General features: G+C 35.0%; 5 protein-coding genes across 8 annotated transcripts; all 5 read left to right on the top strand.

Moving 5' to 3' along the window:
• The first annotated feature begins 16,692 nt into the window (after nucleotides 1–16,692).
• On the top strand, nucleotides 16,693–22,203 carry LOC133834249 (protein ACCELERATED CELL DEATH 6-like). Of its 3 annotated transcripts, none has more exons than XM_062263791.1 (5): nucleotides 16,693–16,726; nucleotides 16,930–17,251; nucleotides 19,470–20,089; nucleotides 20,805–21,454; nucleotides 21,537–22,203. In XM_062263791.1, the coding sequence occupies exons 3-5, from the start codon at nucleotides 19,483–19,485 to the stop codon at nucleotides 22,095–22,097; spliced, it is 1,818 nt and encodes a 605-aa protein (XP_062119775.1). In that variant the 5' UTR covers nucleotides 16,693–16,726; nucleotides 16,930–17,251; nucleotides 19,470–19,482; the 3' UTR covers nucleotides 22,098–22,203. The 3 variants fall into 3 exon arrangements, with proteins under 3 accessions (XP_062119775.1, XP_062119774.1, XP_062119773.1); XM_062263790.1 differs by having other exon boundaries at nucleotides 19,426–20,089; XM_062263789.1 differs by lacking the exons at nucleotides 16,693–16,726; nucleotides 16,930–17,251 and having other exon boundaries at nucleotides 17,667–20,089.
• A 6,168-nt stretch (nucleotides 22,204–28,371) lies between these two features.
• LOC133777875 (protein ACCELERATED CELL DEATH 6-like) lies at nucleotides 28,372–33,860 on the top strand. The gene is made up of 3 exons (XM_062217629.1): nucleotides 28,372–28,966; nucleotides 32,683–33,008; nucleotides 33,408–33,860. Exons 1-3 carry the CDS (start codon nucleotides 28,372–28,374, stop codon nucleotides 33,858–33,860), a joined length of 1,374 nt encoding a protein of 457 aa, XP_062073613.1.
• Nucleotides 33,861–42,471: 8,611 nt separating this feature from the next.
• On the top strand, nucleotides 42,472–44,071 carry LOC133777868 (uncharacterized). Its single transcript, XM_062217623.1, has 2 exons — nucleotides 42,472–43,156; nucleotides 43,701–44,071. Exons 1-2 carry the CDS (start codon nucleotides 42,472–42,474, stop codon nucleotides 44,069–44,071), a joined length of 1,056 nt encoding a protein of 351 aa, XP_062073607.1.
• Nucleotides 44,072–56,804: 12,733 nt separating this feature from the next.
• LOC133777867 (protein ACCELERATED CELL DEATH 6-like) lies at nucleotides 56,805–57,775 on the top strand. The gene is made up of 2 exons (XM_062217622.1): nucleotides 56,805–57,170; nucleotides 57,263–57,775. The coding sequence occupies exons 1-2, from the start codon at nucleotides 56,805–56,807 to the stop codon at nucleotides 57,773–57,775; spliced, it is 879 nt and encodes a 292-aa protein (XP_062073606.1).
• Nucleotides 57,776–63,644: 5,869 nt separating this feature from the next.
• Nucleotides 63,645–69,267, top strand: LOC133834248 (protein ACCELERATED CELL DEATH 6-like). Of its 2 annotated transcripts, XM_062263788.1 has the most exons (4): nucleotides 63,645–64,193; nucleotides 64,305–64,398; nucleotides 67,605–68,143; nucleotides 68,226–69,267. In XM_062263788.1, the coding sequence occupies exons 3-4, from the start codon at nucleotides 67,616–67,618 to the stop codon at nucleotides 68,775–68,777; spliced, it is 1,080 nt and encodes a 359-aa protein (XP_062119772.1). In that variant the 5' UTR covers nucleotides 63,645–64,193; nucleotides 64,305–64,398; nucleotides 67,605–67,615; the 3' UTR covers nucleotides 68,778–69,267. The 2 variants fall into 2 exon arrangements, with proteins under 2 accessions (XP_062119772.1, XP_062119771.1); XM_062263787.1 differs by lacking the exons at nucleotides 63,645–64,193; nucleotides 64,305–64,398 and adding an exon at nucleotides 66,771–67,046.
• The last annotated feature ends 2,822 nt before the right edge of the window (nucleotides 69,268–72,089 follow it).

The raw sequence follows: 72,089 nt of genomic DNA, 5'->3' as shown, positions 1-72,089 counted from the left end.
TGTTAATTTTTTTATTCTTAGTGTTGATGAATATTGATGCTTTGTTTTTGTTGTTAATTTTTAGTAGAATTGTGATATTTTAAATAGAAAATTGAATAATTAATAAAATTTAGAGTAATAATTATAAATTATATAGTCATTTACAATGTATTTGTATTGCTTTGTGTATGTTCTGCGACTGGATATTTTTTTATGTGTTATTTGCAGGTTTTTAAATTTTGGGATATATGAAAATACAGTCGTTATGCTGCCCAATTTTTTTTAGAATTAAAAATACTCAATAAAATTTATAATTTAAGAAATAGTGAATTGATAAGTTGTATAATATATTTTTAATCATGATTAAATCAAATTAACAATAACATTATGCAACCAAATTGTATAATGATATTTTGTAATTTTTGTTTGAAGGTTAGGTATTCGGTTTTTGTTGGACTAAAGAGATTGCTAGTAAGATATTGAAGGCATTGGTAAGTTGTTTTTAATTTTTCTGTATTTTTTTTAATTTTTTTTCAATTTTTGAATAATTTATGTTTTTTTATATAAATAATATAATATTAATTTTAATAAAAATATGAAATTATTATATTAGATAGAATGTATTTATTTTTAGGTTTTCAAAGTAAGTATTAGTAAAAATGATATTAGGAATTAGAAACTTGTTATATGATTAATTAGTATTTTTTTTAAAATAAATTCTATGTTGTTTTGGTGAATTTTATGTGTAGTAAACATATTAGTAAACATATTTAATATTTTTATAGAATTGTAAAATTTAGAGATATTGTCAATATTAGTAGAAGTACTCAATAAAATTTCTAATTTAATAAATAGTAAATTGATAAGTAAAATAATATATTTTAAAATTAACATTTAAAAAATTAACATTAACATTATGCAACTAAATTTTAATAAAAATAAACATTAATTAAATAATTTAAGTAATAATTAAATCCTGAAGTAAATAAATAAATTTTAAACAAATCTTAGAAATTTTGTTTAAATTAATCAAACTATTCAATAAAGCATAAGTAAAATATGTAATTTAATAAATACTAAATTAATATGTAAAAAAATAATATTTGTTAGTTGTTTTTAATTTTTTTGTATTTTTTTAATTTTTTTTCAATTTTTGAATAATTTATGTTTTTTTATATAAATAATATAATATTAATTTTAATAAAAATATGAAATTATTATATTAGATAGAATGTATTTATTTTTAGGTTTTCAAAATAAGTATTAGTAAAAATGATATTAGGAATTAGAAACTTGTTATATGATTAATTAGTATTTATTTAAAAATAAATTCTATGTTGTTTTGGTGAATTTTATGTGTAGTAAACATATTAGTAAACATATTTAATATTTTTATAGAATTGTAAAATTTAGAGATATTGTCAATATTAGTAGAAGTACTCAATAAAATTTCTAATTTAATAAATAGTGAATTGATAAGTAAAATAATATATTTTAAAATTAACATTTAAAAAATTAACATTAACATTATGCATCTAAATTTTAATAAAAATAAACATTAATTAAATAATTTAATTACATTATACATTGTATCACAGGAGGAATTGCGTGCATACCGCGACACACAGCAGACACAGGCAACTGATACTGAGAGTTCCACACCAGTTTCGAGTGCGCCTGAAGATGAAGACATATCTTTGGTACAAAATGTCTTCGGAAAACGACGGGGCCACCAGAAAGGATATGGACGTATCCTTAACATAAGGGACCGAACTCCATTTGATTTTCGTCCTTCACAAACTAGAGATGAAGAGTTGTCTGAGATGAGAGAGCGTCTTCGACAGTTAGAGGAGCATGTCCGGACTCATTGTATCACCCCGGGATCTCAATCTGCCCCACCACCACCCGATGATCCCGATGTTGGAGCACCGACTCAGTAGGACTTATGTATGAATTTTATTACAATTGACTATTACATTATCATGTTTAAGACAAGTCTTTATTTTGATTCAGCGAATATACTCTTATGTTTTTATTTATATCTTTAATATAAGTGTTTTAATTTTATTCTATTTTTTATTATATTTAATTCAAAATAAATAAATAAATAAGGGAATAACAAATATAAATTATTATTTTTTTTTGTATATTTAATTCTAAATAAATAAATAAATAAGGGAATAACAAATATAAAAAAAAATTGGGGACAAGTCTATACCGAGGACATTGTCCTCGGTATATACCACCAAGATGTCGGTATACACCAGTACGATGACAAATTGGGGTTGGTTGTACCGAGGACATTAGTCACTTTCTACCGAGGACATTGTCCTCGGTAAAACTTATACCGAGAACATTTCTAATGTCGTCGGTAGAAGTTTTGTTTTACCGACGCGGATGTACCGATAACTTTATACCAACGACATTGTCTCGGTATAAGTTGTACCGAGGACATTTGGGCTTATACCGAGGACATTTGTTCTCGGTATAGGCCCTGTTTTTTGTAGTGTTTTAGCGTAATTTTATAACGGACTCTCTGTTTAAAAGGAAATACATTTTTTGACAATGTGTTATTATTTAGATACGTCTGTATTAAATGTAATTAAAATGGTCATCAGCCCATGTAGAACTCCTTGAGCCTATAAATAAGACTCAAATGGCTCAAGAGATGAGACTTTTTTTTTGGGGGGGGGGGGGGGGGGGGGGGGGACTTTTTGAACTTTGGAATTCTGAGAGAGAATTATAGTATTTTTATCCACCAAAATTGTATTCAACCCGAAGCTTGTGAAACTCGTGAACCCTAGTTCATTGATCACAGTTTTTGGAATTCTACATCAATATTTAATAACACTAAGTGGATGTATGTTATTACCATTATTGGTGCCGAACCACTATAAAACTCTATTGTCTTTTATCTTTTTGATGTGGAATTCATTCTATTTTTTGTTGTTTTACTTGACTCCGTGTCGTTGACCAAATCGAGGGTTAACATTTTGGTGCTTTCGTTGAGAGTTGAACTCAAGATCTCCAAGAAGATTGAATGGCGAAAACAGCTAGAAAGACTGGACAAGCCTCTGGTACTGCACCAACCCAACTTCCTCCACAAAATGTGGCTGAAGATAAGCCACAAGTGGAGGAATGCATTAGCTTGCGTGCTCTGACGATAGCCAGTGCTGCAGTAGAACGCAAAGGACTCGCAGTTGTTGTCGACAGGGTGGTACTCTCCAAACCCGCTTTCTTTGCTCTCAAACATTTGGGTGGCGCGTTGAATCTCACCTTCTCAGCTAGGACGTCGGAAGAGGTGGTGCTGCATGAAAACCAGACTTTTTGACGAGGAAGTGGCTCATGGGGACATTGTATTCAAAGCGAAAGAGCCTGTGGTGGTTGAGGAAGCAGCTGAGGCAGGTCCTCACTACTCCTCTCTGTCTCTTTGTGAGGAGTATAATCACATGTTGGACATGGTTTTTTTTGAAAAAATACTTGTGAAGAGATTAGGTGTTTTTGTCCCCGTTGTTGTGAAGTGGATCACTTTGTCATCTCCCACGTAAATTCCTACAATAACATTTTTGTCCATGCATATCATAATAAGGAAGATTAAAGAAGAATAACTAGATACCGTGGTGGGAGTATGTATGACCTCTCCTGTGGCTGGAGCTGGCTTCGTTTGATCTTGTTTGAAATTAATCCCATCTCTCTCGATCTCTCTCAAAAATTGAGTTTGTGGACTTATCTTGATTGGGAAGGCAAAGCTTATATATATATATATATATATATATAATTGTATACTACTTTGGTACAAAGGTTGTATTCTTTATTGCATCTTAATTAGACTCGGTCTTTGGATATTAATTATTTGGTCTACGAATTTATTAATATATTTTTGTTTGAGTAGCAAAATATTATCAATATTATATTAGCTTGGTACATGTATATACATATCCCAAGTTCTTGGGATACTGACTTTGTTTTGTCCTATTTTATTATTTTTTTCGGCCATCAATCTATTTATTTGCTTACTCAATTTTGCTATTATTTATTTTTGTCATACGAAAGTGTATCTCAAGTTTTGAGCTATGTATGGTTACTGCTTTTGTTAATACGTTTTTAAAGCCACACTCCTTTTTTTTCCCTTGTTTTTTTCATCGTGTTATTAGTTAATAAATATATATTGTTTTTACAATATATATATATATATATATTGTATTTTTCGGCATGTGAAAATGTCTTGGGTTATTATACCATGATTGGTTCAAAATAGTGTTTTTACAAAGTTTATTTTTCATCTCTTAGTTTATATATACTTAACCTCTAATTATTTTTTATCGATGGGAATTATTAGATTATGGTGTCCCACATGGAATATGTGTATGAATATTGAACTATTAATAAGAACATGTGTAACTCCACTAATCACCAATTGGTTTTTAGATGGAGCCTCATGATTCTTGTCATGGTATCAAGAGCCAATTCCCTAGCGGGCATTCGATCCACACCGATCCAAAAGAGTGAGCCAAGCCGCACGAGATCCGCATAGTGCGAAAAGACACTTGAGATCCAAAAAAAAAGCGAGCTGACAAAATGGTCCACTTGTGATCAGGTGATTCAAGATTGGTGAACGAAAAATTGCCACCATCTTGAGGGGGGATATTAGACTATGGTGTCCCACATGGAATATGTGTAAGAATATTGAACTATTAATAAGAACATGTGTAACTCCACTAATCACCAATTAGTTTTTAGATGGAGCCTCATGATTCTTGTCAGGAATTTCCGCACTGCAGGCCTAAATGAATGATAATTTTAAGAATGAACATAAACTTTGAGTGAGGTAAGGTGAAAGAGAAGATAATAATACATTTAAGCATAATTATATTTGTTTTATATTTATTATTTTATTTTGTTATATGTTTTATCATGTAAAGATAAAATAGGGTACGTAACAACCATTTTTGATAAATGATATCATTTTTGCAATAGTGTCATAAAATGTTGTGATTCCACTAATTACTAAAGAGTTGTAATTCATTTTTTTCAATTAATTTATTGAAGATATGGCAAACATTATTCAATTAATAGTAAATGATAATTAAAGTGAGAGAAGTTTAGTTTAGTTTAGTTTATTCAATTAATATTTTGAAGATGGAAAACATTATTCTATCAAGATGTGACCTTGGTGGCATACTGCTATTGGTGTAATTCAATATCAGATCTAATATATTTGAATTTAATAAATATTATGGTGTATTGTAAATTGACTATGGAGTACCATCTTATGTGGTGTTGGACATCATAATTATTATTGTATGAAAAAACAAGATAATGTCTAATGCATATATGCATGCTACTCACGCTCCCTGATGCATATTCATATAGGTCTTGGTCAACTAGTCTTCTAAAGTCAATTTTTTTTTTTAACCATAAAACTTATTTGGAGGTTGGTTGGATTCCCTGTGTAAAAGAGTTTTTTACTTGGAGTAAAAAAATTATTTTCCAAGAAGCAACAAATATCATCAGCTTCTCCAAAAAGTGCTTCTAAAAACTTAAAAGTTAAAAGCTAGCTTGGTCAACCAATACCATAATATATATGTATATATAGGTGTAGATGTTTATATATAAATAAACAAATATGATAGTTACATAATTAAGACACTGTGTCAGTGAAGGGAGTTCAAGCAGTTGAGCGTTTCAATCAAGATCTAATTATTAGTGAAGAAAAGTACAACAAAGTTGCGGCAAATCTCAAGAAGGGGTCTTGTTTTGCTTAAATCAATATTTTGTACTTGTAATTCTTTATTAATTGATTTTATTCTCTGTGCGTGGCCCCAAGGAGTAGGTTATCCGAAAAGATTTCTGAACCTTGTAAAAAATTGTTATGTTCTTTATTATTTTTGCATTGTCTTTTTATTGTGTTCAATATCTGTCGTGTCAAATTCAGATTTTGTCCCGATAGATCTTAAATCTGTTTCAACATTTAATTATCATTCTACACCTTAATTAATTCACATGGTTTAATTAATTTGGTAATTACTAAAAACGGAATTTCAATAATATCATAGACAAAAAGCTGAGTAAACTTACATAGGTTACATCATATGCATATAATAATATGTAATTGCAATAAGAAATAAACATAAAAATTAAAAAAGCCTATACCTTGGAAGCTTGTTATTATATAATATAAGCTGAATTGCTTATATTATAAGATCAGGAATCTTACATAATGGCACATGAAGAAGCAACACTAATTACGTTAGCTCCAAATTTCAATACTTCGAAAGTTGTCGCGATTGCACTCTGAAATATAAATCATTGCTATATAATTAATAAGCATTTATACCTTCAATAATCATTTAAACCAAAAAAATAGATTTGAGTCTAGGATCTAAGTGCAAAATCTGTAGATCGATATAGTAGCTAGAGACCTAAGCTAAAATAAAATAACACGGTATGTAATATTATTACCTTTGGTTGCACTTTGGACAATAGAAAGGCATAATTATCCACAAGGAGTGGATGTTTATGGCTATAATTTTCGCTGCTGAAGCAATCTAAGCAAAGAGTGATTTTCCTTTCAAACTTTCTGTGACTCTGAGTATAGTGTTAGAAATGTGTACTGAAAACTTGAGGAAAATGAGATTTCTGTGAAGCTTTTTTGGACTCGTATAATTTGGAATTCTCACAATGTTTCTAAGCATTCATTTATTGCTTGGCTTGCTCAACTTAATCGCCTTAAGACCAGGAAACGTCTCTTTCAACATGGTGTTATTGATGATCCTACTTGTCTGATTTGTGGGCAGGGGAAGAAGATATTTGGCATCTATTTTTTGGCTGCTGTTATAGTAATTCTTGTTTGGCTCAGATTACTGAGTGACTGGGCTAGAAAATTTTTGACAGAACATTAAATGGTTTGTTAAGATGGCTGGTCAATGTCAAAGGTGTTTCTCAAGTCAGGAAAAGATTTTATTCCATGACTTTGTTAGCAACAGTGTATCAGATATGGCGGGTTCGGAACTGTGTTCTTTGGGATCATAAAGTTGTGACTTTACAATGTTCAGTAATGTATATTAGGAAAGAAGTTAAAGCTAGAAGTAATATTCTCTTACATAGTAAAAGAATTTCTAGGCAAGATAGGAATTGGATAGGAGAACTATTTGTATAGTTTGTTCTATGTTTGTTTTGCTCTGTTTTGACTTTCCTTTGGGAAAGTTGTTTGTTGTATTCTTGATTTGATATATAAAAATTTCTTACTTACCAAAAAAAAAAAAAAAAGTGATATTGGTCTTTCTAGGGTTGTCGAAGCATTGAGGACAAGTGAAGAAAATTCCTCCAAGAAAAACTTGGCATCCAAGATTGCCTGTACAAAAGAGCAATCTCCCAGTCTTTAAGAGGTAGAATAAAGTAATGAACTCCTCAAAATCCAGACTCCCATCTCCATTTTTGTCAAGTTCCATAAAAAAAAAAAAAACTAGTCTTTCTTTCTTGAAATATCTCCTTGAACAGACTTGAGTTTTTTGGAATGTTACAGGACAACCCTAATTTCTTGAAGTTGTTCTCATACTCACTTAGGGTTACTTTCTCATCTCCATCCTAGTCCATTTGCTTGAACAAAGACTTAACCTTCTCTTTTTGCCCATCTGAAAGATTGGCATAATAAGCTAAGGCTATTTTTCGTACTTCTTCCATTTTGTATATTATATATATATATATATATATATGTACTCTCAACTAAATCTATTGTGGTACTTGCTTTGCTTTATTATGTGTGTGTTTATATAGTACTACAGAGACAAGAAAAAATCAACGACAACAATTAAATAATGATCATTATTAAAATAATACAATCCTATCCTTTTTTATTATTATTATTATTAAAAAAGAAAAAACTATGCCTCAATTATTAGTAATAATGGAAGTTGAGAAATAAAATTTTGAGGAAAAAAGAGGTATATATATTCTAATCTCAAAGTATAACTTCTTTCTAATAAAATTAAGAAAATAATTCCGAAATCTATTTTATTATATAAACTATATTGTAAATTTGTATGTAAGCTACATTGTAAAAAGAAAACAAAAAAATAATTTAAAATGGTGTTCTAAAAAGTACAACTTAAACAAAATAGAAAGGATAATATTAACACAGATTGATAAGAAATACTTGAGCTCCAAGTCAAAGTAAAGAACACGTGGCACAAACCAAAACCACAAATAGAAAGGATAATATTAACACAGATTAATAAGAAATACTTGGTTGCTAAATTTTAGCTAACTTTGCCCTTGCAATCCACCTAAAACGTGTGGAATATTGCTCTTCACTTCCTCTACTCACCACTCACCACTCACCACCACTCAGACTTCTTACTCATCATTCATTTCCGCGCCCATGGAAAGAGTACACTTACTCAATTTTTCTAGGAAAAATTACAACTAGCACTGTAAATTTTAAAAAAATTTGAAAAATACGGAATTTTACAAAAATTACAAAACTACGAATAATAGTTTGTTACGGTTCTGTAATCGTTTGTTACAATTTTCTATTTATTCTGTAAATGTTGTTTACAAAATTGTAGCATATGGTTACAAAAAAACTGTATTGTTATAAATTTGTAAACTTTGTTTACAAAAAAAAAAAAAAAAACTTCGTATTTACGATTATGTCACTCAGTATTTTTGTAATTTTTTACCAATTCCGTATTTTTAGTATTTTTTTTTAAATCTTAAGTATTTTTGTGAATTTCCCTTCTTTTTACTTGAACAACTGTAAGCAAATACTGATTTAAGAAAAGACATTTGGATAGTCCAAATTGTCAAATTAACAACATTATTACGAGAAATACTTAATGGAGTCTCTAGCAGAACTGTAAATGTTGGGCTAAGTAATGGGCCAATAATAACTTGGATTTTTCTAAATGGGCCACCCCCTTTTCTCAAATCAATCGCTTTCTATTATGCATGAGCCAAATTCAAGCACCAATTAGGGCCCACTTCTAATGAAACATATGATGATACCATATAATATGATGATATTAAATATAATGCTCATTGTTTTTTTTATTTTAAAAAAAAATGTAAAAGTAATTATTTTAAGCCTTTATACTTATTAACTTTAAATAGTGTAGTATTTAAAAATATTATTATATTATAACTATAATGCTCACTATTAATACTTATACTAAAAAACATAATCGTGCATTGTGCAGTCTTTTGTAAGAATTAAAAAATATATATTTTCAATTTTTTTGGGAGAGACAATAATCTGCCGAACCCGTACAATAGGACGGGAGCTGTTGAATAGCCCCAGAACAACCAAGGAATCAAAGACCAGACCCTCGAAAGGTTAGCTCAGATGGAGGAGCTGATGAAAAGACTCATATCATAAAAGGAAAAAGACGAATATGACTCAGGGGATGAGCTCAAGCTCTTTGCCCCCAATATCACAGGAACGACATACCCGCCGGGTTTCAGGATGCCCCATCTATCAAAATTCGATGGAGATGGGGATATGTCAGATCACTTGGGAATGATCAATACTTTGATGATGGCCCATAATATCAGACCCGAGCTGAGGTGCCTGATATTTCCTTCGACTCTGATCGGGCCAGCTAGGCAATGGTTAAAAAAATATAAAAAGCATTCTATTAGCTCGTGGAAGAATTTCTCCGCCGATTTCAAGAGAGCATTCCGGGCTTCTCAGGTGGCTCGCATCAAGGCGGACTCCCTTACAAATGTCAAGCAGCAGCCCGGAGAACCTTTGAATGCATACCTAGGTTGTAGCCCCTGAAGGAATCTCTCCCTCATAGTCCCATCAGTGGGTACCAATTCCATGGAAAACTATGCCAAACGATCAAATTTCAAGGCATACTCAGTGACAGATAAATTTCCCTGAAGTAGCCTAATAAACTCCTTGGCCTTCGCCGCTCTGATAGCATCATTGTAATATTTTTCATTGAATAGAGTCTGAAACTCTTCCCAAGTTAGAGCATTCACATTCTTGGTCTGGGTAATCACTTCCCACCAAATCCGGGCATCCTCCCGAAACATATAAGTGGCATAGGCCACCCTCTCATTACCACTTACCCTCATAAAATCAAGAACAGTGGTAATCATACTCATCCACTGCTCTGCCTTGGCAGGATCAGCACTGCCTTCAAATACTGGAGGTCGTTGCTTCCTGAACCTTTCATAGAGAGACTCCCATTTATTTCCAACCTCAGGTAGTTTTTCAACTGTTGGCATCGATACAGATGGTGCCTCAGGTACACTAGCCACTAAAGGCACTTGTTGTTGTCTCAAGAGGCGAAGCTCTTCCCCTTGTCTTAATACTATTGCATGCAGATAACTGATTATCTGCTGCTAGTTTACAGGAGCTGGCTGTGGAATCTATGATTGGTCATTTTCCTGACCCTGACCATTATTATTCGTATTCTGGCCCTGATCACTCCGCCCAGCTGAAGTATCTGTCTGCCCTGGATTCATTCTTAGCACCGATACCTTGCTGAAACAACGGTCAATACGGCCAGTCAGGTAATAATAACTAACCTCTTGCCGCCTTACGGTCCAAGAACAAGCAGACAATTATCAAATTCCACAGTCATACAAATATACAAGCAGATACATGTCTATAGCATTTAGCACTCAGCATGTATCACATAATAGTTCATAAACAACCATACTAATAAGTATGTTCCAGCAATCTCAGTACTAATAAGCACACATTTGCTGAGGATATAATATTTCAGGGCATAGGTTTAACATGGTGTCTCATGCATACAGGTAAAGCATATATACTATATTTAAGCAGTTACACATATAACTACATAAATAGTTACCAAACCATGAGTTGAGCTTGACTTCAGTGATGTGTATACATGCCCAGCCAGTCTACAGGAACCCTAACCTTGGCATTGCTCTGATACCAAGTTGGTAGCGCCCCGGTTACCCCGGGACAGCCACGGTGAACGGTGAACCGGAAATTTGACCCGCTACCCGAGTCTTTTGCTTAAAAACGTGCTCTAAGTGTGATTAACAGGTTAAGGTGGAAAACCAATAAAAAGGAAAGGATATTTTTCATTATAAAACTGCTCATGAGCTAATCAAAACATTTACAAGTTGTTCTCAGTACAAAATGGTCATTACTGTTTCAAATTTACAATCCTGCCGACCTAAGCGGCAAAAAAAATAGGGTAACCCCCTAGTTCCTCTGAAAACGCCTTGGCCATGGTTGTTAAGCGGCCGCATATGTACACATCACCACCTAAGCTCTCCACTCAGGGTTGGGTGAGCTTTTCTTTCCCTTTACCTGCACCACATAGCACCCATGAGCCAAGGCCCAGCAAGAAAACACAATATAGCATGATATAATATCAACAATGATCATAATAATCATTCAGGACTATCAGTCCAAAACAGATAGGTGACAGTCGCAAAAGTCACTAAAATGGGTACAACTCTCTTTAGCCATGTGACTATAGGGTCACCGGGGCTTAACAGATAAGCGATCCTTTCACTAGCTTAAACATGATAGGTGCATGGTGAATAGTCACCAACATAACCCTCCTCATGACCATAGAGTCATAACCCTGGAACATCGTTCCCTAGCCACGTGACAACAGTTACCTGGGCCTTAAGCCTTGGCTCTGAGTAACTAGTCTTAGACTAGCCAAGCGCTTATAAGTTTCATCGACCTTAGGGTCGGTCCAACATTAATCCCATAGAGCCATTCAATGTTGATATCGATTAGATATAATCTTCATTCGGCCTTGCGTTCATGACGCTAACGTCGTTCTGACTCATAGGTCAGTGATATGCGGCCAGTGCCATATACAAGTATATAACAATATTCACTAGCATATAATATGCAATCAATGTCCACATTTATCAACCAAAATGCCTCAATAACAACCAGCGAGGTCGGTGCGACCGCGGAGACGACGGCCTGCGAGGATGGCATTGTCGTGGAGGCGCTAGCCTGGATAGTCGACGCATCAATAGAGCTCGAAACCGGCGGGGCAAGGGGAGGTGTCTTTTTGGACCTCTTGGAGCCTTTGCCCGGCTGACCGGTCTTCAGTGACCCCGCCCTAGGGCGTTTGCTCCTCTTGGCGCCTGCATTGTCGATAAGGGCGTCAAGGTCGGAGTCCATCTCGCCTGCATAAGTCACAACACAGTGAGTCAGTAAAAGAGAAATGTACATCAAGTAATTTCGGTATCAGACATATAAAGTGATGATAGAAGAAACCTAACTAGAACTCTCCCCCGAGCTCGAGCTTGGGGACCATGAAATTCCCCCGTCTTCAGAGGAGGCGGGGGGAGTGCCTTCCCTATAAGTAGGGGATAACCTCGAGAGGTCCCTATAATCATTGGTCCCGTACTGCACAACTATCCCATTCCACACCTCGTCCGTGGTGTACATGGTATCATATTTCCCGAGCCCACTATCGAACCTATGGACACAGTCGTCTACCCAACTCCATATGTAGAAGTGGTATCTATCCTGTGGGCACGAGACTAACCTATTGGGCCTGTGTTCAAGTAGTGTGGGGGACCACATCCTCGAGGTAGGGAGGACTTTACCTTCATCTGAGTCCGAGCTCGAGGCTTCATCATTGGCCTCATTCCCGGACCGCGGACTCCTCAGACGAACTGGGAGTGATGGCCTCCTTTCTCTCCTCAGAGGAAGGGCGCCTGTGGGCAGTGGCACCTCCTCCCAGCGTTCATATTTTTTGCTGGACCAGTCAGAGGTTGACTGGCCCTCTCCCAACAACCCGCAAGCTCGGAGCTTGTCCTCGTGTAATAGATACGAGAGAGACCTCCTGCCATAAGGAAGTTGGAGCAAGGCCTCTCTGTGCCACATCATTGCTTCATTGGGGGTAGGACGCTTAAAATTAGCTGAAAAGCGAAACACATTTCATCTAAATATGGATTTAAGAACTAAAGTCTCGAGCTCAGGAATAAAAGTAACGAGAATACTTACGAATCTGCCTGAACGAGTAATGTCGAGACGGGGACAGACCATCTGTCCAGAAGAAGGCCTTCTTGAAATCAGGCGGGTGATTGGGGAGATCCTCAAAAACCTTCGTCTCTTTGGGATAGCTCGAGAGATAGTAAAAACCATCCCCTCCCCGAGCTCGGGAGGGGTTACTTTTCAAACAAAAGAGATATAAAATCTCTCGAGGTGAAGGTCCTTCCCACCTCAGCTCGTGGTACAGGACCTCAGGGCAGACAACACCCTGTACGAATTAGTGTTGAGTTGGAACGGTGCCAACCCAACAAAATCAGTAAAGTCTTTGAAAAAAGACTTCAAGGGCAGCAGTGCTCCCGCCCTCATATGTTCTTGGCTCCATGCCGCATATTTTACTGTGGCATCGCGGCCGCCAGGGGCGAAACAGCTCCGTTCTTGACCAGTCGGAGCCCAGCACTTCAAGGTGCCTGACAAATGGAGGCCATGGAAGGTCAGGATTTCAAATATTTGGCTGGTTGTGGTAACCGTGCTCCAGTAGAGCTCGGCCTCGAACATCTCCTTCCTCGGCTGCGAGGATGAAGTTTCCCCCATTAATGAAAACTGGAGTTCCCCTGGATGATACGCAACAGTGACTTTTAGCGCAGGGTCGAGGGGAATGGGCCTAGGTCCTGAATTGGGCTCCGAATAGAGGGCCTCCCGAAGAACTCTTCTCTTCTTTTCAATGACCTCGTCTATCTGGCGGTGATAGTGAGCTCGAATGTCTTCTTGCTCGCGTGCAAGCTCGTATTCTCTTATCCGACGTTGGTTCCGGGCGAAGAGCGATTCCGGGCTCGGAGATTTCGGCTCGTAAGGGACTGCCAGCAATGACCCCCACCGTCTTTCCAGATTCTGTGACATCTAGCGAGAAAGAAAAAATGGTGAGGGCCATGCATGGAATGAGCTCGGAGATTTAGGAATGAGACTAAATACTAAGACCCTTATTGAAGAGTCAGGGGCGTGTATTCCACGAAAAAGAAAAAGAGTGTGGATAATTTTTTGAAAATCCCGAAATTCAAGGGAAAGAAGAGTGGCGGTTAGCCAGGAAAAGCGTTTTTGGGTTTCGTGCATTTGTCAAAGCCCATGTTTTTATCCGAAAGCTTAATGTACAAGAAATGCTGCCTAAGAATTTCAAAACCCAGAAAATGGGAACCGCATTCAAACGTCAAAACTGGGTATAAATCAGAGACGAACATCCAGAGTGAAAATCCAGAAAGCATAAAAACCTATCGGTTCAAAACCTCCTATCATATCATGCTAAGAACATAAACTAGCACACACAGCAAGAACATTTTAAATGAAAAACAAAAACGGCATACTTACACAGTAATGGCGATTGCAGAGAGATCGTCGATTGGAGAAGAGGTTGCAGGAAAGAACTCACTGATTCGAACAGACCAGGATTCCTTTGTTTCTTTGGTCGAGAAAACATGCACAGAACAGGAACTTTGCAAAGAGGTCTCTGGGCTTGTTTTTCTTCTTTTCTTGCTTATGGTGAATGAGGATGAAAGTGAATAAGATGAAGAGTGGGGTCTTGTATATATAGGTGGGGAAAAGGAATTAATCAGGAGCGTCGAATGAAATCCTCACTAGATCGAACGGATGGGGATCAATGACAAGAAGGCGCCGAAAAGTTGTCAGACAGACAATCGTGGGCGTGTTTCCAAGGTACTCAAGTACCTAAAATGAGCAATACCCAGCTGACGCGTGTCCATTTTCAAAGGTGTGACGGTACAGTTCTCAAGGAAAGTAGTTCAAAAGTTTCCTTCTCTTAGGATTCGAACAAATACTTTTGAGGGGGCAAGATGTTATACCTAGATTTCGAGCCATGGTAAATGTGACCTCGAAAGTTGGATTCGCAACAAATGGTCTCGTAAGGATTGAAGTATGCTCCAGGATTGTATATCGAGCCTGCGAAGTACGATATATGACCTCGAATATATGAGCTCGAAAAGATCTCGATCTCGAAAGGTAGCTCCGAGAACACACTCATCTTCGGGGATGACTTCGGATCGGGGGTCTCGAGCTAGATGTACGTACGATCTCGAAAGACACGTGATCTCGGGAGATGCCATTAGCTCGAACAATGACGTGAAACCTGGGATGCTAAAGCCTTAGAGATACGCGATAACCACCTTGAATATCTACAAGTATTATAAATATGAGATGTAATCCTCATTTATTAATGTAAATCCCCAAGAATCGTGGGATATTATTTGGTCAGTTATGCGTTTCCTGGTCTTCAGGGACATTTCCTTTTATATCTGATTATAGGCATTTAAAGCCATTTATTTATTCACAAAAGAGTAACTACCCAAAATATGTGGGATAGTATTCTGCATCCTTCTCTATAAATAGAGAAGCCATGCACCATTGTAATGGACCGAAATTCTGATCCTTGAGAGAAAACTCTGAAGAATTCATGCTAAGGAATTTTCAGAGATAATCTTAAGATTAATAACAGAGACTCGTGGACTAGGCAGATTTAACTGCTGAACCACGTAAAAATTGCGTGTTTGATTTGTTTTATTTCATTTAGCCATTGTCATTCATTGTTTACGTGCTCTTCTTTTACTGTTTGACGAAAAACGGCGTCAACACTATTAAATCAAGAATTTGTTATTTGTACACTTTTATATATATATATATATTAGGTACAAGCAACGTGTACAATGCAAATTTACTTAGTTTTATTTAAAAAATGTTGTTATTCATTTTTATTATGCTTTTATGATTGTTATGTAAATTTTAAATAAAAAATGATATTATCTATAAAAGAATGACATAAACATATTAAATGAAAAATTAAACCAAAATATTATCTATGATTTTTATTTAAATAATATTTTTAGATCACCAACTACCATATCTAAGGTACAAAATATTTATAATATTTTTTAAATCACATTTCAATGATTGAAGAAAAAACTTGTTTATTTTTAATAAAGAATAGAAATGTGTTATTCTAATTTCTTATGTAGTTACATTGTCATACTACTTGTACACATATGAGTCGCGACACCTATATATAATGTATTTATAATATTTTTTGTAATTTATATGAATATAGATTTATATAAATTAGATTATGAACATGTTTTCTTTTTAAATATAATGAAAAAATATTTAATAACACTTAAGATTGTGTATTATTATTATAACAATGATATTTTATAATATTTAAATTTATATTAATATAATTATTAAATATCTAATGTTGCATTAAGTATTATTATAATAATGATATTTTATAATATTTAATTTTATACTAATATAATTAGTAAATATTTTTCCTACTAAAATTTAATAAATATGAACATTATATATTACATATTATTACAATAATAATTTTTCTATAAATTTTAATTTATTTTAATATAATTATTAAATGTTTAGTTTTGTATTAAATATTATTATAATTACTAAATAATTATTTTATTATATTTTTAATTCATAAAATATATTTCGTTAAATATTTTTAATATTATATATATATTAAAATCAAGAAAAAAATCATTTATTAAAATTTTATTTTTTAATAGAACATATATTTATATATATATAAAGTAAATATATATATATAAAAGAAATAAATAGAAAAATAAGCTCAAACAAACATTACTAACCACATATAAACGTTGACTTAACTGTTGACCGGAAGAGTACAAGGTAGGCTTCTTTCGTAGAGTTCTATATAATAATACTCTGTCCTTTTGTCTAGTTTGTACATCCGAAGAGAATAGCTACCTTCTGCAGGTGATTGTTTTTCAAATTTCTTACTCAGTCGTATATAAATATATATATACAACTGTTATTTGATTTTCTAATCAATTGGCTGCAGTGTTCTCTTTATTAATTAATTTTTCAGGATTATATGTATATATATATATATTTCAAAATGTTTAATTTGGGGGTATTTTCTTTGGATTGTTTTGATTGTTCCTTTTTTATTGGTTCAGCAAAGCAAATGTTGGAGAGATAACCAGCGAGAGAGAAGAAGATAATTAAATTATTCATTTTCTTTTGAAGTTATATAATTCCTTCCACAGCCTTTTTCTCTCAGAAAACCTCATCTCCATCCCGAAACTCAATTTTGATGCCATAAATGTGTTCCTAACCTACAAAAGCATAAACCCGACCTTCTAAATTATTTTATCCCCCATTTCTCCTTTCTTTTTTTTTTTCTCTCCCACTGTCGTGAGGTCTTGTTGCCGTCGTGAGTTCGCCGGTGCCGTCGCGAGGATACCGCCCTCACGCCCCTCTACACGCGCACCGTCTCAGGTATATATATATATTTAGTTTATATTTTTTATTTTTAAGTTTTTATTTAATTTTTAGTGTTTTCTTTTATTTTATTCTTTTGTTTATATATATTGTATATGTGTATATGTATTAATATTTATGGAAATTTTTTGAATGGTTACTACTCATATATGAGTACTAACAATTATGATGATGTTGCAACATAGTGACTTAATATAGCAAGTCACCAATAGGTAAATATATATTTTTTTACATTAATTTTGAATTTTAATATATAATGCTTAAATGAGATTTTTTTTAATTATTTAATTTAATAAATATGTGATCGCCATATAATCATGTAGCCTTCCTAAAAATTTAAAAAAATCAAAATTTATTTTTAGAAATATTAATTAACAATTATAAATATAGATCATTGATATTAATTTAATAGTTAATATTAAAGTAATTATCCATGTAGTAACTATTAAAGAGTGTCTCCATAAATATATAAATATATATATATATTTATGTGTATACACATATAATCATTAGCGTAAAGTTCAGGATATAAATATTTATCCTGAACTTTGGAACACGAAGTTATCATGCACAATATCATCGTGGGGGTAAAACAAGCATATGTAAAACTATACTTGCAATAAAAATTAAACTCAAACTTTAGAAATATGAATGCAATAAAATTTGAGCATAACAAAGAAAACAAATAAAGTTAGTTGTAAATGTAAGCTCGACTTTTTGACCATAACATATAACTCAAAAAATATGTCTCGGCTAAACCCAGCATGATGGTCTGGGTCGTGTTGAGCCTATTTGTGTTTATAGCTAGTGATATCACGTTTTGACCTGTTTCTTTGATCTTTCTTCTTGTGTTTATTATTTCCAATTAATAAAATGACACTTTTGGTAAATACATAACAAAATGACATCTAGTGAGACCACCTTGTTTTATGGGAAAGTGAAGAATTTTTCTTCTCAACAGTCACTACTCTCACACCATATATAATACCAATTATTATCATTAATTAGGCATATAGATGATAGAATTGGACCACAAATATTCTTAAATGAAACTAGACAAAATATATTGATAATCTATAAAGTTCAAGTATTCCACCCTAATAGTGCTAGTGATAACACGTTTTGACCTGTTTGTTTGATCTTTCTTCTTGTGATTAGTCTATCACCATCCTATAGTCTTGGATTATATATATATATATATATATAGACAGCCAATTATTCCAACGCAGTTTACACGTTATTTTGATGATTTTCTCTTATGACTATTCTCCTTTGATGATAGAGATACATATGATCTATCACAAGACCACCGTATCTCATGGGAGAGATATTAAAGAATTTCTTCTCAAATGACAAAATATCAAGTATTAATTCCACCCTTGTTTACACGTTGTATGTTGTCCATTATTTTCAGTTGTCTCATCCTTTCACTTGTTTTTTTTTTCTTAATTATTTCTTCTCCTGTCTAATCTCACCAATAATGACACTTGCTAAATAAATAAATATGCCGGATTTTTTGACACAACACGACATGAAAAAATATGAATTTACGCTAGGCACGACACGATGTTACGAATTAGCAGAGCACGGCAAGAAAAATATGGGCTTAAGTACGACATAACGCAACACGTACTACAAGAGAAAACAACTTTAGGGGCGACGAATGTCGCCACTAAACCCCATAAAAGTTGCCCTTAATATATATCAGGGGCGACATGTCACCCCTGATCAGTCGCCCCTAATAAAATGACTCTATTATGGTACATTAGGGACGACTTATGTGTCACCCCTAATATTTTCACATGTGGCATACTTTTTTGTATATGTGCCGTCCCTAATATATTAAAAGCCGCCTCTAATTTATTTATAAAAAAAATAAAATTATTTTAATAATTAAAAAACTATTAATTAAATTTAAATCATTAAAAATAGTTATATGAAAATATTATATTAAATATTCAAATTAGTTAATATCCATATTGTTTTTATAATTAAAAACACTAATAATAATATAAACCTAGTTAGTCTCCTAAATCAATTGTCTCGTCATGCATATTATCTTCTTGTTGCGGTTGTGCATATTATCTCCTAAAGAAGGGCCAAGTATATTTACTTTATACTTTATAAAATTTAAAGAGCAATTAATGGCTTCTTTTTCTTCTTCTCATGAGCCCTCTGACAACACTAGTGATTCTCATAAAACAAACATCCATAGTGAGCGCATTTTCATGGATCGCAAGCTGTTCCAAGCAGCAACTGATGGCAAAATTAGAGTCTTCAGGGGAAGGGTCAGTGAACTCCAACTGTTATTGACCCCAGAAAGAAATACAGTGCTCCATGTCCATATAATCACTACTTCAAGAACCACTAGTCAAACAACTACCTTTGTCGAAGGGATCTTGGACTTGTGTCCAGCACTGTTGATGCAAACTAATGCAAGAGAAGAGACTCCCTTACTCATGGCAGCAAGGTACGGCCATCACCACATTGTTGATTTTCTAGTTGAACGTGCAAAATTATCCCAACCACAGGACCTTGAAGAGGGCATCTCTGGTGTCCAAACGATGATAAGGATGAAGAATGAGGAGGAGGACACTGCGCTGCACGAGGCTGCGCGGTTCGGGCGTCTTAAGGTTGTGCGGACATTGACGAGAGAAGACCCTCATTTCTCGTATTCGGCTAATAAAGCAGGCGAGACTCCACTCTACATAGCCGTCCAGTGCCGACACCGAGATTCGGTTAATGAAATACTAGAAAATTGTTCGTCACCAGCTACCGGTGGCCCTAATGGCAGAACTGCACTGCATGCAGCCGTTCTAATAACTGAAAATATAGGTAATAATTAACTTTTTTTTTCTAATTTTTTATTTTTGTAGGGTACACTTAAAATTAATTTTGCTTATGTGTGTATCTTTATATCTTTATATATATAAAAATTATATTTTTAACCTATTCTTGCTTTAATGATTTTTTTTCCAAATCAACTTTAACAAAATCTTACAAATATTTAAGGGATTATACTTTTAAAATTAATTAAAAAATACAATAGACTATAAATATTTAATAATTATATTAATATAATTAAAATATTATAAAATATCAATTATTACAATAATATTTAATACATAATCATAATTTTTATTATTTATATTTTTTTAAATATATTTTTTTTATTATTACTTACTCTAACTTAAATAAATATATATATTCATATAGGTTGTGTTTGGTAAAAATTTTATTTTTGAATTTTTTAAACACAAAAATTAAAATAATATTTTATTTTAATTAAATAATATTATAAATGATAATCATGCATGCGTGTACAAATAATGTGGCCGTGTAAGTATGTAAGAAAGTATAACATCCTTCTTCCACCAATAAATACTCTATTTCTCTATTTCATTATTGTAACTTACAACAGTATAATTTATCTTGACATATGTATATATATATATATTTGTAAATATATAATTTCTTCTAAAATATTTATTATTATTATTATTATTGTTGTTGTTGTTAATGTTGTAGATAATTTACTTAAATTCTTCAGGAATAACAAAACACCTTTTGGACATAGTAGATTATATGACAAAACAAGCATATGATGTTGGTAGTATTCTACTGCGCTGTGTTGCTACCTTCTACCCATCAAATGTGGTAAAGATTACAAAAATGCTTTTGAAGAAAGTAGATAATCTGACAAACCAAGCAGATGATGATGGTTGTATTCCACTGCACTATGTTGCTTTCTTGGAGTCACCAAATGTGGTGGAGATTACAAAAATGTTGCTAAAAGATAATGAAGGTAGTGCATACATAAAAAATAAGAAAGGCATGACAGCTCTTCACATGGCAGCTTACAATTATCGTTATGGTGATAAGATAATGAAGGAAATTCTGACAAGTTGTCCAGATAGCTATGAAGAAGTTGACAATGAAGGCAGAAATGTTCTACACCATGCTGTGACGACTACATGTCTCTCCAACGTAAACTTCATCTTAGAACATGCATCATCAATAATTTTAAATAGAAAAGATAAGGAGGGAAATACCCCATTACTTCATATGGCTGCCACTTCCTCATGGAATTCGCTCTTTCTAAAAGCTTTCTTGTCTCATCCCCAAGTGAATAGGATGTCACTCAACAAACAAAACAACAATATTCGAGATGCGTATATGCTTCAATTCCCATTATGTGAGGTAATTAATTAAATTTCTATAATTTGAGTTTTATCTAGTTATGTTTTATCTTATTGTAAACTGATCACTATATATATAACAGGGAAGAATGCTGGAACTCTTCAATGAATACTCCATACCACTTTCTGTGGGAAAAAATATCCTAGAAATCAAACTCAATCACGGGAAGATTACTGATATGCAGAAGGAACTCATTAAAAAATATAAAGAATCTAGTGTAGTTACTTCTACGTTGATTGCGGCAGTGACATTTGCAGCTGGATTTACGATGCCAGGAGGTTACATAAGCAAAGAGGTTGGGCGTGAACAAGAAGCAGGGAGTCCTGTACTAAGGAACAGCATAGCATTTCAGGCCTTCATCATAACAAACACAATGGCCTTGTATCTCTCTGCTTCATCTGTTTTGATAAACATCTTTCTTAATATAACACATGCAGTAAATGATAACATGAATTGGAATGGCTATAAGTATTGCCTGAGCTTAACAATCATGGCCCTGGTCTTAATGATGATAGCATTTATCACTGGTACATACGCAGTGTTGTCAATTTCTGCTCCCCTTGCCATCGCCGCTTGTTTTATTGGATCGCTTTTCTTCACTGCCATAGGAAGTGGAATTACTACAGGCCTTGTATTTGCATGAGCTTGACAATCATGGCCCTGGCCTTAATGATGATAGCATTTGTCACTAGGCATAACTTGTGCAAGTCATAAATATATGAGTAAACTCAACATTTTAAATTTATTTTAATTATTTGAATATTATTACAATATATACATGTTATGTTTCCTAACTAAAATAAAATATTGAGAATTATTTTATGAATATATTCATATAATAATAAAATTAATTACAATAATAGTGTGGGAAACTTTTATTTACAACACATACGTACGCCCCCCTTTTTTGCAATTAAATAATATAGTGCCTGAGTAATTATATTGCATTTGCATTTGCACAATTTTTTTTATCTAATGGATGCGAGAGCTACATGCGAGATAGTAAAAGATAAAATAATCATTTGTTTTCAAAACTTGCAAACTTAGGGATTATATTTTGATGGACCTCTATTTTCCCTCATTCGAAAATGTGTTTTGTAAAATAGCTCAAATAAACTCTTAAATCCAATTTTGATCAAAGTATATTTTTTGAACTAAAATCACACATAATTCACCAAATTAACTAACAACTCAGAATAAAAGCACAATTATTCTCCCGAATAACTGTATTGTTATATTCAATTTTTTGTTCATCAAAATTGAATTTATTAGAGTTCTATTTGAATAATTTTACAAAATACATGGTCCAAACAGATAATGAGACAAAACACATTTATCTTCTAGATTTATTGTTTTGATATTTCAAATTCAAAACCAAAATATCCTACAATTAAAAATATCAAACATGTATACACGTGATATTAATTTAATTAAGAATATTATTAATTAAAATAATAAAAATATTTATTTTTGAAAAATGAATAATTGTGCAAAATGTCATGATTTATAAATTTTCTACCCTAAAATTATAAAAAAAAACTTTAAAAAAATTATATAGTAAACAAAAAAAAATAATGCAAAGCGGATAAAATAATAATATTAAATAAAAGCACACGTACAACAAGTAGTTTTAATTTTATTTTTAGCACTTTAATTATTCAGAACTTCTCGAAAACTTGCACGATGCTCACTATATAATGAACATTACCATGAAGAAAAAAAATTACGGTCAAAACGCTCTTACATATCTATATAAGGAGCATGTTGTACGGGTAGAGTGAAAATGAATCTCTTACACACAATCTCTCAAAAAATATTTAAATTTATATATTTTAATCATTACAAAAAACTGCGCGAAACTCAGCTATGTTAATAATATATAACAAGGCCAAAAGGGATTTATCACATTTTTTTATAAATTACTCTCTCTCTCTCTCTCTAACGTTTAATATCATTATCAAAGAATTTTTTTCATATTTTGCTTACTCTTATAGAATTCAAAGGGCCTTGATTAGTCTCAATTCTCATTTCTTGTGTGTAGAGCCCTTAAGCAACCATTATTAGAGTGGGTTGAAAAAGAGAATTTTGGATAAAGTTACTCAAATTATTCAAGTCTCTCTTATGTTTTTTGTTATTGTTTTCTATTCCTTCATTTTTGTTCTTATCTTCCAACTTTTCCAACAATTAAATTCTATATTTTGTGCTTCTACAACTCAATGAAGAAAGGTTAATCATTTTTTTTCTACTTTAAAATTCATGAGTCAAAGTATTGTTTGCTTTGATTGTTTTGATGTATCAAATTTTGTGAGATGGCAAGACAAAATAAAATTCCCGTCACTACACTCAAGATCTCCTACATTTTGGATTCAGATTTGGAGCCATTGTCTTTACCAACAAAAGATTGTTCTTCTCAAGTTGTGGATGCAAAAAAGAAGAGGGAAGAAGATGAACTCATTTGTAGAGTTTACATTCTCAATACATCAACACCAAATTGGCAGAGGAAATCTGGGTTGCAATGGAGAAGAAGGCAGTGTTTGAATCTAGAAAGATCATTTTTTCCAATTTGAGCAGTTTTTTAAGAAATAGTTATTTATGTGATGGGATGATAAAATTTTATATCATTGGCAATACTAATACATATTTGTTTAGTTCTTGTTATGTACTTGATTCTAATTCTATTTTTCTATGACATTATAGACGTTCTCACATAGGCTATAGTACTATTAAGAGAATAATGAAATGTGGTGTGATTGATTATGATGTTAAAGATGTTGAGAAATGTGAACTGTGCATTAAGTAAAAAAAAAGCTAGTGTTGAAAAATCTTCAAATTTGCTTGATTTAATACATAGTGACTTGTGTGAATTGAATAACATGTTAACTAGAAGAAAAATTATATATTTTTTGGCGTCAATAGATGATCGATTTCTCTATAGGTTTACATGTGTATATTTATTTAAGAGCAAGATGAAACTTTACGCATTTTGGTGTAGCAGCATTTCAAATCCCAAACGGTTTCCTCTCTTTTGTCAGTAACTAGTTGTTTTGCCAATGTATTGCATTTGATTAGCGAATATTACTCAAGGGTCGAGCTAAATGCCACTACAAAGTCCCATCTCCATTTCTTACGATGTATACTCTTGCAATAGCAATTAGGTCATTTTAGTTAATTATTTCATGAATTTTTTTAGTTTTTGAATGAATATTTCTAGATTATCCAATACAACAGGAAGTGTAAAAATATTTGGAGGAGTAAAATATTTAGAAAATTTTAAAATTATCCACTTAAAAGTTTAGAATTTTATGAAAAAATTAACTAAAATGACTTAGTTGCTACTATTTTTATAACTCAAAGACTTGATTGCCAAAAATAATTTCACAGGGACCAAGTTGCCAAACAGAAAAAAACTCAGGGAGCATAGAAAGACTTTAGTTTTTCCTTTCAAACATTTGCCTCATGGCCTTATATCATAGATTTTTTAGTTGTCTAATTTCACTACCAATTCAATCAAAGTGAAAATTTTCCATTTAGTTAACAACTTTATGCATAATTTGTTTATTTAAATATCAGTAAATAAGATTCTACTATATTCTTGCATTAATCACTAATTCTTTTTTCGGTTCTGTTTAGTTTACTGTTTTAATGAAAAGAATAGTCTACACATCCAAAATTTACATTATATGAAGTTCCTTATCTGTTCTTAAATAATTATTAGTTTTAGTGTGGTTAAGGTCATTTCCAACCCATAATACCATATATGATATATTTTTTTATTCCAACCACAACACCAAAAGTTACACCAAAAATTATATTCTTTATTATTTTATTATTTTATCTTATATATAAAATAATATACATATATATTTATTATTAAATACTAATTTGTTTTTGCCATTGCTACAGTACCCCACCATATTTGGTGGAGTACTGTAGCTTGACAGCATAATGGTGAGATAAATAAAGTTAGGTTGGATTTGATTTTGTACCTCTTTAGTACTATATTTGTTGTTTTGCAGTCCAGTTAGGTTAGAGCAGCCCTAAGCATTCTAATAGAGTTGCATACTATACTATAAAAGAGTAATTTTCCAGTGGATCCTACCAATCTCAAAACGAGCATACGAATCAAAAAGAGCAATAACTTCTTATTCAAGTACACATTACAGCATCTTTTTGAAGTGTCATATATATTATATAACATAAAACACAATTATTAATAACAATAATTTAAATAAAAAAATTGCCTCATGAGAATTGAAGCCAATAATAAAATCTCAATATGTTTCACACTCACATCCATATTTTCTTCTACCATTATTAGCTGCTATAATATTGGTTAAAATTTTAGTTTCTTAAATGGAATAATCTAGTTTCTTTGAATACCTAATAAATTAGAAATGGTGTATATTAAGAAATAGGCTTATGTTATAAAATTATGTGAAGATATTTAGTTGGCTTATGCATAAGTAATTAATTATAAAGCGCTAAAAGGGGGAAAAAGAATCCAATAAAATAAACTAAATTTGGAAAATGAATATCATATATAACGTAAAGGGTATATAAAATTATAATTAACGTCATAAAAATATTCTGTAAAAATGTAAAGAAGTGCCAAGAATATATACTTTATACTATGTCATTCTTGAATAAATGAATATATAATTAAGATCTGAAAAAAAAAATAGTGCAATTTGAGGGGTCGGGAATATTAACACTCCACACTATAAATTAATATGTAGGAGCTTATATGTAAAGACACAGATTTAAAAAATAAATAAACAAATTAATTTAAATAATATTATTTTTATGGGTGGGACCCAAAGTCAAAAGAGTCAAATAATTCTTTTTCTTTCAATTTCCCAACTTCTCTCTTTCTTTTTCTCTCTTCTCTATGCGGCAACACACCACCACCACAAAGATCTAACCTCCAGCAACCACCATTTTTGACATGCGGTGGCTCATTGGATTCGTCTTACTCTGACAACCTCAACCACCAAGCGGCGCTGACTAACTCGCTGTCAACTGTTCGGAATAGCAGTCAAAGATTTTGTCTGTCAACTTTGACTGTGTTTTCCGGCCAACTCCGAACGCCCTTCAACGAGTGGTTGGTACCTGTGGAAATAGCGTGGAGAGAAGAACAAAACCCACTAAGTCATTCCGGTCAACTCATCGTTTTTCTCCGGCGAGATTTTGGGTATCTCTACCACTTTTCGGCGACGTTACGGCGAGTCTGAGCACTTTTTGGACCGATGGTTCACATGAATGGGATCTACTCTCCAATGTGGTCATTTTGATATATGTCACGTCTACCTTCGTCGATGTTTTTGATACACCACTCACTGCCGCCACCAACCGCTACTGTGCACCGCTTGAGTGAGGTTCCGGAACTTGAAATTTTAAATATGGTCATATTATATATTGTTGGACACGATTTTGAATAAGGAATCCAATGATGATAATCATTTTCTCATTTAATGCACGTAGGAAAAGCGTGATATTAAAATTGGACTAAATCATTGTAGGATCATCGTTAAGCTTAGCAGCGTCGCTTTTAGCTCGGATTGAAAATTCTAAGGAGGTAGGGATTCAACTTGACTATTGTACTTATTTTACTCGTATTGAATTGCATTAAACATATTCCAATTTTGATATTTATAAAATGTTTGAAAAATTGAATACTTAATCTGCATGTTTTCTTATCTGTTTTGAGGGCACTGAGTGTCAAATATATTTTTGTTCACTAATTTATGCAGGTTATGATTTTTTGGTTTTATTGAAATGCAGCTGTTATGCTGCCCAATTTTCTAAAATATAAAGGGAATGTGTTTCTTTCTTTTTATGTTTACTTCTATTTGGTTATACCGATAAGAACCATAGTAATCATGATTTGTGCATGTTGTTGTTTCACGACCTAGTCTCTGTGTCATCATAGGTAGATCAGGTGTCCACTCACCTGTAGGTGTAAAGACCTAGCATCTATATACATGAAGTGTTCTGAGCCTCCCCCTTGTGGTGGTTATCAGGTCCGGCTACCCGATTTAAGATGTTGGTTTTTCTATGGTGGGTAGCGGGAACTAGGGATCTAGTGGACGATGTGATGTGCACTTGTAGCTATGCTCTTATGATTATTTGTGGTTTCTCTCTATTTTGGTTCATACATGATGATATATGTTTTGTTTTCAAAGCTAACTATGCAAGGGTTTTACTAAACTTTTGGTTCCTATGTTATTAGTTGCTTTCCTACTGGGCTTTATAAGCTCACCCCCTATATCTCTCCCATTCCCTAGTGACGCGAATGTGGATAAGGTGAATTATTGATGGAGCGAATGTGTTTAGCCTAGTTCTATTTAGTGTCATTGTTTTATCTTTTGAACATTATATATGTATATTTTGGAAACTATTGATCAATATATTTGAATTAGCTATGTAATAGTTAGGAATGAGGAATGGTGGATGTTAAGTATTATTTTAAGTGTTTATGACTTATTAAATTTAATTGTTTGGTGACTACATATATAACTGTGGGGATATTATTGTTCTATGTATAATGATAAATGATCATGCTTTTATCATTAATATTTTTATATATAGTTATAGGAGTTATTCCATTATTTTGACTTATAATTATAGTACTATTTATTATAAACTAAATGATAATTTATAAAGACTATTTTACAACAAGGGTTAAAGTTTGACCTCTGACCACCCAAGTTATAGATATTACAAATCAGTCACAGCCTAGGGCTTGGGTTGTGACATTATATGTATGCATGCAATGAATATTACTACAATAACATATAAATTTAAAGATCAATGACTTCTTCTTCTTCTTCTTCTTCTTCTTCTTCTCATCATGAGCCATCTGACATAACTAGTGATTATCAGAAGAAAAAAAAAACATCCATAGTGAGCACATTTGCATGGATCGCAAGTTGTTCCAAGCTGCAACTGATGGCGAACTTGAATTCTTCAGGGAAAAGGTCAGTGAACTCCAACTGTTATTGACCCCAGAAAGAAATACAGTGCTCCATGTCCATATCATCACTACTTCAAGAACCACTAATCAAACAACCTTCGTGGAAGGGATCCTAGACTTGTGTCCAACATTGTTGATGCAAACTAATGCAAGAGAAGAGACTCCCTTACTCATGGCAGCAAGGTACGGCCATCACCGCATTGTTGATTTTCTAATTGAACATGCAAAATTATCCAAACCACAAGACCTTGAAGAGGACATCTCTGGTGTCCAAACGATGATAAGGATGAAGAATGAGGAAGAGGACACTGCATTGCACGAGGCTGCACGGTTCGGGCATCTTGAGGTTGTGCAGATATTGACGAGAGAAGACCCTGATTTCTCGTATTCGGCTAATAAAGCAGGCGAGACTCCACTCTACATAGTCGTCCAGTGCCGACACCAAGATTTGGTTAATGTAATACTAAATAATTGTTCGTCACCAGCTACTGGTGGCCCTGAGGGAAGAACTGCACTGCATGGAGCTTCTACAAATATAGGTAATAATTAACTTCTTTTTTTTTTTTCTTTCTAATTTGTTATTTCTTTAGGGTACACTTAAAAGAATTTTGATTATGTGTGTATTGTTGACTGCGTTTTTAGCCAACGACGTGAGAACGTCAATTACGACAAGCCTTCAAGAGAAATAAAAACGACACAGACGGTTTAATGAACAAAAAGTAAATAACACAAGAGATTTTTATAGTGGTTCAGCCCCGATTGTCGGTAATAGCCTAATCCACTTAGAGTTGTGATTTATAAATCTGTACTCAAGATCAGATGGACTGAGCCAACTGAGTTTCTTCAGTACAAATTGCAAAAATACAAGAATTCTCTCTCTAGAATACTCAGACCCAACTTTCTCTCTCTAGAATACACAGTCCCAATTTTCTCTCTCTAGAAAGAAGAAGCAGAAGAAGCCCCCTCTCCCATCCCATAAGCTCTCAATTTATAGGCCTGGGATCCTCAACTGATATCCCCTTATGATAGGGATATTTTATTATATTCATTACATTTATTACATTTAAACATTCAAAATTCGAAATGTAACAAATCCCCCATTTGTGGGAAGAATGAGAGATTCCCGCGTATGTTGTTGAAGCTGTCTCTGGGAATCCTGACTTAGTCTCATCTAGCTAGTTGATCCACCTCCTATTGACCACTCATGCAAGTGTTGGTCGGACGTGCATGGTGGTAGGACATGTTTTCGTGGGTTGAACGTGCATGGTGGTAGGACATGCACTTCTCTCCTCTAACATGGCACTCTCCTCTAGCATGCCATGTTCCTCCTTGAACCAATCTCCTTGGCTTCTCCTCGGACCAAGGTGGTCCGAGGCAACCTCCTTGGCACCTCACCTTGGACAACATTGAGGCAACCTCCTTGGCACCTCACCTTGGACAACATTGAGGCAACCTCCTTAGCACCTCACCTTGGACAACATTGAGGCAACCTCCTCCATAACATCTCACCTTGGACAAGATCAAGGCATTCTCCTTTAGCATCTCCCAAACATGTCCGATCGATCATTGTATAGGCTCTCCTTATCAAAATCTAAGTCTCCTTCCTCTTGCATGAGACTCCTCCTCCTTAGTGTAATGACCCACTAATCCAGACTATTTGGACCATTAACGAAACTATACATAAAATCCTTAAAAGAACTTACATTTGTGAAAATACCATAATTTTATTAAGTAACTTATAAAAATAAGAGTTACTTACCAAGTAAATACCAAAAAGGATATGGGATCCCATTGTCTTTAAAACAAAAACATAATTTAAAATAATAAAACATTACATAATTAGTGCGAAAAATACATATAAAAAGACATAAAACCGAAACTACATCCTCGAATCGATTAACGCTCGGCCCTTGACTCCATTCATCATCGATACACATCCTCCAAGCGTCACGAATCTTTCCGCCTCTAAAGCTTATCTTCCTGCACATAAAACAAAAAGGAATGAGCCTAATGCCCAGCAAGGAAAATCTAACACATAGTCATATACACAATTTCATAAGAAAACATAAAGACTTAACATAATACATATAACATACACTTATTATAATGGCCATTATTCTTGGGGTCCCATAGACTAAACAAGCATATGCCCATGGGATTAATGGGGTCCTACTAGCTAAGTAGGTCATATGCCCATAACCCATTTGGGGTCTTGTTAGTCATATGGGTCATATGCCCAAGCCTACAAACATACACATATACATATCATAACACTTTTAATAACATAAAACATATAGATAACATAAGCACATAACATATTGATTCTAGCCTATTTTCCTTACCAAAGTTACCGGGATAAAATGGACTGAGTTAGGACTCTTGGAACACTCCTAAAACCATAATGAACAAGAGTGAGTCTAAAGAAAGAAGATGAAATGAAAGAGAATAGGAAGACTAAACCATTAAAAGAAAATATGCTTACCACCACTTAAGTGCTTAAGAACTTGGATTCCCTAACCAAAATAAGAATAAGGTTAGGGGACTGAGTAGAAGGTTTTGAGAAAGGAAATAACATAAAATACAGAAAGGAACTAGAGTTTTGGGTTTACCTCAAAGATTGCAAGATCAATCTAACCTCCACCGAAATACTATAGAACTCACCTCCCAAAGTGTTTGATAAGCTTATGATGTTTAAGCTTATAGTTTTTTCCCCCAAACCAGGTGTTTACACTCTCACACTCACTTAACACTAGCAGCTTCTGAACTTAGAGCAAATGGTGAATAATGGCTGGGTACTAGGTCCTATTTATAGAGTTTGGGAATGAAAATATCTTGATTTTACTTTAATAAAAATAATGGCTTTTTAGGTGAAAATCATTTGAATAATCGTTCAGCAAAGGCTGAAGACTCGTTCAAAAGATGCTGGACTGTTGAAGGAGTTTGAATGGCTGAAAGGAAATGAATTCAAAAACATTTGAAAACATACTGGAGGAGGCGATATATCGCCCCCTGTAGGCGATATATCGCCTGGGCCAGTATGCCCGAGGCGACAGTGCATCGTTTCGTGTTTTCCGTATCTACGTGCTGCGACATATCGCCCCCTATAGCTGCGATATATCGGCACACGCTGAATATTTAAACAGGAAATTACACATTTTTAGCTAAGTTTGAATGGAGTAAACAGCCTTGACTAAGCCCTCAACGTATTCAAAGCTGCTGACTGACCCTATAACATTCAAACTTTACCCTTATTTAATTTAATCCTCAAAAATACTAAATCCTTAATTACCATTCATAACATGTGCTTAAAATCCTATTGGTTGATGTCTAAACCTTATAATATAATAAATATAATCCTTAATATCAGTCACATTAATCAAACCTTAGGTTATACTTAATATTCTTAAACTATAGGTTAAACTTAGAAAATCTATAAGTACTACTATGAGTGTCCAAATAATTCCCGGTCTGAACCAAAAATCCATAGTAACTAAGATAACACTAAACATACTATAATACTACTAAACAATTAGCTAAGTAAAGTTCTTGGACTCTACACTTAGCTACTTACCTTGGACACATTCGAGCCAACACTTAGGAAACCTTGGGAGGCTTGCCTCCTACACACCCTTGGGGTCTCTTAGGACCACATCCTCCTTGGGGTCTCCTAAGACCACATCCTCCTTGGGGTCTCCTAGGACCACTCCCCTTAGCTCTCCTAGAATGCATTCTCCTTAGCCTCCTAGGATGCATTCTCCAATTTTTGGGTATAACATGTATCTTTATATCTTTATATATATAAAAATTATATTTTTAACTTATTCTTGCTTTAATGAATTTTTTTCTCTGTCAACTTTAACAAAATCTTACAAATATATAATGGATTATACTTTTAAAATTAATTAAAAAATACGATATACTATAGATATTTAATAATTATATTAATATAATTAAAATATTATAAAATATCAATATTACAATAATATTTAATACATAATCTTAATTATTATTATTTATATTTTTTTTATTATTACTTACTCTAACTTATATAAATATATATTCATATAATTAAATAATATAATAAATATTATAGATACATTGATAATCATGCGTGTACGAATGTAATGTAAGTATACAAGAAAATATAACATCCTCCTTCCACCAATAAATAAACTATATTTCTCTATTTCATTATTATTATTATTATTATTGTTGTTGTTATTAATATTGTAGATAATTTACTTAAATTCTTCAGGAATAACAAAAATGCTTGTGGACAAAGTAGATTTTCTAACAAAACAAGCAGATGATGATGGTTGTATTCCATTGCACTATGTTGCTTTCTTCGACTCATCAAATGTGGTGGAGATTACAAAAATGTTGCTAGAAAATAATGAAAGTAGTGCCTACATCAAAAATAAGAAAGGCATGACAACTCTTCACATTGCAGCTTACAATGAGTGTTATGGTGATAAGATAATGAAGGAAATTCTGGCAAGTTGTCCAGATAGCTACGAAGAAGTTGACAATGAAGGCATAAATGTTCTACACCATGCTGTGTCGACTACATATCTCTCCAACGTAAACTTCATCTTAGAACATGCATCATCATTAATTTTAAATAGAAAAGATAAGGAAGGAAATACCCCCTTGCTTCATATGGCTGTGACTTCCTCGTGGAATCTGCTCGTTCTAAAAGCTTTGTTGTCTCATCCCAAAGTGAATAGGATGTCACTTAACAAAAAAAAACAACAATATTCGAGATGTGTATATGCTTCAATTCAAACAATATGAGGTAATTAATTAAATTTCTATAGTTTGATTTTTTATCTAGCTGTGTTATATCTTATTGTAAACTGATCACTATATATATAACAAGTAAGAATGCTGGATCTCTTCAATAAATACTCCATAGAGCCTTCTGTGGGAAAACATATCCTAGAACTCGAACTCAATCGCGAGAACATGAATTATATGCAGAAGGAATTCATTAAAAAAATTAAAGAATCTAGTCTAGTTACTTCTACGTTGATTTCGACAGTGACATTTGCAGCTGGATTTACGATGCCAGGAGGTTACATAAGCGACGAGGTTGGACATCGACAACAAGGGAGTGTTGTACTGAGGAACAACACAACATTTCAGGCCTTCATCATAACAAACACAATAGCCATGTTGCTCTCTGCTACATTTGTTTTTTTTTTCAACATCTTCCTTAATATAACATATGCAGAAGGAGTACATGATCATAGGAAGTGTAATTACTATAAGCTTTGCATGGGCTTAACAATCTGGGCCCTGCCCTTCATGATGATAGCATTTTTCACTGGTACATATGCAGTGTTGTCACTTTCTGCTCCCCTTTCCATTGCCGCTTGTTTTATTGGATCGCTTTTCTTCGTTATCACATTCTACATGATAATGCATGAATAAGAGAGTGCATAATTTAGGAATAATTTTCATATATATACTCATAAAACTTTTATTCATAACTTGTGCAAGTGATAAATATATAAGAGTAAACTCAACATTTTAAATTTATTTTAATTATTTGAATATTATTACAATATATAAATGTTAGTGTGGTGTTAGTTCAACCACTTTAACTGATATGCTGATGTGGAGTTTGGGTTCTTTTTCTTTCAGTTTTATTGGCATGTTTAGTTAGTTAGTTCTGTTAAGGGAATTAGCTATAAATACTTGAGAACCTTGGTCTGTTGGGATATTGGTTAAGAGTTAGAAATTGAGTGAGATTTGAGGGTTGTAAAGAGTTTAAGTGTATCTGATCTTGATCTCTCATTGTGTGAGCTCTCTTTGTAATTTGGAGCAAGACTTCTTGGTGTAAACTCTTGTACTGATCTCAAGCTTACTGAATAAAGTTCCCAGCCATTTTTGAGGCTATTCTACCCCTTGGGTGTAGGATTACAATGTGATATGAACCAAGTAATTGTTTGTGTTGTTTTGGCTCAAATCTGATTTGTTATTCTCTGTTTTATGCTAGTTCTTTTGTTGTTGTTTTTACAACAAGTGGTATCAGACGCACAGGTTGCATTGGAGGGTTCAAGAAATACTTGGTGATCATCTTTGTTGATCAAGAAACAGAGCAAGAATGAGTTCAGCCAGATTTGAAGTGGACAAGTTCAATGGAGAGAACGATTTTGGCTTATGGAGAATCAAAATGAAGGCTCTTCTAGTTCATCAAGGCATCTCAGTAGCTTTGAACGAAGATGAATCAAAAGCAATCAAAGACGATAAGACAAGGAAATAGACAGAAACAAAAGCACATAGTTCAATTCTCTTGAGTCTTGGTGATGAGATTCTTAGAGAGGTTTCTCATGAAGAAACAACTTCTGGTTTGTGGAACAAATTGGCATCAATCTTTCTCAAGAAGTCTCTAGCGAACAAGCTTTATCTGAAGAAAAAACTCTACACACTTCACATGGATGACTCAAAGGAGTTGAGGAAACACTTGGTTGATTTTAACAAAATTATCCTTGATTTGGCAAACATTGGAGTGAAGATAGATGAAGAAGATCAAGGTATAATTCTTCTCAGTTCTTTACCTAGATCTTATGATCATTTTGTTGATACTATTATGTATGGGAAAGAAACACTAACCATGGAAGAAGTAAAGGGTGCATTAAACTCAAAAGAAATTCAGAAAAGATCTGAAGAGAAAATTGAATCCAATGGTGAAGGTCTATTGATTAGAGGCAGATTTGACAAAAGAGAGTTCAAGAATCACAAGAGATTTAATGGTCATAGGAGTCGCAGTAATCACAGATCAAAGTCAAAGTTTAAACCAGGGAAATTTTGTAACTACTGTAAGAAAGAAGGGCATTACAAGGCTAATTGTTTTCTACTCAAGAACAAGCTGAATCGAGATGGAAAGACTGAAAAGGGTAAAGCAAGTGTAGTATCTAATGGCTATGAGTCGGCTGATGTATTGGTGGTTTCAAGTGAAAAAACAAGTGAAGATTGGATACTTGACTCTGGGTGCTCTTTCACATATGTCCCAATAAAGATCTGTTTTTCAATCTTGAAGAAATCTCAGGTGGATCTGTTCTTTTGGGAAACAATAAAGCATGTAAGATGCAAGGAATTGGATCTGTTGTAATTAAAATGCATGATGGTGTAAGTAGAACTATTACAAATGTCAGGTATGTACCTGAATTAAGAAGAAATCTATTATCTGTTGGAGTCCTAGCATCAAATGGGTGTACAGTGAAAATTGATGGATGTTGTATGAAGGTTCTAAAGGGATCTCTTGTGGTTATGAAAGGTGAATTCAGAGGAGGTTTTTATCTTCTGACAGGAAAATCTGTTGTTGGATCTGCAGCAGTAGCTTCAAACAAAGATGTTGATTTAACTCAGCTTTGGCATGAAAGACTTGGGCATATTAGTGAAAGAGGAATCTCAGAATTATTGAACCAAGGGGTTCTCAGTGGCAAGCTCGATTTTTGTGAAGAATGTGTTTATGGAAAATGTTGCAGGGTGAAATTTGGTGCTGGAATTCATAACACTACAGCTCCATTGACCTATATTGACTCTGATCTCTGGGGACCAGCAAGGGTATCTTCTTTAGGTGGAGCAAACTATTTTATGAGTATCATAGATGATTACTCTCGGAAGGTGTGGGTGTTGCTCTTGAAATCTAAAGACCAAGCTTTGGATAGTTTCATCACTTGGAAGAAACTGATAGAAAATCAAACAGGAGTGAAAATATAGAAATTAAGGACTGACAATGGCCTTTAATATTGCTCTAGGGAATTTGATGAATATTGTAGCAATGCTAGTATAGCAAGGCATCACACAATCTAAAATACTCCTCAACAGAATGGCTTGGCTGAGATGATGAATAGAACTCTTCTAGAAAGAGTGAGGTGCATGTTGAAAGGTGCAAATCTAGAAAGGAAATTCTAGGGAGAAGCTGTTACTACATCTAGTTACTTAATTAATAGGCGTCCTTCAGTAGGTTTGAATTTTAAAACCCCGCAAGAGGTTTGGAGAGGAAAGAAACCATCTTATGAACACATAAAAGTGTTTGGATGCACAACATATCCTCACATTCGACAACACAAGCTTGATTCTAGAGCTGTCAAGTGCATGTTCATTGGATATCCAAATGGTGTAAAAGGATACAAATTGTGGTGCTTGGAAGAAGGTTTCAAGAAATGCATCATAAGTAGAGATGTTGTTTTCAGAGAGGATGAAAAGCCTATGAAAGTTGAAAATAAGCTGATTAGTAATGAAAAACAGACAAAGACTTAGCTGGAAATTGAAATTTCTAATCAGCAAGTTCAGATTCAACATGATGAAACTCAAACTGACTTGAGTAATTACCAGCTTGCTAGGGACAGAGAGAGAAGAGAGGTAAAAGCACATGAAATACTTGGATATGAAGATTTCATTGCCTATGCCTTATCTGTAGCAGAAGAGGAAATTAGTTATGATCCTATAACTATTCAAGAAGCCATTAATAGACGTGAAAGCAAACTATGGAAACATGCCATGGAAGAGGAAATGAGTTCAATACTGAAAAATGAATTTTTGATTTTGGTGGACAAACCAGAAAAGAAAAAGCTCGTAGATTGTAAATGGATTTTCAAAAGAAAGGAGGGAATACCATACCAGGAATTGAAAAGGAGAGATACAAGGCTATACTTGTAGCCAAAGGCTTTACTCAAAAGGAAGGTGTAGAATATAATGAAATTTTTTCTCCAGTTGTTAGACAAACATCATTTTGGGTTATATTAGCAAAGGCTGCTAGGGACAATCTTGAGGTGGACCAAATGGATGTGAGGACTACTTTTCTTCATGGACAGTTAGAAGAAGAAATCTTTATGAAGTAGCCTGAAGGATTTGACAATGGAAATCCTAATCAAGTGTGTCTTTTGAAAAGATCTTTGTATGGCTTAAGCAGGCTCCAAGGCAATGGAACATCAGATTTGATGATTTCATTATCAAAACTGGTTTCACCAAAAGCAAGTATGATCCTTGTGTCTATTTTAATCAACATGTATACTTACTTTTATATGTTGATGATATTCTTATAGTTGGGAAAAATAGAAGTGAAATCACAAAGCTGAAAAGAAAACTGAGCAGTGAATTCGAGATGAAAGATCTTTGCAAAGCAAAGAAGATACTTGGAATAGAAATTGATCAAAGTGAAACTGGTGTTATCAAGCTATCTCAGGAAGGCTACTTAAAGAAAGTGTTAGAAAAGTTTGGAATGGATAACTCAAAAATTGTGTCAACACCTCTTGCTCCACATTTCAAGTTGTCTCAAACTCAGTGTCCTAAAACAGATGCAGAAAGGGAACTAATGGAAAAGGTGCCTTACACTAGTGTTGTAGGAAGCTTAATGTATGAAATGGTGTGTACTTGGCGATCTCTAGCTTATTCTCTAAGTGTGGTTAGTAGATATATGGCAGATCCTGGAGAAACTCACTGGACATCAGTTAAATGGATACTCAGGTACATTAAAGGATCTCTCAAACTTGGTCTTATTTTTAATGGAAATGCAGGATCAAAAGGAGAGGTTGTAGGATATGTTGACAGTGATTATGCTGCAAATTTGGATACAATAAAGTCCTTAACTGGACTTGTATTCACAGTACTTGGTGCAATTATTAGCTGGAAGTCAAATTTTCAAAAGGTAGTTATCTTGTCAACCACTGAAGCATAATACACGGCTGCTACAAAAAGATTTTAAGGAAGCTTTATGGTTCAAAGGTTTGACACATGAGTTTGGCTTGAATTCAGAAAACATTGTTGTCTATTGTGATAATTATAGTGTATTATGGTGATAAGATAATGAAGGAAATTCTCACAAGTTGTCCAGATAACTACGAAGAAGTTGACAATGAAGGCAGGAATGTTCTACACCATGCTGTGTCGACTACATGTCTCTCCAACGTAAACTTCATCTTAGAGCATGCATCTTTAATAGGTGGCCATTACCTTTTAAATAGAAAAGATAAGGAAAGAAATACCCCATTGCTTCATATGGCTGCCACTTCCTCATGGAATCTTCCCGTTCTAAAAGCTTTGTTGTGTCATCCCCAAGTGAATAGGATGTCACTCAATAAACAAAACAACAATATTCGAGATGTGTATATACTTCAATTCCCAGTATGTGAGGTAATTAATTAAATTTCTATAGTTTGATTTTTATCTAGCTGTGTTATATCTTTTTGTAAATTGATCACTATATATATAACAAGAAAGAATGTTGAATCTCTTCAACAAATACTCCATACAGCCTTGTGTGGGAAAATATATCCAACAACTCGAACTCAATCACGAGAACATAAATAATATGTAGAAGGAATACATTAAACAATTTAAAGAATCTAGTCTAGTTACTTATTGCGAAAGTGACATTTGCAGCTGGATTTACGATGCCAGGAGGTTACATAAGCGACGAAGTTGGACATCGACAACAAGCAAGGAGTCCTGTACTGAGGAACAGCACAACATTTCAGGCCTTCATCATAATAAACACAATGGCCATGTTGCTCTCTGCTACATCTGTTTTTTTCAACATCTTTCTTAATATAACATATGCAGAAGGAGTACATGATGACAGGAAGTGGAATTACTATAAGCTTTGCATGGGCTTAACAATCTGGGCCTGGCCTTCATGATGATAGCATTTGTCACTGGTACATACGCAGTGTTGTCACTTTTTGCTCCCCTTGCCATCGCCGCTTGTTTTATTGGATCGATTTTCTTCGTTATCACATTCTACATAATAGTGCATGAACAAGAGAGTGTATAATTTAGGAATAATTTTCATATATATACTCATAAAACTTCTAGTCATAACTTGTGCAAGTGATAAATATATACGAGTAAACTCAACATTTTAAATTTATTATTAATAAATTTATTTTAATTATTTGAATATTATTACAATATATTAATGTTATTGTGGTGTTAGTTCAGCCACTTTAACTGATATGTTGATGTGGACTTTGGGTTCTTTTTCTTTCAGTTTTATTGTTATGTTTAGTTTGTTAATTCTATTAAGGGAATTAACTATAAATACTTGAGAACCTTGGTATGAATGGAAACCTTCTATATGGGGCATTGCAAGGGAATGGGGCATGTGATTGAAGAATGTAGGAAGTTGTAACGCTCTGCGTCACTATGGTTGCTTTCTGGAATGACGATTGGCCCTACAAACCAACAGGAGTCTTTCCAGCGTGCTTTGTCCTCACTTTCACGCTTCCTGGGAAAACTTCCCACGAGATCACCCATCATGAGACTACTCCAGGTCAAGTACGCTTAACTTTGGAGTTCTCAAGTGATGGGCTACCGAAAAGAAGATGCATCTTGTTGGCATAGGTATAGTACCCATCAATCCATTTAAGCCTTCTTCAACTGTGTAGTCCCATACCTACACAGTCTTAGAATCATCACACTTGACCTTCCCCAGGCGGTGTGGGATTGCACAGTTTACCAGGTCTTTCCCCCTGCGGATCACAGGATTCTAACTGTCACAGTCACCCTCCCTTAAAAATTGCCCCTTGAGAATTGAAGCCAATAATAAAATCTCAATATGTTTCACACTCACATCCATATTTTCTTCTACCATTATTAGCTGCTATAATATTGGTTAAAATTTTAGTTTCTTAAATGGAATAATCTAGTTTCTTTGAATACCTAATAAATTAGAAATGGTGTATATTAAGAAATAGGCTTATGCTATAAAATCATGTGAAGATATTTAGTTGGCTTATGCATAAGTAATTAATTATAAAGTGGTAAAACGGGAAAAAGAATCCAATAAAATAAACTAAATTTGGAAAATGAATATCATAACGTAAAGGGTATATAAAATTATTTTTAACGCCATAAAAATATTCTGTAAAAATGTAAAGACTTTTTAATTCTTGAATAAATGAATATATAATTAATATGCAGGAGCTTATATGTAAAGACTCAGACTTAAAAAAAAACAAAATTTAATTTAAATAATATATTTTTACGGGTGGGACCCACTTTAAGTCAAAAGAGTCAAATAATTATTTCTTCTATTTTTTTTTTATCTTTTTCTTTCTCTTTCCCCGTCTACTCTCTCTCTCTCTCTCTTCTCTTTCTCTTATCTTCTTTCTCTCTTCTCTCCACGGCCACACACTACCACCACACAGATCCAACCTCCGGCAACCACTATTTTTGACACGTGGCAAATCATTTAATTCATCTTACTCCGACAACCTCAACCACCAACCGGCGCTGCCTAACTCGCTGTCAACTATTTGGAATAGTCCGTCAAAGTTTTTGTCCGTCAACTTTGACTGTGTTTTCCGGCCAACTCCGAATACCCCTCGATGAGTGGTTGGTACCTTTGGAAACAGCGTGGAGAGAGGAACAAAACCCACTAAGTCATTCCGGTCAACTCGTCGTTTTTCTCCGGCGAGATTTTGGGTATCTCCGCTACTTTCCGGCAACGTTTCGGCGAGTCTGAACACTTTTTGGAACGATGGTTCACATGAATGTGATCTACTCGCTGATGTGGTCATTTTGATATATGCCACGCCTACCTTCATTGATGTTTTCGATACACCGCTCACTACCTCCACCAACTGCTATTGTGCACTGCTTGGGTGAGGTTCCAGAACTTGAAATTTAAAATATAGTCATATTATATATCGTTGGACATGATTTTGAATAAGGAATATAATGATGATAATTGTTTGCTTGTTTGGTGCACGTAGGAGAATCGTGATATTAAAATTGGACTAAAACATTGTAGGATCATCGTTAAGCTTAGCAGCGTCGCTTTTGGCTCGGATTGAAAATTCTAAGGAGGTAGGAACTCAACTTGACTAATAGACTTATTTTACTCGTATTGAATTGCATTAAACATATTCCAATTTTTATATTTATAAAATGTTTGAAAAATTAAAAACTTAATTTGCATGTTTCCTGATCTGTTTTGAGGGCACTGAGTGTCAAATATATTTTTATTCACTTATTTATGCAGGTTATGATTTTTGGGTTTTATTCAAATGCAGCTCTTATGCTGCCCAATTTTCTAAAATATAAAGGGAATGCGTTTATTTCTTTTCATGTTTACTTGCATTTGGTTATGCCGATGAGAGCCATAGTGATCTTGATTTGTGCATGTTGTTTCACGACCTAGTCTCTGTGTCATCATAGGTAGATCAGGTGTCCACTCACCTGTAGGTATAAAGACATAGCATCTATATACAAGAAGTGCTCTAAGCCTCCCCCTTGTGGTGGTTATCAGGTCCAACTACCCGGTTTAAGATGTTGGTTTTTCTATGGTGGGTAACGGGAACTAGGGATTTATTGGACGGTGTGATGTGCACTTGTAGCTATGCTCTTATGATTATTTGTGGTTTCTCTCTATTTTGGTTTATACATCATGATATATGTTTTGTTTTCAAAGCCAACTAAGCAAGAGTTTTATTAAACTTTTGGGTCCTATATTATTAGTTGTTTTCCTACCGGGCTTTATAAGCTCACCCCCTATGTGTCTCCCATTCTAGGAGCCTAGTGACGCGAATGAGGATAAGGTGAATTATTGATTGAGCAAATGTGTTTAGCCTAGTTCTATTTAGTGTCATTATTTTATCTTTTGAACATTATATATGTATATTTGATTTGGAACCGGTATATCTGAATTAGTTATGTAATTGTTAGGAATAAGGAATGGTGGATGCTAAGTATTATTTTAGGTGTTTATGACTTATTAAATTTAATTATTTTGTGACTACATAACTGTGGGGATATTATTGTTCTATGTATAATGATAAATGATCACGCTTTTAACATTAATATTTTTATATATAGTTATAGAAGCTATTTCATTATTTGGATTTATAATTATAATACTATTTAATATAAACTAAATGATCGTTTATAAAGACTATTTTACAACAAGGGTCAAAGTTTGACTTTTGACCAGCCAAGTTATGGATATTACAAATCTTTCATGGCATAGGGCTTGGGTCGTGGCATTATATGTATGCATGCAATGAACATTATTACAATAACATATAAATTTAATATGCAATGGCTTCTTCTTCTGTTGCTTCTCATGAGCCCTTTGACAACTAGTGATTCTCAGAAAACAAACATCCATAGTGAGCGCATTTGCATGGATCGCAAGCTATTCCAAGCTGCAACTGATGGTGAAACTGAAGTCTTTAGGGAAAAGGTCAGTGAACTCCAACTATTATTGACCCCAGACAGAAATACAGTGCTCCATGTCCATATCATCACTACTTCAAGAGCCACTAATCAAACAACCTTCGTGGAAGGGATCCTGGACTTGTGTCCAGCACTGTTGATGCAAACTAATGCAAGAGAAGAGACTCCCTTACTCATGGCAGCAAGGTATGGCCATCACCACATTGTTGATTTTCTAATTGAACGTGCAAAATTATCCCAACCACAGGACCTTGAAGAGGACATCTCTAGTGTCCAAACGATGATAAGGATGAAGAATGAGGAAGAGGACACTGCGTTGCACGAGGCTGCGCGGTTCGGGCATCTTGAGGTTGTGCAGATATTGACAAGACAAGACCCTCATTTCTCGTATTCGACTAATAAAGCAGGCGAGACTCCACTCTACATAGCCGTCCAGTGCCGACACCAAGATTTGGTTAAGGAAATACTAAATAATTGTTCATCACCAGCTACCAGTGGCCCTAATGGCAGAACTGCACTGCATGCAGCTTCTACAAATATAGGTAATAATTAACTACTTTTTTTTTCTTTCTAATTTGTTATCTCTTTAGGGTACACTTAAAATGAATTTTGATTATGTGTGTATCTTTATATCTTTATGTATATAAAAACTATATTTTTATCTTATTCTTGCTTTACCGATTTTTTTCTTTGTCAACTTTAACAAAATCTTACATATATTTAATGGCATATACTTTTAAAACTAATTAAAAAATACAATATACTATAGATATTTAATAATTATATTAATATAATAAAAATATTATAAAATATCATTATTACAATAATATTTAATACATAATCCTAATTTTATTATTTATATATTTTTTTAAAATTCATATTATTTTTTTATTATTATTTACTCTAACTTCTATAAATATATATTCATATAATTAAATAATATAATAATATTATAAATACATTGATAATCATGAAAGTATAACATCCATCTTCTACCAATAAATAGATTCTATTTCTCTATTTCATTATTATTATAATTGTTGTTATTGTGAATAATGTTGTAGATAATTTACTTAAATTCTTCAGGAATAACAAAAATGCTTTTGGACAAAGTAGATTATCTGACAAAACAAGCAGATGATGATGGTTTTATTCCACTGCACTATGTTGCTTGCTTTGACTCATCAAATGTGGTGGAGATTACAAAAATGTTGCTAGAAAATAATGAAAGTAGTGCATACATCAAAAATAAGAAAGGCATGACAGCGCTTCACATTGCAGCTTACAATGAGTGTTATGGTGATAAGATAATGAAGGAAATTCTGGCAAGTTGTCCAGATAGCTACGAACAAGTTGACAATGAAGGCAGAAATGTTCTACACCATGCTGTGTCGACTACATGTCTCTCCAACGTAAACTTCATCTTAGAACATGCATCATTAATAGGTGGCCATTAATGAACGAGGAGTGAGTCGATATGAGGACTCTGATGAGGAGCTCGAACCGTTTGCTCCCCATATTTCTGACACTCAATTTCCTCAAGGGTTTCGGATTCCTCACGTAACGTGGGTTATGAGCTCAGGTGCATGTTGTTTCCAACATCATTGGCAGGACCCGCCAAAAGTTGGTTTGAAAAGTACAAGAGACACTCAATAACTTCATGGGAGCAGTTGTCTAAAGACTTTAAGAAGCAGTTCAGAGCAATGGTAGGGGTCAGACCAGAAGCATCCACCTTAACTAACGTCCGGCAGCAACCGGGTGAAACATTGAAGAGTTACTTAACAAGATTCAATCTGGAAGTAGCCCGAGCTCGGGATGTGGATGACAGTGGACACCTAATGGCAATCCGAGCTGGTGTATTACCAGGAAGTGCCCTTTGGGACGACATGCAAGGGAAACCGGTAAGGTCAATAACCGAGTTTAACAGACGAGCACAGAGGTTTGTCAATGTGGAGGAAGCGAGGTCGACGCTCAAAGCGACCTCCCAGTCCGAAACTACAACGATAAACATCAACTCTGCCTCAACCTCGGCGGACCCAGCGACACCAAAGCCTGCCTCGGAGAACCCATCCAGGAGGAAAAAGAACGAAGGAAGTAATCCCGAAGCTGAGGGAGGAAAGAAAAAGAAAGGAGAGAGGTATTTCTCCGTGTATAAAGTGCACACCGAGCTCAACGAGTCTCGGGAAAACATATACCTGGCTAATGAAAACCAGGTCCCCTTCAGGCGTCCGGACCCAATGAGAAATCAAAAATCCAAGAGGGATTCCAGTAAGTATTGCCGATTCCACAGAGACACCGGGCACACAACTGATGAATGTCGACAACTGAAGGACGAGATCGAAGGGTTGATCTCGAGAGGTTACTTCTGGCAGTATGTCAAAAACCAGAATACTGGTCAGACGGCCGCCAGCCAGAGAGTAGCCGCGCCTCCGACGACACAAAATAATAACTCCCGATCTCAAGAAGAGGGCAGCCCCCCCCCCCCCCCCGATAGATGGAGAGGACGTAATAACCATCTCGGGAGGGCCTCATCTCGCAGGAGTGGGCAGGAATGCCCAAAAGAGATATGTTAACGAGCTTAAGACAGGGGACGGGTCTCCTTATGAACCCAAACCTAGGGCACCTAAAAGCCAGAGGATTGAATCATAACCCAGAGGATTGAATCATAACCCATAACCTTCACTGAGGAGGACGCCTCCCATGTTCAGTTCCCACATCATGATCCACTGGTTATTACTCTTCAGCTCGCTAATAAAAGAGTCCACTGAGTTCTTATAGATAATGGGAGCTCAGTCAACATTCTTTACAAAGCGACCCTCGAGAAAATGGGACTCTCCCTTCGCGACCTGAAGGCATGTGCAACTACTTTGTACGGCTTTTCAGGAGAAGGAACTGCCTGCATGGGATCCATTGAGCTCCCCATGACCTTGGGAGACTATCCAGTCTCGGTGACCAAGATAATGGAGTTCGTGGTGGTAGACTTGCCATCTGCCTACAATGTGCTGCTCGGGAGACCCGCCCTGGTCGGTCTGGGGGCAGTTTCATCAGTAAGGCATCTGGCCCTTAAGTTCCCGACCCCTAGCGGAGTCGGGACATTAAAAGGGGACCAACTGGCAGGGAGAGAGTGCTATAGCATCTCTTTGAGGGGAAAGAAGCAAACGAGCGCTCAGGCACTCGTTATCATACAAAATAAAGATGGAACGGTCTTAGAAATCGACGAGGAGATTGATTCGAGGATTGAGGAGAAAGTTGACCTCGAACCTCTAGAGGAGCTCGAAGAAATTCAGCTCGAGGAAGCTGAACCCTTGAGAAATGTGAAGGTCGGGAAACACCTCCCAGATAAGACAAAATAGCAATTAATTTGCTTTCTGAAGAAAAACCAGGATGTCTTCGCATGGTCGCATTCCGACATGGTGGGAATAAGCCCGAATGTAGCAAGCCATGCTCTAAACATAGACAAAAATTTTCCCCCAAAGCAACAAAAGCAAAGGTAGCTGGATGAAAACAGAAAGAAAGCACGGAAAGAGGAGGTTGACAGGTTAAAGGAAAACCATTTCATTAGGGACGCCTTTTACCCTGACTGGGTAGCCAATCCGGTGTTGGTCCCAAAGCCCAATGGGACGTGGAGAACCTGTATTGACTACTCAGATCTCAACAAAGCTTGCCCAAAAGACTGTTTTCCGTTACCAAGGATTGACCAGCTCGTGGATGCCACAGCGGGGCATGGCCTGATGTCGTTCATGGATGCCTATTCTGGATATAACCAGATTCTCATGCACGCCCCAGACCAAGAACATATGAGCTTCATCACGGATAAAGGGCTATATTGTTATAATGTCATGCCATTCGGGCTCAAGAATGCTGGAGCCACATACCAGCGGCTCGTAAACATGATGTTTTCGGAACAAATTGGGAACAACATGGAGGTTTATGTTGATGACATGCTTGTAAAGTCTCAACTCAACAAGAACCATGTTGATGACCTCGAAGAGTGCTTCGGTGTGCTCAGGAAGTATAACATGAAGCTAAATCCTCAGAAGTGCACTTTTGGGGTATCTTCAGGAAAATTTCTGGGCTTTATTGTGAACTCCCGTGGAATCGAGGCTAATCCCGACAAGATCAAGGCCCTGATCGACATGTCCTCACCTCGAAGGCACAAGGATTCCCAAAGTTTGACTGGCAGGATGGCGGCCCTAAGCAGATTCATCTCGAAATCTACGGATCGTGGTCTTCCATTTTTCATCTTACTAAGAGGAGGTAAGAAATTTGAATGGACAAAGGAATGCGAGCTGGCCTTTCAGGAGCTGAAAAAGCACCTAGCGGAACCGCCCATCCTATCAAAACCTGAAACGGGAGAAGTATTGTACCTATACCTCTCAACCACCGAACACGCGATAAGCGCAGTGCTCATTCGAGAAGAAGAGAGGGTGCAGAGACCCGTTTACTACATCAGTAAAAGATTACTGGGGGCAGAGTCAAGGTATCCACTGATGGAGAAACTCGCGCTCAGTTTAGTTCATTCATCCCGTAAACTCCGCCCTTACTTTCAGGCACATCCCATTCATGTACTGACTGATCAGCCACTTAGGCAAGTCCTATCCAAACCAGAGGCTTCCGGTCGACTTCTTAAATGGGCTGTTGAGCTCAGACAGTTCGAGATCACCTACCACCCGAGGACGACCATTAAGGCACAGGCACTGGCGGACTTTATAGTGGAATGTACTGGAATAGCCGACGACGAGGTAATAACCACGGCCCACGAGCTATGGAAACTTTACGTCGACGGCTCGTCAAATGAAAACGGAGCAGGGGCAGGGGTTATTCTGATCACCCCCGCAGGGAGTAAATTTCACTCCGCTTTAAGATTTGGCTTTAAAGCATCGAATAATGAGGCCGAGTACGAGGCTCTACTCGCGGGACTACGAATAGCAAAGGAGCTCAAGGCTAAAGCTATACATTGCTACAGTGACTCCCAACTCGTGGTTAATCAAATATTGGGAGAATATCAGGCTCGAGGCACAAGAATGGCAGCTTATCTGGAGAAGGCAAAATCTGCATTAGAGTATTTTGAGTTTTATGCAATCGAACAAGTCCCCCGAGAACGGAACTCAAATGCAGATGCCTTAGCTCGACTCACCACATCCACCGAAAATGAAGAGCTGAATGTTGTACCCATAGAACATTTATCAGCACCTAGCATAAGCGAGCCAGAAGAGGATGATGTGTGTATGATCGAAACAGAGCCGACTTGGATGACCCCGATAGTTGATTATCTTGAAAACGGAGTTCTTCCAAAAGATCGGAACCAAGCTCGAAAGTTGATGTACCAACTTCCCCGTTACACAATTTTGGATGGAAGGCTGTACCGAAGGGGATATTCCATGCCGTTACTCAAGTGTGTAACCCCTCCCGAGGCTAAGAAAATCATCGAAGAAATTCATGAAGGGTTCTGCGGAGATCACACTGGGGGACACAGCCTGTCCAAGAAGATCATACGCCAGGGATATTTCTGGCCAACCATTAAAGCGGATTCTTTCGAGTATGTGAAGAAATGCGACAAATGCCAGAGATTTGCCACGATACCCCGAGCTCCACCATCCAAGCTGACCATGTTGACATCCCCATGGCCTTTTGGAGTATGGGGCATCTACCTCATAGGCTCTCTCCCGACTGGCAAAGGAGGAGTAAAATATGCTGTAGTCGCCGTGGATTACTTCACAAAATGGACGGAGGCTGAACCATTGGCAACTATAACTTCAAAGAAAATCCTTGATTTCGTTGTAAAGAGCATCGTGTGCCGATATGGAGTACCGAGGAAGATCGTATCCGACAACGGAACTCAGTTCGATTGCGACCTATTCACCAATTTTTGTGAGAAGAACGGTATAATAAAGAGTTTCTCATCAGTGGCCCACCCTCAAGCGAATGGCCAGGTCGAAGCTGTGAACAAAACTCTCAAGAGTTCACTAAAGAAAAAGTTGGAGGAAGCGAAGGGACGGTGGCCTGAAGAATTGCCCTAAGTCCCTTGGGGGTACAGGACAACGACTCAAACCTCGACAGGACATACCCCATTCTCTCTAGTATACGGTTGTGAGGCAATGTTGCCCATAGAAGTCGAAATCCCAACGATCCGAACTCAAACCTACGACCAAAGTTCAAACCATACTCAGCTCGAGGAAACCCTAGACTTGATCGAAGAAAAAAGAGAAGAGGCCTAGCTGAGAAATGCTGCCTACCAGCAACGAACTACCAGATATTTCAACAAGAGGGTTCGAGATCAAAAATTCGGAATGGGAGATCTGGTGTTAAGACGCGTATTCTTGGCTACTCGAGATCCGGCAGCTGGAGTGCTCGGGCCGAACTGGGAAGGACCATACCAGATAGAGTCAGTCATCCGACCTGGTGTGTACAAACTTGCAAGATTGGACGGGAGCCTAGTACCACGAGCATGGAATGGCGAACACCTTAGACCTTACTATCAGTAGTATAGGAAAAGTGTTGCCTATAACCATGAGTTTCTATTTGTATTAGCTTATTTGTTTTTGAATGTCATCAAATAAAAGTTCCATTTCGTTCAAATATGTTATTTCTTTTCATTTTTGCAATCTCTCTTAATTTAATAACCTATGGTCACACTCATAGGATATTAAGGGGGCATCATTGGTACATATACCATTCGCTTAAAAAATAAAATAACATATACAAAATATATATATATAAAGTATTTGAATATAACCAAATACGCGAGCCTAGATAGTTCGGACATAACCAAATTATCAAAAATATATAAAGTATTTGGATATAATCAAGTATCACGAGCTGAGATAGTTCGGACATAACCGAATTATCAAAAACATAAAGTATTTGGAGATAACCAAGTATGCGAGCTTAGATAGTTCGGACATAACCGAACTACCAAAAACCTAAAACGTTTGGAGTTAACCAGATGTGTAAACTTAACAGGTTTGGAACAAACCAGCCAAAAAATTAATCGATGATAAGTAGGAACCTAAACCTATCGCGAAACAAGTCGAGATCGAGGCTGGAATATCTTAAAGAAAAATAGTTTCGAACTCTTAACCTCGGAACAAAAACTGAGGATGAGTAAAAGTGACTAAACAAAAAAAGATATAACCAAATCATTCACATTACATACCATATAAGTACTTTTGGGTTCATGGTTAAAGTAATACCCGACTTTGAAAAATAACAAGGTCGGAAGCGGATAATTTGAACAAACTATGCATGAATGCATTGAGCTTCGAACCTAAATCCACGATATGTTTGTATGAATAAATAAACATAAATAATTCATCCATAAAAAATGGGCAAAATATTTCGAGCCAAGAAATGTAAAGCACATGTAAGTAATATTTAAAGAAATTGTATCAGCCCCATGGGCATAAATTAAGATAGTTACAAAAATAGGGGGACGCAGCCCCAATAAATGATTTCCCCGAGATCAGATTTAAGGAAGAGGAGTCTCCTTGGCCTTCTCAACATCAGTAGCACCGGACCCCCCAGGACGAATAGCATGACTATCCTTCTGAGCCACCTCTCGAGCAGCTTCACTTGCCTCAAGACGGGCATTCCACTGCTCAACATATGTGGCCTCGAGAGGGCCTAGGAAGCTGGTATCGAGGTCGGCATTATCGGCCCAAAGTTTGTACATGGCTTGGTCGACCGCTTTCTCCTTCTTCTCCTTATACTCGTCCAGGAGGCGGGCCTTCTCGCTCTCCATGAAGTTGACGGTGGTAAATTTCTCCTCTTCGAGCTTGGCATTGGCCTTCTCGAGACAAATCTCCGCCTGCTCAAGCTCGACATTCGACTTCTCCAGCTCCTTGAGACGGGTCTTCATTTTTTCAAGTTCAGACTTCGAGTCTTTGAGCTCATCAGCCATCTTGAGCTCGAGATCCTTCGACTTCTGGGCCAGAGACATGCTCATTTGCACCTCGTTGGTTAGCTTATAGTTGAGCTGTGCTGAAACGACAAGGGCCTGAAACACAAAGAACAAATCAGAATTGCGAACTGAGGCACAAATATTTAAAATAGAGTTGCGAAGGCTACCACGGCAGTGAGTTCGATACTCTTATCATAAAGAGTATTGCAGTCCGAGGCCTTGCGCACGAGGTCCCAGTGGTCGGCGCCGAAGCCAGAAAAGCTCTGACCCACTCGAGAAAGGACATCCGAGCTGAGCACAACCCCTTCTGTCCTAGTGGCGCCATCGAGCACGAACTCCTCAATATGAGTTCGGGCCGTCGGCAGCTGAACCTTGGAGGTAGAAGGTTTCTTCGGGGGCCAAACAACTGTTATTTGAGTTTCGGTCAGAGGTAGCGAGATAGGCGCGGTCGAGCCAGACGCATCAACCTGGACAGTCGGTTGCTTGGCTGTGCTCACAGTAGTCTGGGCCGTGGGGGTCGTCTCATGGCGTCTGGGTACCTTGGATGGTCGGTCGGACCTCCGTGGTATTCTCGGACGTTTTCTCTTCTGGGCGCCAGCTCCCCCATCGCTAAAGAGCACAGCGTCGAGGTCAGGATTCATGGCACCTGCGCAGTTCCAATAAGTTAGACAATGATAATAAGTTTGCAAAGAGAGGGAAACCAGGTAAAGAAAAAACCTAACTGGAACTCTCCCCCGAGCTCGAACTTGGGGGCCATGAAATTCCCCCGTCTTCAGAGGAGGCGGGGGGAGTGCCTTCCCTATATGTGGGTGATAACCTCGAGAGGTCCCCATAATCGTTGGTCCCATACTGAAGGGCTATCCCATTCCACATCTCGTCCATGGTGTACATGGTGTCGTATTTCTCGAGCCCACTATCAAACCTATGGACACAGTCATCTACCCAACTCCATATGTAGAAGTGGTATCTATCCTGTGGGCACGAGACTAACCTATTGGGCCTGTGTTTTAGTAAGGTCGGGGACCACATTCTCGAGGTAGGAAGGACTTTACCTTCATCCGAATCCGAGCTCGAGGCTTCATCATTAGCCTCATTCCCAGACAGCGGGCTCCTTGGGAGAATTGGAAGTGGCGGCCTCGTTTCTCTCCTCGAAGAAAGGGCGCCTGTGGGCTTTGGCACCTGTTCCCAGTTTTCATATTTTATATTGGACCAGTCAAAGGTGGACTGGCCCTCCCCCAAAAGTCCACACTTTCGGAGCTTATCCTCGTGTAGAAGGTATAAGAGGGACCTCCTACCATGTGGGAGTTGGAGCAGGGTCTCTCTGTGCTCCTTCATTGTATCGTCGGGAGTGGGATGCTGAAAATTGGCTGAAAGACAACATATTTCTGCTAAGTAAGGGTCTAAGAGCTAAAGTCACGAGCACAGAAATAAAGATAACAAGAATACTTACGAATCCGCCTGAACGAATAGTGTCGAGACGGGGACAGACCATCTGTCCAGAAGAAGGCCCTTTTGAAATCGGGCGGATGATTGGGAATCAAAGACCTTCTTCTCCTTGGGATAGCTCGAAAGGTAATAAAAGCCATCCCCTCCCCGAGCTCGGGAGGGGTTACTTTTCAGACAAAAGAGATACAAGATCTCTTGAGGCGAAGGCCCTTGCCACCCCATCTCGTGGTATAAGGACCGCAGGGCAGACAGTACCCTGTAAGAGTTGGTGTTGGGTTGGAATGGGGCCAACCCAACGAAGTCCGTGAAGTCCTTGAAAAAAGACTTCAAGGGCAACAGAGCTCCTGCCCTCATATGTTCCTGGCTCCAGGCCGCGTATTTCACACTGGCGTCGCGGCCCCCAGGGGCGAAGCAGCTTCATTCATGGTTGGCCGGAGGTCGACACTTCAAGGAGCATGACAGGCTAAGGCTGTGGAAAGCCAGGATGTCACTTATCTGGCTAGTTGTGGTAACCGAGCTCCAGTAGTGCTCGGCCTCAAACATTTCTCTCCCCGGCTGCGAGGAGGAAGGTTCCCCCATTAGTGAAAATTTGAGCTCTCCGGGGTGGTATGCGATAGTAACCTTTAAAGCAGGATCGAGAGGAATCGACCTAGGACCTGAATTGGATTCCGGATAGATGGCCTCCCGAAGAACTCTCCTCTTCCCCTCTATGACTTCGTCTATCTGACGGCGGTAGTGAGCTCGAATGACCTCTTGCTCGCGCGCAAGCTCGTATTCTCTTATCCGACGTTGATTCCGGGCGAATAGCGATTCTGGGCTCGGAGATTTTGGCTCGTAAGGGATTGCCAGCAATGACCCCCACCGTCTTTCCAGATTCTGTGACATCTAGCGAGAAAGAAAAAATGGTGAGGGCCATGCATGCAAGAGTTCCGAGCTCGAACTTACGAGCTCGGGGTTCAGGAGCGAAACAAGCTAAATATCAAGACCCTTATTGAAGAGTCAGGGCGTGCGTTCCAAGAAAAAAGAAAGGAGCGTGGATAATTTTTTGAAAATCCCGAAAGTCAAGGGAAAAGAAAGTGGCGGTTAATCAGGAAAGGCAACCTTGGGTTTCGTGCATTTATCAAGGCCCATGTTTTTTACTCAAAAACTTAGTGTACAAGAAACGTCGCCTAAAAAATTTTCGAAACCCAGAAAATTGGAACCTCACTCAAATATGAAAACTGGGTATAAGCCAATGATGTAAATCCAGTATGGAAGTCTAAAAATCATAAGAGTTTATCGGATGAAAACCTCCTATCGTATTATGCTAAGGATGTAAACTAGTATATACATATACACAGCAAGAACAGTTTGAATAAAAACTGACAAAATGAGAAACAAAGATTGCTTACTTACATAATAATGGCGACGACAGAGAGATTGTCGATTGAAGAAGAGGTAGCAAATAAGAACTCACTGACTCGAACAGACCAGGATTTCTTTGGCCGAGAAAACATGCGCTGGACAGAAGCCTTTTAGGAAGGTCTCTGATTTTCTTTTTTCTTCTTTTCTTGCTTATGGTGAACGAAAATGAAGAAGAAGATGAAGAGTGGGGTCTTGTATATATAGGTGGGAAAAAGGAATTAATCTGGAACGTTGAACAAAATCCTTGCAAAATTGTAATGACCCACTACTCTAGACTAATTGGACCATTAACGAAACTATACATAAAATCCTTAAAAGAATTTACATTTGCGAAAATACCATAATTTTATTAAGTAACTTATAAAAAATAAGAGTTACTTTACAAAGTAAATACCAAAACGGATATGGGATCCCATTGTCTTTAAAACAAAAACATAATTTCAAAATAATAAGACATTACATAATTAGTGCAGAAAATACATGTAAAAAGACATAAAACCGAAACTACATCCTCGAATCGAATAACGCTCGGCCCCTTGACTCCATTCACCATCGATACACATCCTCCAAGCGTCACGAATCTTACCGCCTCTAAGCTTATTTTCCTGCACATAAACAGAAAGGAGTGAGCCTAATGCCCAGCAAGGAAAATCTAACACAAAGTCATATACATAATTTCATAAGAAAACATAAAGACTTAACATAATACATATAACATACACTTATTATAATGGCCATTATTCTTGGGGTCCCATAGACTAAACAAGCATATGCCCATGGAGTTAGTGGGGTCCTACTAGCTAAGTAGGTCATATGCCCATAACCCATTTGGGGTCTTGTTAGCCATATGGGTCATATGCCCAAGCCTACAAACATACATACATATCATAACACATTTAATAACATAAAACATATAGATAACATAAGCACATAACATATTGATTCTAGCCTATTTTCCTTACCAAAGTTACCGGGATATAATGGACTGAGTTGGGACTTTTTGGAACACTCCTAAAACCATAAGAAAGAGTGAGTCTGAAGAAAGGAGATGAAATGAAAGAGATGGAAAGACTAAACCATAAAAAAGCATACTTACCGACTTATATGCTTAAGAACTTGGATTCCCTAACCAAAATAAGAATGAGGTTAGGGGACTGAGTAGAAGGTATTGAGAAAGGAAATAACATGAAATAAATGAAACAAAGTTTCGGGTTTACCTCAAAGATTTGCAAGATCAATCTAACCTCCACCGAAATACTATAGAACTCACTTCCCAAAGTGTTTGATAAGCTTATGATGTTTAAGCTTATAGTTTTTCCCAAACCAAGTGTTTACACTCTCACACTCACTTAACACTAGCAGCTTCTGAACTTAGAGAAAATGGTGAATAATGGCTGGATACTAGGTCCTATTTATAGAGTTTGGGAATGAAAATATCTTGATTTTACTTGAATAAAAATAATGGCTTTTTAGGTGAAAATCATTTGAATAATCGTTCAGCAGAGGCTGAAGACTCGTTCAAAAGATGCTGGACTATTGAAGGAGTTTGAATGGCTGAAAGGAAATGAATTCAAAAGTATTTGAATTTATGCTGAAGGAGGCGATATATCGCCCCCTGTAGGCGATATATCGCCTGGGCCAGTATGCCCGAGGCGACCGTGCATCGTCTCGTGTTTTCCGTATCTACGTGCTGCGATATATCGCCCCCTATAGCTGCGATATATCGGCACACGCTGAATATTTAAACACGAAATTACACATTTTTAGCTAACTTTGAATGGAGTAAACAACCTTGACTAAGCCTTCAACGTACTCAAAGCTGCTGACTGACCCTATAACATTCAAACTTTACTCCTTATTATATTTAATCCTCAAAAATCTTTAATCCTTAATCACCATTCATAACATGTGCTTAAAATCCTATTGGTTGATGTCTAAACCTTATAATATAGTAAATATAATCCTTAATATCAGTCACATAATCAAACCTTAGGATATACTTAATATTCTTAAACTATAGGTTAAATTTAGAAAATCTATAAGTACTACTATGAGTGTCCAAATAATTCCCGGTCTGAACCAAAAATCCATAGTAACAAAGATAACACTAAACATACTATAATACTTACTAAACAATTAGCTAAGTAAAGTTCTTGGACTCTACAAAAATCCAACGGTCAGGGATCAATGACAAGATGGCGCCGAAAAGGTGTCAGACGGACGATCGTGGGCGTGTTTCCAAGGTACTCAAGTACCAAAAATGAGCAATACCCAATTGACGCGTGTCCATTTTCAAGAGTGTATGACGGTACAGTTCTCAAAGAAAGTAGTTCAAAAGTTTCCTTCTCTTAGGATTCGAACAAATACTTTTGAGGGGGCAAGATGTTACACCCAGATTTCGAGCTATGTTAATTATGACCTCGAAAGTTGGATTCACAAATAAGTGGACTCATAAGGTTGGAAACATGCTCCAGGATTGTATGTCGAGCCTGCAGGATATAGACGACCTCGAGTATGGTGACCTCGAAGTATTCATGATCTCGAAAGATAGCTCCAGGAACACACTCATCTTCAGGGACGACTTCGGATCAGGGGTCCCGAGCTCGACGCACGTACGATCTCGAAAGCCATGTGGCCTCGGGAGATGTTTCTAGCTCGATAGATGACGGGAAACCTGGGAAGCTAAAGCCTTAGAGATACGCAATAACCACCTTGAATATCTACAAGTGTTATAAATATGAGATGTAATCCTCATTTATTATTGTAAATCTCCTAGAATCGTGGGATATTATTTGGTCAGTTATACGTCTCCTGGTCTTCAAGGGACGTTTCCTTTTATATCTTATTATAGGCATTTAAAGCCATTTATTTTATATATACAAAGAGAGTAACTACCTAAAATATGTGGGATAGTATTCTGTAGCCTTCTCTATAAATAGAGAGGTCATGCACCATTGTAAAGGACCGAAATTCTGATCCTTGAGAGAAAACTCTGGAGAATTCATTCTTGATGAATTCCTAGAGATTATCTTGAGTTTAATAACAAAGACTCGTGGACTAGGTAGATTTAACTGCTGAACCACGTAAAAATCGTGTGTTTACATTGTTTTATTTCAATTGGCCATTATCAACTATTGTTTATGTGCTCTTCTTTCACTGTTTGACGAAAAACGGCGTCAACATTTTGTAAATATGTAATTTCTTCTAAAATATTTATTATTATTATTATTATTGTTACTAATGTTATAGATAATTTACTTAAATTCTTCATGAATAACAAAAATGATTTTGGACAAAGTAGATTTTCTGACAAAACAAGCAGATGATGATGGTTGTATTCCACTGCACTATGTTGCTATGAATCACAAAAATGTGGTGGAGATTATAAAAATGTTGCTAAAAAATAATGAAAGTAGTGCATACATCAAAATAAGAAAGGCATGACAGCTCTTCACATTGCAGCTTACAATGAGTATTATGGTCATAAGATAACGAAGGAAATTCTGACAAGATGTCCAAATAGCTACAAAGAAGTTGACGAAGAAGGCAAAGATGTTCTACACCATGCTGTGACAACTACATATCTCTCCAACGTAAAATTCATCTTAGAACATGCATCATCATTAATTTTAAATAGAAAAGATAAGGATGGAAATACCCCCTTGCTTCATATGGCTGCCACTTCCTCATGGAATATGCTGGTTCTAAAAGCTTTGTTGTCTCATCCCAAAGTGAATAGGATGTCACTCAACAAACAAAACAACAATATTCAAGATGTGTATATGCTTCAATTTCCAATATGTGAGGTAATTAATTAATAAAATTTCTATAATTTGAGTTTTATCTAGCTATGTTATATCTTATTGTAAACTGATCACTATATATATACATATAACAGGGAAGAATGCTGGAACTCTTCAATAAATACTCCATACAGCCTTCTGTGGGAAAATATGTCCTAGAACTCGAACTCAATTGCGAGAAGATTAATAATATGCAGAAGGAACTCATTAAAAAATTTAAAGAATCTAGTATAGTTACTTCTACATTGATTGCGACAGTGACATTTGCAGCTGGATTTACAATGCCAGGAGGTTACATAAGCGATGAGGTTGAACATCAACAAGAAGCAGGGAGTGCTGTACTGAAGAACAACACAGCATTCCAATTCTTCATCATAACAAACACAATGGCCATGTTGCTCTCTGCTACATCTGTTTTTATGAACATCTTTCTTAATATAACATATGTAGAAGGAGAACATGATGACACCAAGTGGAAGAACTACAAGCTCTGCATGAAATTAACAATCATGGCCCTGGTCTTAATGATGATAGCATTTGTCACTGGTACATACTCAGTGTTGCCATCGCCATTATGTATATTGGATCGCTTTTCTTCTATTTCATAAACCAAATATTTGTAATGCATGTTAAAGAGAGTATATTTTGAGAATAATTTTTGTAAGAGTTCACTGAACTCAAAAACTGAACTAGAAAAACAATGGCATAAAGAAATAACAAAACTAGAGAGAGAAGTAAAATGAGTAGAAATGAAGAGCTCAACCGAGACGATGAGACTCATATCAATATATATATATATATATAAGCTGAGCTAACAGTTTAGAATTTGTTACAAGAGAATTAGTTACATAACAGACCAAGACAACTAATACAAATAACAGATTCTGTTATAATAGAACTGGTGCCTCACTAGAGTGTTCACACTCATACTCAATTCTAACGATTTTCATATATATATATATATATATATATAACTTGTGAAAGTCATAAATATATAAGAGTAAACTCAAGATTTTAAATTTATTTTAATTATTTGAATATTACAATATATAAATGTTATGTTTCCTAATTAAAATAAAATATATTGAGAATTATTTTATGAATATATACATATAATAATAAAATTAATTACAATAATAGTGTGGGAAACTTTTATTTACAACATATACGTACGCCCCCTTTTTTTGCAATTAAATAATATAGTGCCTGAATAATTATATTGCATTTGCACAATCATTTGTTTTCAAAACTTGCAATCATCCATATGCCATCGCTTTTCAATTTTCGTTATAACTTAGGGATTATATTTTGATGGACCTCTATTTTCCCTCTTTCGAATAACTCAAATAAATTCTTAAATCTGATTTTGATCAAAGTATATTTTTTGAACTAAAATCATAAATAATTCATAAAATTAACTAACAACTCAGAATAAAAGCACAACCATTCTCCCGAATAACTGTGTTGTTATATTCAATTTTTTGTTCATCAAAATTGAGTTTATTATAATTTTATTAGAATCATTTTACAAAATACATAGTCCAAACAGATAATGAGACAAAACACATTTATCTTCTAGATTTATTGTTTTGATATTTCAAATTCAAAACCAAAATATCTTGCAATTAAAAATATCAAACATGTATACATGTGATATTAATTTGATTAAGAACATTATTAATTAAAATAATAAAAATATTTATTAAAAAATGAATAATTATGCAAAATGTCATGATTTATAAATTTTCTACCCTAAAAATATAAAAAATAAAATAAAAAATATGTAGGAGGCTCGCTATATAATGAACATTATCATGAAGAAAAAAAAATAACAGTCAAAACGCTCTTACATTATCATGAAGTATGTTGTATGGGTAGAGTGAAAATGAATCACTTACACACAATCTTCAATTTTTTTTTAAATATATATATATATATATATATCTTTTAATCATTACAAAAAAACTACACAAAATTCAACTATATTTTCTAGTTGTAAAATATAATAGGGTCAAAAGGGATTGATCACATTTTTTATAAATTACTCTCTCTCTCTAACGTTTTAATATCATTATCAAAGAATTTTTTTTTTCAGATTTTGCTTACTCTTATAGAATTCAAAGGGGCTTGATTAGTCTCAATTCTCATTTCTTGTGTGTAGAACCTTTAAGCAACCATTATTAGAGAATTTTGGATAAAGTTACTCAAATTGTTCAAGTCTCTCTTATGTTTTTTGTTAGGGTATTTTTAAAAAATATGACTTTATACTATCAATGTGCAAAAATATGAGAATTATATTTTTTTTATAATTTGTATGGGAAAATTTATTAAAGAAAAAATTAAATATGGGAAACACAATTAGTACCTAACTAAAATATAGAAATGCCACATTTTTTTTATCATAGTTATGTTTTCTTTGATTTTGAAGGTGATTTTATTTTATTATTTTAATTTTTAATTTTTTCCTTCATTTTTTTATTATTTTTTCAGCTATTTTTTTTTCCTTACTTATATTTTTCTTCTATTTTTTCCTTTTTCTTTTTTGTTTTACCAATTTTTTCCTTCATCCTTTTTTTCTTTCCATATTTCCATTCTTCTTCTTTATTTTTTCATTTTTATTCATTTATCTTTTTTTTATCTTTCATTTATATTTTTTTTGTTCATATTTTTTCAGTTTTTTCATTCTATTTTTTCTTCATTTTTGTATTTATTATTTTCTCATTCCATTTTTTTTTCACACATATGAGCTTTTTTTCTTCTTCCATTTTTTATTTTTTTTCTTTTCATTTTTCCATTATTTTTATTCGTCTTCTTTTCATTCTTATTTATTCATCTATTTTTTTTTCATTCATCATTTCTTTTGTTATTTTTTCAGATTTTTTTTCATTTTTGTACTTATTCTTTTCTCATTCCATTTTTTTTTCATTTTTTTCACACATATATTTTAACATTACATAATTATTTTACTATTTTTTATTATTGTAATTTTTTTTTATAGTTTTTTTCATTATATGTAAAAAAAATTCAAATCAATTTTTTCAACATTTTCTTTGTACTGTAACACTTATAGGAATGCCAAAATTTGGAAAGAAAACTAATATAAATATGAAAACGTAAATGGGTAACTGGTTACCTACACGTTCTTTGTGTGTATATTTCTGGGGGTAACTAGTTACCTTCACATTCTAGTGTGTGTATATTTATGGTTTCTTTATGGTAACTGGTTACCTAAGTTACTAAGATTATATTTATTTCTTCTTCCTTTTTTAATGAAGTGTTCTTTCATTTTTTCCTTCAAATTTGATGCTTCTTTTCATATTTAATATGAGTAACTCGTCACCCCTCTTAGGTAACTGGTTACCCCTCTTATGGCAGAAAGTTACTCATCTCACGATAACTGGTTACCCCTTCTGGTGCATGTTATTTAACCTAGCTCTAAGATTTTTTTTACATAACTGTCATAGATCAATTAAGTAACTGGTTACCTTACCTAGGATTTAAAAAAAACGTACAATATAAAAAAAAAAAACATGTTTATAATAAATAAAAAATAATTTTAAAATCAATTCATATTACAAAAAAAAAATTGCAAAACAACCAAAGAAAAATTTAATATAAAATTTGTAATATAAAAACAATATAAAAAAAACAAATAAGCTTAAAAATAATAATCAAATTACAAACATACCCTTCCAAATTAATAAAACTTGATTAAAAGTAAAATTATGGCATAAACCCATAAAAGTAAATAAACCCATAAATTAACTTTTTTGTTTTAAAAAACCATATTTTTGCACTCTGTTAAAAATCTCATATAAAATGTAATTTCCTCTCTTTGTTATTGTTTTCTATTCCTCCATTTTTGTTCTTATCTTTCAACTTCCAACAATTAAATTCTATATTTTGTGCTTCTACAACTCAATGAAGAAAGGTTAATCATTTTTTTTCTTCTTTAAAATTCATGAGTCAAAGTATTGTTTGCTTTGATTGTTTTGATGGATCAAATTTTGTGAGATGGCAAGACAAAATGAAATTCCCCTCACTACACTCAAGATCTCCTACATTTTGGATTCAGATTTGGAGCCATTGTCTTTACCAACAAAAGATTGTTCTTCTCAAGTTGTGGATGCAAAAAAGAAGAGGGAAGAAGATGAACTCATTTGTAGGGTTCACATTCTCAATACATCAACACCAAATTGGCGAAGGAAATTTGGGTTGCAATGGAGAATAAGGCGGTGTTTGAATCTAGAAAGATCATTTTGTCCAATTTGAGTATTTTTTTTAAGAAATGGTTATTCATGTGATGGGATGATAAAATTTTATATCATTGACAATACTAATACAGATTTGTTTAGTTCTTGTTATGTACTTGATTCTAATTCTATTTTTCTATGACATTATAAACGCTCTCATATAAGCTATAGTACTATTAAGAGAATAACGAAATGTGGTGTGATTAATTATGATGTTAAAGATGTTGAGAAATGTGAACTATGCATTAAGTAAAAAAAAATTAAGAAACATTTTGCTAGTGTTGAAAAATCTTCAAATTTGCTTGATTTAATACATAGTGACTTGTGTGAATTGAATAACATGTTAACTAGAAGAAAAATTATATATTTTTTGGCGTCAATAGATGATCGATTTCTCTATAGGTTTACATGTGTATATTTATTTAAGAGCAAGATGAAACTTTACGCATTTTGGTGTAGCAGCATTCAAATCCTAGACGGTTACCTCTCTTTTGTCAATAACTACAAATGAGATGGTTGTGTTTGCCAATGTATTGCATTTGATTAGCGAATATTACGCAAGGGTCGAGCTAAATGCCACTACAAAGTCCCATCTCCATTTTAGTTTTTGAATGAATATTTCTAGATTATGCAATACAACAGGATGTGTAAAAATATTTGGAGTAAAATATTTAGAAAATTTTAAAATTATCCACTTAAAAGTTTAGAATTTTATGAAAAAATTAACTAAAATGACTTAGTTGCTACAATTTTTATTACTCAAAGACTTGATTGCCAAAAATAATTTCACAGGGACCAAGTTGCCAAACAGCAAAAAACTCAGGGAGCATAGAAAGACTTTAGTTTTTCCTTTCAAACATTTGCCTCGTGGCCTTATATCATAGATTTTTTGGTTATATAATTTCACTACCAATTCAATCAAAGTGAAAATTTTCCATTTAGTTAACAACTTTATGCATAATTTGTTTATTTAAATATCAATAAATAAGATTCTACTATATTCTTGCATTAATCACTAATTCTTTTTTCGGTTCTGTTTAGTTTACTGTTTTAATAAAAAGAATAGTCTACACATCCAAAATTTACATTGTATGAAGTTCCTTATCTGTTCTTAAATAATTGTTATTTTTAGTGTGGTTAAGGTCATTTCCAACCCATAATACCATATATGGTATTACACCAATACTAAAATTAAAGAATCTTAGCATTATATATTTTTTTCATTCCAACCACAACACCAAAAATTACACCAAAAAGTATATTCTTTATTATTTTATTATTTTATCTTATATATAAAATAATATACATATATATTTATTATTAAATACTAATTTGTTTTTGCCATTCCTACAGTACCCCACTATATTTGGTGGAGTACTGTAGCTTAACAGCATAATAGTGAGATAAATAAAGTTTGGTTGGATTTGATTTTGTACCTTTTTAGCACTATATTTATTATTTTGCAATCCTATTGGAGCTGCCCTAAGCATTCTAACAGAGTTGCATACTATACTATAAAGGGGTCATTTTCGATCGAATCCTACTAATCTCAGAACGAGCAGATAAATAAAAAAGAGCAATAACTTCTTATTCAAGTACACATTACAACATCTTTTTGAAGTGTCATATATATGATATATAACATAAAACACAATTATTAATAACAATATATTAAATAAAAAAAATTGCCCCTTGAGAATTGAAGCCAATAATAAAATCTCAATATGTTTCACACTCACATCCATATTTTCTTCTAGCATTATTAGCTGCTATAATATTGGTTAAAATTTTAGTTTCTTAAATGGAATAATCTAGTTTCTTTGAATACCTAATAAATTAGAAATGGTGTATATTAAGAAATAGGCTTATGCTATAAAATCATGTGAAGATATTTAGTTGGCTTATGCATAAGTAATTAATTATAAAGTGGTAAAACGGGAAAAAGAATCCAATAAAATAAACTAAATTTGGAAAATGAATATCATAACGTAAAGGGTATATAAAATTATTTTTAACGCCATAAAAATATTCTGTAAAAATGTAAAGACTTTTTAATTCTTGAATAAATGAATATATAATTAATATGCAGGAGCTTATATGTAAAGACTCAGACTTAAAAAAAAACAAAATTTAATTTAAATAATATCTTTTTACGGGTGGGACCCACTTTAAGTCAAAAGAGTCAAATAATTATTTCTTCTCTTTTTTTTTTTATCTTTTTCTTTCTCTTTCCCCGTCTACTCTCTCTCTCTCTCTCTTCTCTTTCTCTTATCTTCTTTCTCTCTTCTCTCCACGGCCACACACCACCACCACACAGATCCAACCTCCAGCAACCACTATTTTTGACACGTGGAAAATCATTTAATTCATCTTACTCCGACAACCTCAACCACCAACCGGCGCTGCCTAACTCGCTGTCAACTATTTGGAATAGTCCGTCAAAGTTTTTGTCCGTCAACTTTGACTGTGTTTTCCGGCCAACTCCGAATACCCCTCGATGAGTGGTTGGTACCTTTGGAAACAGCGTGGAGAGAGGAACAAAACCCACTAAGTCATTCCGGTCAACTCGTCGTTTTTCTCCAGCGAGATTTTGGGTATCTCCGCTACTTTCCGGCAACGTTCCGGCGAGTCTGAACACTTTTTGGAACGATGGTTCACATGAATGTGATCTACTCGCTGATGTGGTCATTTTGATATATGCCACGCCTACCTTCATTGATGTTTTCGATACACCGCTCACTACCTCCACCAACTGCTATTGTGCACTGCTTGGGTGAGGTTCCAGAACTTGAAATTTAAAATATAGTCATATTATATATCGTTGGACATGATTTTGAATAAGGAATACAATGATGATAATTGTTTGCTTGTTTGGTGCATGTAGGAAAATCGTGATATTAAAATTGGACTAAAACATTTTAGGATCATCGTTAAGCTTAGCATCGTCGCTTTTGGCTCGGATTGAAAATTCTAAGGAGGTAGGAACTCAACTTGACTAATAGACTTATTTTACTCGTATTGAATTGCATTAAACATATTCCAATTTTTATATTTATAAAATGTTTGAAAAATTAAAAACTTAATCTGCATGTTTCCTGATCTGTTTTGAGGGCACTGAGTGTCAAATATATTTTTATTCACTTATTTATGCAGGTTATGATTTTTTGGTTTTATTCAAATGCAGCTGTTATGCTGCCCAATTTTCTAAAATATAAAGGGAATGCATTTATTTCTTTTCATGTTTACTTGCATTTGGTTATGCCGATGAGAGCCATAGTGATCTTGATTTGTGCATGTTGTTTCACGACCTAGTCTCTGTGTCATCATAAGTAGATCAGGTGTCCACTCACCTGTAGGTATAAAGACATAGCATCTATATACAAGAAGTGCTCTAAGCCTCCCCTTGTGGTGGTTATCAGGTCCAACTACCCGGTTTAAGATGTTGGTTTTTCTATGGTGGGTAACGGGAACTAGGGATTTATTGGACGGTGTGATGTGTACTTGTAGCTATGCTCTTATGATTATTTGTGGTTTCTCTCTATTTTGGTTTATACATCATGATATATGTTTTGGTTTCAAAGCCAACTAAGCAAGAGTTTTATTAAACTTTTGGGTCCTATATTATTAGTTGTTTTCCTACCGGGCTTTATAAGCTCACCCCCTATGTGTCTCCCATTCTAGGAGCCTAGTGACGCGAATGAGGATAAGGTGAATTATTGATTGAGCAAATGCGTTTAGCCTAGTTCTATTTAGTGTCATTATTTTATCTTTTAAACATTATATATGTATATTTGATTTGGAACCGGTATATCTGAATTAGTTATGTAATTGTTAGGAATAAGGAATGGTGGATGCTAAGTATTATTTTAGGTGTTTATGACTTATTAAATTTAATTATTTTGTGACTACATAACTGTGGGGATATTATTGTTCTATGTATAATGATAAATGATCACGCTTTTAACATTAATATTTTTATATATAGTTATAGAAGCTATTTCATTATTTTGATTTATAATTATAATACTATTTAATATAAACTAAATGATCGTTTATAAAGACTATTTTACAACAAGGGTCAAAGTTTGACTTTTGACCAGCCAAGTTATGGATATTACAAATCTGTCATGGCATAGGGCTTGGGTCGTGGCATTATATGTATGCATACAATGAACATTATTACAATAACATATAAATTTAATATGCAATGGCTTCTTCTTCTGTTGCTTCTCATGAGCCCTTTGACAACTAGTGATTCTCAGAAAACAAACATCCATAGTGAGCGCATTTGCATGGATCGCAAGCTATTCCAAGCTGCAACTGATGGTGAAACTGAAGTCTTTAGGGAAAAGGTCAGTGAACTCCAACTATTATTGACCCCAGAAAGAAATACAGTGCTCCATGTCCATATCATCACTACTTCAAGAGCCACTAATCAAACAACCTTCGTGGAAGGGATCCTGGACTTGTGTCCAACATTGTTGATGCAAACTAATGCAAGAGAAGAGACTCCCTTACTCATGGCAGCAAGGTACGGCCATCACCGGATTGTTGATTTTCTAATTGAACGTGCAAAATTGTCCTAACCACAGGACCATGAAGAGGGCATCTCTGGTGTCCAAACAATGATAAGGATGAAGAATGAGGAAGAGGACACTGCGTTGCATGAGGCTGCGCAATTCGGGCATCTTGAGGTTGTGCAGATATTGACGAGAGAAGACCCTGATTTCTCGTATTCGACTAATAAAGCAAGCGAGACTCCACTCTACATTGTCGTCTAGTGCCAACACCAAGATTTGGTTAATGTAATACTAAGTAATTGTTCGTCACTAGTAGGGGTGTTCAGATAAACCGCAAACCGCGGTTTGGAACCAAACCGCACCGCACCAAACCGCAAAAAACCGTAACCAATGAAACCGTTTTTTGATGGTTCGGTTTAACCGGACCGCTCAACTTTAATGGTTTGGTCACGGTTTCTAATTTTTTAAAACCAATTAAACCGGACCGGACCATAATTTTTTCTAAAAAAATAATCTTTAGAAATGATAGTTCAAAGGATTGAACCCCTACACTTAAGTTAATATAAAGTGTACCAAACCATCCAAACCAAATAATTTAATTGTTTATGATATGTTTTTAGTAGTATTTAATAGATGCACAAGTTTCTAAAAGTAAAAAAAAATGTAAAGTCCCACATGGTTTAGAAAGTAAACATTTCTTTTTCTCACTTCTATAAAATGATTCAAAATACTTAAACTTATAACAACAAAGACAATAAGCTTCTTGTAGACTTTTATGGTCTTAAAAGTAAAGCTAAAATTACTATTATTTAAATACAATTATTTAGTTAATTATTTTATAATAAAAAAGTTTTAAATTTTAAAAATTTGGTTATATGGTTAAAACCAAACCAAACCGCACAAAACGGTTTATTTATGGTTTGGTTTGGTTTGGTTTTTTAATTTTAATGGTTTGGTTTGGTTTTTCATTTTGAAAAAACCGCATGAGCGGTTTGGTTTAAAAATTCTTCTAAACCGCACCAAACCAAACCGTGTACACTCCTAGTCACTAGCTACCGGTGGCCCTAAGGGCAGAACTGCACTGCATGCAGCTTCTACAAATATAGGTAATAATTAACTACTTTTTTTTTTCTTTCTAATTTGTTATTTCTTTAGGGTACACTTAAAATGAATTTTGATTATATGTGTATCTTTATATCTTTTTATATATATATATATATATAAATTACATTTTTAACTTATTCTTGCTTTAACGATTTTTTTCCCTGTCAACTTTAACAAAATCTTACATATATTTAATAGAATATACTCTTAAAACTAATTAAAAAATATGATATACTATAGATATTTAATAATTATATTAATATAATAAAAATATTATAAAATATCATTATTACAATAATATTTAATACATAATCCTAATTTTTATTATTTATATATTTTAAAAAAAATCATATTGTTTTTTTATTATTATTTACTCTAACTTATATATATATATATATTCATATAATTAAATAATATAATAATATTATAAATACATTGATAATCATGAAAGTATAACATCCATCTTCTACCAATAAATAGACTCTATTTCTCTATTTCATCATTATTATAATTGTTGTTGTTGTGAATAATGTTGTAGATAATTTACTTAAATTCTTCAGGAATAACAAAAATGCTTTTGGACAAAGTAGATTATCTGACAAAACAAGCAGATGATGGTGGTTGTATTCCACTGCACTATGTTGCTTTCTTCGGCTCATCAAATGTGGTGGAGATGACAAAAATGTTGCTAGAAAATAATGAAAGTAGTGCATACATCAAAAATAAGAAAGGCATGACAGCGCTTCACATTGCAGCTTACAATGAGTGTTATGGTGATAAGATAATGAAGGAAATTCTGACAAGTTGTCCAGATAGCTACGAAGAAGTTGACAATGAAGGCAGAAATGTTCTACACCATGCTGTGTCGACTACATATCTCTCCAACGTAAACTTCATCTTAGAACACGCATCATCATTAATTTTAAATAGAAAAGATAAGGAAGGAAATACCCCATTGCTTCATATGGCTGCCACTTCCTCATGGAATCTACCCATTCTAAAAGCTTTGTTGTCTCATCCCAAAGTGAATAGGATGTCACTCAACAAACAAAACAACAATATTCGAGATGAGTATATGATTCAATTCAAACAATATGAGGTAATTATTTAAATTTCTATAGTTTGACTTTTATCTAGCTGTGTTATATCTTATTGTAAATTGATCACTATATATATAACAGGTAAGAATGCTGGATCTCTTCAATAAATACTTCATAGAGCCTTCTGTGGGAATACATATCCTAGAACTCGAACTCAATCGCAAGAACATTAATTATATGCAGAAGGAAATCATTACAAAAATTAAAGAATCTAGTCTAGTTACTTCTACGTTGATTGCGACAGTGACATTTGCAGCTGGATTTACGATGCCAGGAGGTTACATAAGCGACGAGGTTGGACATCGACAACAAGGGAGTGCTGTACTGAGGAACAACACAGCATTTCAGGCCTTCATCATAACAAACACAATGGCCATGTTGCTCTCTGCTACATCTGTTTTTTTGAACATCTTTCTTAATATAACATTTGTAGAAGGAGTAAATGATCACAGGAAGTGGAATTACTATAAGTTTTGCATGAGCTTAACCATCTATGCCCTGGCCTTAATGATGATAGCATTTGTCACTGGTACATACGCAGTGTTGTCACTTTCTGCTCCCCTTGCCATCACCACTTGTTTTATTGGATCGCTTTTCTTCGTTATCACATTCTACATAATATATAATGCATGAATAAGAGAGTGTATAATTTAGGAATAATTTTCATATATATACTCATAAATCTTCTAGTCATAACTTGTGCAAGTGATAAATATATAAGAGTAAACTCAAAATTTTAAATTTATTATTAATAAATTTATTTTAATTATTTAAATATTATTACAATATATAAATGTTATTATGTGTTAGTTCATCCACTTTAACTAAATGTTATTGTGGTGTTTGGGTTCTTTTTCTTTCAGTTTTATTGTTATGTTTAGTTAGTTAGTTCTGTTAAGGGAATTAGCTATAAATATTTGAGAACCTTGGTCTGTTGGGATATTGGTTAAGAGTTAGAAATTGAGTGAGATTGGAGGGTTGTAAAGAGTTCAAGTGTATCTGATCTTGATCTTTCATTGTGTGAGCTCTCTTTGTAATTTGAAGCAAGGCTTCTTGGTGTAAACTCTTGTTCTGATCTCAAGCTTACTGAATAAAGTTCTCAGCCATTTTTTAGGTTGTTCTACCCCTTGGATGTAGGATTACATTGTGATCCGAACCAAATAATTGTTTGTGTAGTTTTGGTTCAAATCTGATTTGTTATTCTCTGTTTTATGCTAGTTCTTTTGTTGTTGTTTTTACAACAAGTGGTATTAGATGCACAAGTTGCATTAGAGGATTCAAGAACTACTTGGTGACCATCTTGGTTGATCAAGAAACAGAGCAAGAATGAGTTCAGCCAGATTCGAGGTGGACAAGTTCTTATTATATATATTTATCTTATTACATATATTTTTGTAAATATATAATTTCTTCTAAAATATTTATTATTATTATTATTATTATTATTATTATTATTATTATTATTATTATTATTATTGTTATGGACTACTGTCCATCTGGTTATGAGTCAGTTACATAGGTTGTTTAGCTTGTTAGAATTCAGTTACATATTTCTGTTATATTTGTCCAATCTGTTACAACAGAATTCTCTAACAGATTTCCCTTTCTGTTAGTTTTAGTTATCTGAAATGTGTATATATATTGAAGTTGTTCATCAATAATACACAACAGAGGAAATTCATTTACTCAGATTTTATTTCTCGTATAGTTTCTCAACTGGTATCAGACGCTTAGGTTTTTTTTCCTCATTCTCCTCTACCGATTCATCTTCTTCGAAGCTTAAGTCCATGGCGGCTTCCACAAGCAGAAATCCAGAGATTGATGCCTCATCTACTGATGTACACTCATCGTCTCCGCCTCGTATTCCAGCTCCAGTGATGATTCTTCCAGCTAATATGGTGGCTCTCAGTATTCGATTGACTCACTCCAACTACTCCATCTGGTGATCTCAGGTTCTGCCTACGGTCCGAGCACATGATCTTGAAGGTTTCCTCACTGGTGCGCGTCGTCGTCCTCCAGCCACAGTGCTCGATCGATCAGATCCTCCTCTCCTTGTTCCAAATCCTGAGTTCAATCTGTGGCTTCGTCTGGATCAATTCCTCATGAGCTGGTTGCTGAATTCAATGTCTGAAACGATGCTGGGACATGTAGCCCGATGTGCTTCGTCTGCGCAAATATGGTATGAACTCTCTGAACTGTTTTCTAACACCTCCAAAGCTCGGATATTGCAGCTACGCACTCATCTTCAGCTTACAAAGAAAGGATCGACGTCTGTGGATGAATATATTCTGAAGATGCGGTGTCTTGCTGATGCGCTCATTGCCGCTGGACAATCTCTCATCGATGATGAGCTGGTTTTGTACATACTCGGCGGTTTAGGACCGGAGTATGAATCGGTAGTCGTTAATCTAACTTCCATAGAGTCAGTTACACTGTCTCAACTCCAATTTGCTCTACAAAGTCAAGAAATGAGACTTGAGCAACAGAATAGCGTTGCTGCCTTAGATCTTCAAAATCCAACTGCAAACTTTGCCTCTGCAGGCAAATGTTTTGGCAATAATCCAAATCAGAACAATCGTGGCCGTGGTCCTCCCAATCGCGGTCGTGCAGGTCGGAATGGTGGTGGTCGGACACATTACAGTCCAAATCGACCAGTTTGTCAAATCTGCTTCAAACCTGGGCATGTAGCTTTGAAATGCTACCACAGGTTCGATCTTAGCTATCAAGGGGATTCAGCCCCATCCAGTGACACCATGCCTACAAATTCCTCACCTCAGGCACTTGTTGCTACACCACCCACTGTTGGGGATCCCAATTGGTATCTGGATAGTGGAGCGTCTCACCACGTCTCCACCGATGAGACTTCTCTCAATGCTACTGCTCCTTACAAAGGCAAAGAGAAATTGACTGTAGGTAATGGCTCCTCTCTACAAATTCAGAGTATTGGTTATTCTTCTATTGAATGCAATAGATCTCTGCATCTCAAGAATATCCTTCATGTTCCACAAATACAGAAAAACCTTATAAGCATTTCAAAATTTACACTTGACAATGATGTTATTGTTGAATTCAATGCTAACTCTTGTTTTGTCAAGGATCTTTCTACGAAACAGGTTCTGCTTCAGGGCACAATTCGTGATGGGCTCTACCAACTGCACCTGCCTCTTGCTTCTTCACCGAAAGCATTCACTGCAAAAGGACCAACTTCCACACCGAACACTGCTGAACATTTTACCATTTCTTCACAACATTGTAAGTCCTCTCGAGTTACCGACCTGTGGCACAACCGACTTGGACACCCCTCACATGTAATCCTCAATAAGGTCCTTCATTCAATAAATTCAAATTTTTCATTTTCCAATTCTAGTTTTTGTGATGCTTGTCAATATGGAAAAAACCATATGATGCACTTTCCTAGTTCAAATCTGAAAACCAGTGGCCCCTTAGAGATAGTTCACTCAGATCTTTGGGGTCCTTCCCCTTAGCCATCACCTGAAGGGTATAGGTATTATATCCTATTTGTTGATGATTTTACACGTTACTCATGGATTTATCCTTTAACTCAAAAGTCTCAAGCATCCAATATTTTCTTAACTTTAAAAACATTTGTTGAAAAGCAACTTAGTGTACCAATTAAGTGCCTTCAAACCGACTGGGGAGGGGAGTTTAGACCATTTCAAAGTTTGCTTCAAAAATTTGGGATTCAATTTCGCCACCCTTGCCCTCACACTCACCAACAACAAGGACGCGTTGAGCGTAAACATAGGCATGTCACTGAAGTAGGTCTCACAATGTTAGCCCAAGCCCATTTACCACTCATTTTTTGGTGGGATGCATTTGTTTCTGCAGTGTTCATTATCAATAGACTCCCAACAATAGTACATCAATATATGTCTCCATATGAATGTCTTTATAAACACAAACCAGATTACAAGTACTTCAAAG

Source organism: Humulus lupulus, chromosome 5 (genome assembly GCF_963169125.1).
Source record: "Humulus lupulus chromosome 5, drHumLupu1.1, whole genome shotgun sequence".
Classification (NCBI taxonomy): Eukaryota; Viridiplantae; Streptophyta; class Magnoliopsida; order Rosales; family Cannabaceae; genus Humulus; species Humulus lupulus.
The sequence above is the reverse complement of the archived record's forward strand: the minus strand, read 5'-3'. Positions and strand labels throughout refer to the sequence as shown.

Bases quoted from the DNA above. Each gene is read 5' to 3' on its own strand.
- LOC133834249 (XM_062263789.1), top strand. From the start codon at position 19,303: ATGCATATTATCTTCTTGTTGCGGTTGTGCATATTATCTCCTAAAGAA. The intron at 20,090-20,804 runs GTAATAATTAAC...TAAATTCTTCAG, and splicing joins TCTAATAACTGAAAATATAG to GAATAACAAAACACCTTTTG. The intron at 21,455-21,536 runs GTAATTAATTAA...TATATATAACAG, and splicing joins TTCAATTCCCATTATGTGAG to GGAAGAATGCTGGAACTCTT.
- LOC133777875 (XM_062217629.1), top strand. From the start codon at position 28,372: ATGGATCGCAAGTTGTTCCAAGCTGCAACTGATGGCGAACTTGAATTC. The intron at 28,967-32,682 runs GTAATAATTAAC...TAAATTCTTCAG, and splicing joins TGGAGCTTCTACAAATATAG to GAATAACAAAAATGCTTGTG. The intron at 33,009-33,407 runs GTAAACTTCATC...AATTATATGCAG, and splicing joins CGACTACATATCTCTCCAAC to AAGGAATTCATTAAAAAAAT.
- LOC133777868 (XM_062217623.1), top strand. From the start codon at position 42,472: ATGCAATGGCTTCTTCTTCTGTTGCTTCTCATGAGCCCTTTGACAACT. The intron at 43,157-43,700 runs GTAATAATTAAC...TAAATTCTTCAG, and splicing joins TGCAGCTTCTACAAATATAG to GAATAACAAAAATGCTTTTG.
- LOC133777867 (XM_062217622.1), top strand. From the start codon at position 56,805: ATGACAGCTCTTCACATTGCAGCTTACAATGAGTATTATGGTCATAAG. The intron at 57,171-57,262 runs GTAATTAATTAA...TACATATAACAG, and splicing joins TTCAATTTCCAATATGTGAG to GGAAGAATGCTGGAACTCTT.
- LOC133834248 (XM_062263788.1), top strand. From the start codon at position 67,616: ATGCTTTTGGACAAAGTAGATTATCTGACAAAACAAGCAGATGATGGT. The intron at 68,144-68,225 runs GTAATTATTTAA...TATATATAACAG, and splicing joins TTCAATTCAAACAATATGAG to GTAAGAATGCTGGATCTCTT.